The sequence below is a fragment of the Fundulus heteroclitus genome, chromosome 2 (genome assembly GCF_011125445.2).
Source record: "Fundulus heteroclitus isolate FHET01 chromosome 2, MU-UCD_Fhet_4.1, whole genome shotgun sequence".
Lineage (NCBI taxonomy): Eukaryota > Metazoa > Chordata > Actinopteri > Cyprinodontiformes > Fundulidae > Fundulus > Fundulus heteroclitus.
In genome coordinates, this window is record NC_046362.1 from 33,663,073 (window position 1) to 33,720,426 (window position 57,354).

At 41.2% G+C, this 57,354-nt stretch overlaps 2 protein-coding genes across 2 annotated transcripts; one reads left to right on the plus strand and one right to left on the minus strand.

Annotated features, from left to right (window-relative positions):
- The first annotated feature begins 3,645 nt into the window (after nucleotides 1-3,645).
- On the plus strand, nucleotides 3,646-8,930 carry siah1 (siah E3 ubiquitin protein ligase 1). Its single transcript, XM_036126086.1, has 3 exons — nucleotides 3,646-4,008; nucleotides 4,139-4,435; nucleotides 7,200-8,930. The coding sequence occupies exons 1-3, from the start codon at nucleotides 3,829-3,831 to the stop codon at nucleotides 7,569-7,571; spliced, it is 849 nt and encodes a 282-aa protein (XP_035981979.1). The 5' UTR covers nucleotides 3,646-3,828; the 3' UTR covers nucleotides 7,572-8,930.
- Nucleotides 8,931-13,465: 4,535 nt separating this feature from the next.
- On the minus strand, nucleotides 13,466-56,815 carry lonp2 (lon peptidase 2, peroxisomal). The gene is made up of 17 exons (XM_036125888.1): nucleotides 56,495-56,815; nucleotides 48,091-48,226; nucleotides 44,709-44,822; nucleotides 35,568-35,699; nucleotides 35,334-35,456; nucleotides 32,475-32,638; nucleotides 31,038-31,132; nucleotides 25,745-25,863; nucleotides 24,409-24,548; nucleotides 21,834-21,975; nucleotides 21,573-21,723; nucleotides 19,965-20,091; nucleotides 18,392-18,525; nucleotides 16,383-16,468; nucleotides 16,045-16,252; nucleotides 15,766-15,956; nucleotides 13,466-14,035 (listed from the first exon to the last, which is right to left on the minus strand). Exons 1-17 carry the CDS (start codon nucleotides 56,809-56,811, stop codon nucleotides 13,805-13,807), a joined length of 2,610 nt encoding a protein of 869 aa, XP_035981781.1. The 5' UTR covers nucleotides 56,812-56,815; the 3' UTR covers nucleotides 13,466-13,804.
- Between the last annotated feature and the right edge of the window lie 539 nt (nucleotides 56,816-57,354).

The window sequence follows — 57,354 nt, forward strand, 5'->3', positions numbered from 1 at the left end:
TTTCTAACAGACTTTTGTTGGTAGAATCGTCCTTTTCTTACAGTATTACGCTATAAAAAGTAATAAATTTGTAGGGCTGTGTCCACAGAGTGAAACGCGATGCGCAAAGCTGCGGAAACCGTCCGATCGGACGGAGGAGCTTCCTGCCAACGACAAAGGAGCTGCAGTTTGCTCGGCTTAATCTGGCCGCGTCACCTTGCTGGCACCACACGCGCGGCTCAAAAGCCGTCCGGGTCTGTGTTTACCCCCCGCTGAAGACACGTAGCAGCTTGTTGTTGTCCGACGTGCTGAAAATCAGCTCCCACAGCCTCTGAGATGTTGAAATAATTATTCCAGCGTATCTGCAAATGTGCATGAGCATTAAAGTCCGTGTCCTCCACACTGGCACCGGTGTTCTGGTCCTACAACAGTTTTATCGCTGCACAATTTTCTTTTCTTGTGCATTTTAGACAGCAGTTCAACATTTAATTAGTTTACAGTGATATTATTTTTTTTTTGATCTGTCAGGAAAAAAAAAAGCTTTTCACTACATCCTGCAAGATTTCAGCCTTCTTTAATCTTTAGTTTTTTTAAGACAACAGTGGCTTCTTTGATGCCCCTTCTTGGCTCTGCTCTGGTGACATGAGTGTCGTATACCTGCACAATTCATCACACATGTGTCATAATATAATATCAGTTCTTCACAGTATGCAACACGCATACTGTGAAGAACTGCTTACACTCCAGTAAAGGTTGGGTAGCAGCATGCACTCTGCAAAGAGGGAACTAAAAGCAAGTAAGGTTTTCTTGAAATGACTGTTTGCCCTTAATTTGATAATCTGCCACTAGAAAGAGTATTTTGTCCCCTAAAATAAGATAATTAGATATACTGCACTTGAAAAAAAGATGATGGAAATGAGTTGTTCCTATTCTTGTTCCATTGGCCGATCATTTAAACTCGCTGCTTAAATCAAGGATGAATGCAGTCATTCCAAGAAATGTTTATTAACTTTTAGTTTCCTTTATGCCGTGTCTCTATACTGGTTATGCATTTGTTGAAGAGGTGGTAAAATCTTTAGAGAAGCGCCTTTTTAAATTAAAACCTTGTTGAAATGGGAAGAATTTATTTAGTTCCCAAAGCAGAAAGACAGTAACACCTTTTTATTTATTTATGCCCATTCATATAATCATCTTACCATTCAGCTGTATCTTCACATATGGTATAATTGTGAGGCAAAGTGACGTTGGCTGCAGCTTGTCGACTGCTGCTAACACAATATTAGCTCATCAGCCTGGGGCTCGGATTTTAAGGGATTTCAGATGGACTTTTTCTCTCGCACTTGAAGATTTATCCACATATAGATGACATAAAATTAAATGACGGGAAGTCAGCTGATCAGTTTGTGCTCAAATACAGTTAAAACGGGTTGTTGTTGTGAAAAGTCAACTTTTAAAATATTCTTCCGGATAAAGATCCTCTGTCTGATGGCTCTGCGCAACAATTTGAAAGCGAGGTGAACCGTCGGCCCAGAAACTGAAGCTGCGTCTGCGCTGAGCCGCCAGAAGCTCCAGACTGCACCGTGACTCGCAGGCGTCTCTGAACTAATTTGGTCTCGCTGCGCCTGCTGCTGCTGCTAGCATGTTAAGAGCTTCTATTAATAGCTGCTAAGGCCGGCAGATGCTAAGAGGCGGTTGTTTACCTCTGCAGCTGCATCCAGCGTGCACATCCAGCGCGGCGCAGCTCCGTCTGCAGACCAGCCGGCTGCTCGCCGAGAACTTAAATATGAAGATGATGCAGCTCCTAAAATAACCAAAGGCCAGAACCCAGGAAGCTTTTCTACAGAAGCTGCTGCTGTGCAGGATTAAATATTGAACAGCTTTTTTCAGCTTCACGTTGTCTGTGTACATATTGTGCTGCTGTCTCCCCACCTGAGCTTCTCCTCCCACGCACAACGCCGTCGCTCCACATTGAGCCTGTCTGTCCGACTCCTGTATGTCAGTGGGATGAAAAGACCAAGAACAAAGGATGTTGGGTGGGAAATGGGCTCTTTCAGCCAAACACCTGCATCTCTGGTCTCGTCTATCCTCCCTGATATTATTTTTTCAAGATTTAATTTTTGGAAAATCTGGATTTAATTTTGCCAACACTCTCATTGGGCATCCATGAAGAGAACATCAGCAATGCAGTATATATCTTTACGAAAATACAGCGTAAAAATATTGTAAAGAATAAACTTTTTCTTTACCATAATACAAGGCACTTTAATTTATTAATTTACCTTCCTTTTTTTTTTTTAGCTAGTTTGAAGTTAGGTAAGTGAAGTGAAGCTTGTTCTCAGCTCATTGTGTAAAACTACTAGCAGCGAACATTTTCATGTTTACTATGGCAGGGCGGCCATCTTGTTTTACCAGCATGTATCACAGCTTGGAGTTAGTTGTGCTTTGAATTCAGATCAACTCCCAGGCAACATGCTTGACATAAAAGCAGGTTTTTAAAATAATTTCTTTTAATTTCTTCTTGTGAAACAAAAAGTAGGAAAAAAATAGTTTAATCAGATTTGGTATAATAAAATAAGAGATTTTCTTATTAAAGCATATCGCCCAGCACTAGTTTGAATATTTCCTCCTTCTCCTATGTAGCTGTTTTTTTTATTTTATTTTCTGAAGCTATGAACTGCGAGTCTGTCTGCTGTCAACACTCTGATGTTTGATCTGCTTTTGATTTGTCTTTAAAGTTGAATTTCACAGCTGGGGCTGACTTTTCAAAGAGAAACTTGCTGATGGGAAAGATTAGCTTTTCTTGCTAAAGGCATAAAGCACCAAAAAGAGCAAACGGCAATATTTCATGTTCTAAGACAAATGTAACCAACATGCTCACGCGTATTTATTTTCCAGCACCGTGTGCACCACTGGTAGGAGGAGACTGAAATAGTTTGTCAGCAGCTTTTATTACGTTCTGTATGCGGGCGGCCATGTTGGAAACCGAGCTGCTCAGCGAGCGCCGACGGTCAGAATCCCGACTTCAAGGGTTTATCTTGTTTTTTTGACAGGAAACTCGGAAATGAATATTTAGGATATTTAGCAAGATTTGTGGCTAATAATAATAATAATAATAATAATAATAATAATAATAATAATAATAATAATAATAATAATAATATAATAATAATTATTATTAATCACAATCACAAGAATAAAGATTTTTATAATAATAATGATAATATTCAATTCAATTTTATCTATATAGCGCCAATTCATGAAACATGTCATCACAAGTCACTTTCCAAAGTCAAATTAAATCAGATTATACAGATTGAATCAGATTGAATACTACTACTACAATAAAGATTAAGAATGAAAATAAAAAAAAACAATAATAATTATAATGATAGAAATAAAATAATTACAGTAGGAATGATGATGATAAAAATCAAATGAGGGGATAAGATAAAAAAAATATATATAGAATAAATAAATTAGGATTATTCCACCCAAATAATAACATTTAAAATATTTAAACTTGAAAAGATTAAATTAAAATAGGATAAGAGGTTTAAAATAAGTTGTTATGATGGAAAAAAAATGAAGCAGAGGTTTTAAAATCAGATTTTAACTGGAGTCATGTTAATGTTTAATTTTATGATGGAAAGAAAGACTTTGAAAGGAAAAAATGCTTTCATCCCCCCACAAACACACCGGCGTCCTCAGATGTAAACACCCACAGGTTGTTGTGGAGCGGCAGCAAAATGTCCCACAGTGGGAATTCAGTCACAGCCTGAAGCAGATCTTCACAGCAAAGGTCGGTACTTTAATTCTTCCTCTGCTCTGTTCATCCTCTCTTCATCAGAAATGAGTCGCCAGACCGCCACCGCGCTGCCCACAGGAACCTCCAAGTGCCCCCCCTCTCAGCGCGTGCCCACCCTCTCGGGCACCACCGCCTCCAACAGCGACCTGGCCAGCCTGTTCGAGTGTCCTGTCTGCTTCGACTATGTGCTGCCGCCCATCCTGCAGTGTCAGTCCGGACACCTGGTACGTTTCTCCCCCCCCCCCCCCCCCCCCCCGTCACTGTTCAGACAGATTAACTCAGGTTAACAGCGAGGAACTTTGGTCTTCCTACACCGAGCGCCGAGTAAAAACTGAATCCCGCCTCTCCTCCCAGGTGTGTTCCAACTGCCGGCCCAAGCTCACCTGCTGTCCCACCTGCAGAGGTCCGCTGGGCTCCATCAGGAACCTGGCCATGGAGAAGGTCGCCAACTCGGTCCTGTTCCCCTGCAAGTACGCCTCGTCGGGCTGCGAGGTCACGCTGCCGCACACCGACAAGACGGAGCACGAGGAGCTGTGCGAGTTCCGGCCGTACTCCTGCCCCTGTCCCGGCGCCTCCTGCAAGTGGCAGGGATCCCTGGACGCCGTCATGCCGCACCTGATGCATCAGCACAAGTCCATCACCACGCTGCAGGTCAGAAGCTCACACTCTGTGTTAGAGCGGCTCAGTCCTGGCTACGTTTACTAGTCTAGTTCAACAAAAACAATGTGGTGAAATGTCAGCACAGACTTTTCACAACAGCTGTTCTGGTTTAATTTATTTTTGCTCCTGCTAAAAAAAAAAAAAGTCCCAACATTTTAGTCCCCATGTGTCCTTGGAGGCCTTTACTGTCAGCTCAGTCTCTTTAATCAACTTACAATTACACTGCAAAAAGTGAACAAAAGTAAGTAAAACATTCTTGAAATTAGTGTATTTGCCCTTGATTTAAGCAGGTAAATATAAATAATCTGCCAATGAAATACGATTCTTGCACTTTAAATAGGAACAACTCGTCTCCATCTTATTTCAAATGCAACATATCCAATTATCTTATTCCAAAACAAATCGTCTTTACCTGCTCAAATCAAGGACAAATACACTAATTTCCAGAAAATTAAACGTTTAGTTCCCTTTTTGGCAGTGTGTAAATAACTGGGCTGTATTCTGAAGGTTAAAACTTGTCCAGAGCCAAAATAAATTAGTCTGAATTGGGTCTGGACAATAATTCAATAACGATATATATCATTCGATAGACGTATGGTTCAATATAAAAAAACAGTTGTCAATAAAAAGTTCAATTAAAAAACTGTGCTTTTCAGCCTATCATGTAGGTTAATTCTACAGTCATTGTATCATCCTAACCAATCACAAACCCAGGAAAGCTCCATCAGCCTTCAGAGAGTTGAGAGAGTACGTGTTCTTTTTCTCTTTTTTAACACTTACAGTTTTCGTAAAAAGTTGATTGGAAAAAGGGTTGTGTTTGAATCCATTTATTTAAAAATAGGTAAGCAAGCAACAGGAAAAATGGCCAGGGCAGCATTTAAAATGCATATATTTAATTTCTTAGATAATTATCGATATCGATCAATATGATTTCTAATTTATCGATATGCTTTTTTTCTATATCGTCCAGCCCTAGTCTGAATTATCAGTTTACTTTTGCAGCTGAAGTGTCAAATTCTCCACAATGTTCTCGATCCGCCTCCACAGAGACGCTTTTAAAGTAAAGCGACTTTTTCTCACGGCAAATTAACGCCACAGACTCCACCAAACAGTCTTCGATAAACTCGGCATCAGAGAGCGGCTCTCCCAGCTGTGTGGGACAAAGTTGATCCTGACCGCTGCATCCCTGGAGGAGTGGAGTTTTGTTTAGCTAGCAGATCCCCTGATCCTCAGGCCCGCTCTGCTTCACTCAAATTCTGGTACTTCTGTCTGTGTTTTATGCTCATAATGACGCCTCAAAATTTAATCCCTGAGCACACGACGAAGTTTTGAGTAAAGAAATATTCAGAAGCCCCTATTGAACACACCCTGAGGCGCATAAGCGCTCCGATGACGTTAAGAAAGCGATAGTGGCCTTTGAAAATAAAATCCGTATCGCTGCGTTTTGTGCGCCTATAAGCAGAAAATGGGTTAATCCTGGCAGATAATCCTGGGGTCGTAATCCTGATGGAAGGTCAACCTCAGCCCCAATCCAGGGTTATTTGCAGGGTCTTAAAAGGTCTTAAATATGAAAATCAAAAATTAAGGTCTTTAAAAAGGGTTAAAATTATTTATTTAAACAAGAATTTCTTATGGCCATTTGACGCTACCTCCAACACATAATAAAAGGCTCCTGCGACTCTGGATTGTGCTTTATTAAATTTATTTACAACTAGAAACACGCAGCCTGCCAGTCAGCCTTCGTGTTATCAGATAATCCGTATCCCTCCACTTCATGGTCCGTGTGCGGAAACAGAAAAAGTAGTTCTGCCGCTGTCCTGGGAAAACACTAAATTAGTTTTAAACTTCTCCCTGATGTGTCTGCTGTGGCCCTTGGTCGATCATTGGTCTTCAGATTATATTACACACGTTTACTCATCTCAACAAGGAAGATGGTTGCATGTTACTTTTTTTTACGGGTTACAAAATAAAGGGGGATAAATGCAGATGGATGCTAAACTTTTTAGATCGTTTTCAACATTTTCTGCATAAAATCTCAAAGAATGCATTGAGGTTTGTTGCAACGTGGCAAACTGTGAATTAGCTCAAGGGGGTGAATACTTTTTGCAGTTTAAATTTCAGAAAGTAACTCCCCCCCTGCACCGGCGCAGTTTATAGAGGCGAGCGTTTTAACGAGCTGATTGACAGGAACCAATCAGAGAGGCGTCTGCTGACCGAGCTGTTTTCTACCTCCTTTCCTCTATTTCCTTCCTCCGAGTCATTTTTAGTTGTTAGTTTTATTCTGAATAAAATCTGAGCTGACAGGATGTTTTACTCCACACTACCCTGTAGTTTAGCATTTAGGAGCGCCCTCTGCTGGAGAACGGCGTAATCTACCTGGAATGCACCCTACATTCGTTCATATTCAGTAAATTAGAATATTATTGTAAAGTTCATTTATTTCAGTAACACAATTCACTTTTTCTGTTAATTATGACTCATTTATTCACCTCCAGCTAATAAAGACACAGCAGTTAAGTGTAAAATATTGCATTAGCTCAATAAATCAAGCTGTTTTTATGCAGAAATGGGGCCTTAATGAAAAGTGTGTTTAATATTGACGTAAAAGTTCAAATGTTTCTCAGAAATGTTCTAATTGACTGAATGTGGCTGTAATTCAGCAGAGGAGTTGTGTGGAGTTAAAGTTGTGGGTTTTTGTGGCTGATGGTTCTGTAGCCTCAAAGCGGCGAGCGCTAACGTGTGCGTCTCCCTGCAGGGGGAGGACATCGTCTTCCTGGCGACGGACATCAACCTGCCGGGCGCGGTGGACTGGGTCATGATGCAGTCCTGCTTCGGCTTCCACTTCATGCTGGTCCTGGAGAAGCAGGAGAAGTACGACGGGCACCAGCAGTTCTTCGCCATCGTGCAGCTCATCGGGACTCGCAAGCAGGCCGAGAACTTCGCCTACCGGCTGGAGCTTAACGGCCACCGGCGCCGGCTCACCTGGGAGGCCACGCCCCGCTCCATCCACGAGGGCATCGCCACGGCCATCATGAACAGCGACTGCCTGGTGTTCGACACGTCGATCGCGCAGCTCTTCGCCGAGAACGGGAACTTGGGCATCAACGTCACCATCTCCATGTGCTGAGAGCGACCCACAGACGAGCGTGAGAGTGCCAGATTGCCGGGGAAGGGGCTGTTATTATAGGGGGCCCGATCAGCGAGGAGCCCGCGGCCCCTCTCTCTCTCTGCTACGCCCCTGAGACGTGGAACTGGACTGTGTTCGGGCAGCGTTGAAGGCCCAGGGGTGATGGATGGATGGATGAATGGATGGATGAATGGATGGATGGATGGATGGATGGATGCGTGGCGTGTGTTAAAAAAACAAGGACGTAAATGTAGTGGACATCTAAAACACTTGTGTGAGACTCGTGCACGCGCATGTGTCATAAACCCGGATTCAAAGCGAGGATGTGTTCAGACTTTCCGTTCTTTTTTTTTGTTTTGTTTTTCTGTGTCCGACCCAGACGTGTTTTTTTTTTTTTTTCCCCTCCATGCCGTCATGTCAACGTCCCGCTGTCCTCTCGGCGTCCCCTCGGTCCTCCTCAGAGGTTTCAGGATGAGGACGGCCGCCGCGTCGACGACCAGACCCGGTGATACGAAGCTAGCCTGCTACCTAGCTTCCCTTTTGTTTCTGATTTTTCCGGCTGCTCCCGTCGGCTCAAACGGGAACTTTTGGACCCGTTTTCCCGAACCTTCGTCCTCCCTCCTGACCGACACGGTTCCGATGGCAGCAACCGGAGTTACCCGAGCGGAACCACGCTGAGCTCACCGCGTTTTCCATCCGGACCAGATCGAGAGGTCTCAAAGCGAACCTCAGCTGCTCTTTCCGTAGATTCTGGTGGATTTGTTTGGATTACAGGAGGTTAATTTTAGTTCAGAAAGTTCTGTGCAGTCCGGACCGGGATGAGCTGAGGGGCGACGCGAGGGGTGGGCCGCTGCGTTTCAGTCGGCGTTAGGCTTTTATTTCCCGGGTTTCTTTTGTTTTAACGTCTTTTTTTTTTAGTTTTCGTCGGAGAGGACGACGACCTCCGGCTGTCTGTGTGAAAACCAAGCCGCTCTCAGCCGCTCACTCAACACCCAACCTGGAACGAGGGACACTTTCTACTGTTAAAAACATTGCTGTTGTTATAAATAATAGAAATATCATAATTCTCATTTTTTTGTATTGAATTTTAAGAATTAAAAGGCAGTTGTAAAAGTTGTGGCTAAACTTCAGTGTTTGTAGTTGAAAAGAAGTCTGTTGTCCTCTGAAGGTTTGTGGACAGTTTTCATTCTCTGTCCTCCTCTTTCGTTTCTACCTTTTTTTTTGTTTTCTTCTCTGTGGAGGGAAGCCTCCCTCGTTCTTCTCGTGGAGTCTCGTTAAACGTTGCTGCTCTTCCTCAGAAGCTCCACGACTTCTCTCTGTTTTCATTTGTCATTAAATAAATCTATCTTTTTCATAGAGCTCTCGCTGCTTCCTCTCTGGTTTCTAAGGTTGTTGTGGTTCGTGTTTGTTTTTTTTAAAAACTCCCTAAAGCTCTCACCAAACCTCCCCACAGACCTAAAAGAGGTTTAAATCCTGTGCCTATTCAGCGTGTTTGCATTGCTCTTCCACATTTTATTCCCTGTTGTAGTGTCTGGAAACATGGACCTGGCCATTCAGTGTGTTTTGCTTTGGCTTTGATGCTCCTCCCACATCGCTGGGGGAAACCTGAGCTGAAGGTTCCTCTCCTGCAAGAACAACCACAGAGATAAAGGTTCCCTCTGGGCCACCAGGAAGGTCCTCACGCCTCGCGCCGCCCTCTTTAACCAGCATGCATCAGGGCAGATGTGTGCGTCCTCCAGACCATAGACATCATATACGTAGACGCCTCATTGGGCGGGGTCTGCCTATGCTGCGGATGCGTCAGAGCGTCCGCCATGTTGAATGTGGCAAATCTGCAGTTAGACTCAGTCACTTAAACAGCATCAGAGGGACTTTAATATCAGAATACACTTTATATTCATAATATTTTTATTTTTGTAATATTACGAGTGTATTTTCGTATCCCTTGGGCTTCATTCTCCTGACTTTATTCTCGTAAGGAATAAAAATAATTAAAAGAATCTAACCTGGCCCTATTACTCCAGGACTAAAATAGTTCTGCAAACTGTGACTATTATGGAAATGTTCCCCCTTAATTGTCATAATATGACGTTTTTCCCATATTACCACTTTTGTCTTTTTTTTTTTTTACTTTATTCTCCTATGACTTTTTTTCTCATATTGTTAATTTTATCTTCTTAATACTCGCCCAAAAAGTCTGTTCCTAATCTATCTATACCAGATCTTAAAAGGTTCACACAGTTTTATGAAATAATGAACACCACAATGTTTAGATTTAACTAATTGATTTTTATATTCATAACAATCTGGCTGCCAATCTCTATCAATTAATCTCTATATATCTTTTTACAAGTATATGTAAGCTCCATCTATATCTTTCTATCTGAATACTTAAAACATATACAAAGGGAACATAGACGTTCACTACTTTCTGCCACATACAATATGGTGGTGACATCGACGTATAAACCTGCGCCCAATGATGCGTCTACGCTTATAATGTCTATGCTCCAGACTGACTGCTTTCCCAGAATGCACTGCGGTTGCATCTTGATTCTGGTTACAATTCTGTCATTTTTTTAGATATCTGAAAAAGTTTTAAAATGTTTTCAATAAAATATGTTGTAGTGTATAGTTTTGTATGGGGGAAAAAAGGCTGAAGAACTTAAATTATAATTTATTCAACACAAAATATTATCATTCAACAGTGAATACATTATTCATACAATTATTTCATTTTATGATCAATATAAGTAATAATTTATTATCATCTAAAGACGACTAATAACAGGAGGTGAAATGCAGGTCCAGACGAGTTCACAAGTACATTTCTGTTCCAACACACATAGATACGTTCTGCGTGCTCCCGTTCTCCCCAAGTCCATACTTCCTGTGAAGACTGTGACTTTTGGCAACACGTACACGTACCAGCAGGTTTGCCATCATTAGCTGCAGTGCGCTGAACAGTTAAATGTAATTTAAAGAAGCCTGGCAGAAAATTTGCCTCGACTAATTTTTTTTTGAAGTCCTCGAATCATTCAATGAATTGTGGTGGCCCAACTTTGGAGTCCTTGGAGAAGGAGGGAATTACTATGGCAACCAGTGACTCAGCATTTTGCAAGTTTGTTTCTAAAAAAATGTTTTGTTTTTAGGGTTCTTTTTGATATCCATCTATAATATAGTCATTGTAGATGAACAGATTATCAGATCTTAAGTAGAGGTCCGCCCACTGGCCACTTTATTAGGTACGCCCGTTAATCGCTTCACACCAACAGCGACTCGGCTAATCTCTTGACGTGGTGAAAACAACTCCGAGCACCAGGAAGGCGGCTCATGTGACTTTTGTTGTTTGTGCCGGATGAGCTGGAGTAATTTCAGAACCTGCTGATCTGGTACGACGGGCCTCGGCACCCTTTACAGTCCGAGGAGCCATTTTTGGCCCTAGTCCATTTAATTAATGCTAGTTTTGAGCCAAAGAGAAGATATTTAGAAAGAGAATTAATATCTACTGTAGGAAATGTCTATCTTTCTTTTTTTATTTTTTTATTTCTGTTTTAAAATAAACAAAAGAATGGAAACACTTTTTAGGATGTAAATTCTAAAAAGCATAGTTAAGAGGCAGCTGTGGTTCGGTGGATAGTCGTCTTGCAATCAGAAGGTTGTGGGTTATTCCAGCATCCTAGTCATGTAAATTGCCCCACAGCAAGGCATCGTAACCCCAAGATGCTTTGCAAGATGTTATATCTCTATTTAAAAACATGATTTGGTTCTTTTGTAAGTTTTGGCCAAATTTATTAGGAGCCAATGTGGCAGGTCCAAAGAACCAGTTGTGGCTCCGGAGCCGTAGGTTGCAGAACCGAGCCTAGACGTGACCCTGGGCCAACCACCTGGAAAACACAGGTAAGCACTGCCCCCGAGTGGGCATGACATGCATTACAAGTTTGTAAAGATTGTTCTGGACAGCTTTGTCCAACACAAAGTGCTCTACGATATTATAACCCACCCTGTTTTTTGTGTAAAAATAAATAAATGACTGAAGGGGTTAAAACGGCACCAAAAGGTGTTTTCAATTTCTGTGTAAAGCAGAACATGAACAGAACTCCACAAAGAAGCACCAAAGAGTGAGATTAAACATTAAAACAAACATAATACAAACTAAAATGGATACAAAATGCCTAAAACGAATAAAATGGGAATTAAACAAAATAATTTAGGTTTATAAATGAGTAAACATTTCAAAATGTTAAAGATAAGATGTGTGTGGCAGCAGACAGGTTTTTTATCTAAAAACAATGATAGAAAATAAACCAAAAATTTTCTTAAGCTTTTCAATAATTTCAAAGATAGCATAGATGTGACCAAAATCTAATAAAAATACTAAAACATGTCTTCAACTGATTTTTACAAGGTTCCTATGCTGAGTTTAAGTATGAAGGTAGGATACAAGGAAGTGAAGAAAGACACAAGGAGACAAAAGAGAGAGGATTTAAGGAAGCAAGGAAAGAGGGGAGGACAAAAGGATGTTAAGAAGCAATTGCACAAGGGAGGGAGGACATGGGGAAGAAACAACGGAAAGACAGAAGGAAAATAGGGCACCAGAATAGCACAGAAATAAAATAAAATACAAGCAGAAAGAAAGTTGAGGAAGGACAAATAAGACAAGGATTTATGAAGTTCCTCCTTTCCATCTCCTTCCCTATCTCTTTTCTCCTTTCCTTAATTCCTTGTCCTTTCATGTTCCTCCTTGTGTCCTTTCTCCCTCCTCCTCCCTCCTTACCTTATTCCTTCCTTTTTGTGGTTTCCATCTTCAATCCTGATAGAAATTTCTGCGCTACATTCATAGTGAACTTTGCTATCTTACGACTGGAAAACAGATTCTGTTAATTGGAAATCATGTGGGAAAAACCACGGTTTATGTGATGGTTGTGACATCAGTACGTGCTGGAGCGCCGCCATATTGGGTGGGTTCTACGTATTTAAGGCTGAATCCCATTGGCAAATTTAAGTACCCTGGACTTGGAGTACCATCACATGCAAGAAGCTGTACAAAACAGTTTGTTTTCAAGGCTCTAAAGCTCCAGAACTAGTTACAAGCAGGGTGTAGGACACTGGAATGACCTGGAAGTTTTCAAGAACACTTTTCCAGGCCTTTAAAAAACACTATGTGCATGCATAGCACGCAAAACTATGAAGAACTTATAGTTGGTGTGTAGAGAAGGCTCAGGGTTGTACATGTGAGAGTGAAATAAACTTTAATGATCGATCCAACTTGTTTCTTTATTAAAATATATATTGTATTAATATGTAATACCACATGTCTCTTTGTTTAAGAAAATAAAACAAATTATTTCAGCGTAAAAGCATGCATTTACCTACATATTATGCCCTAACATTGCTTTGTTTATTAGCATAAAACAAAGTATTTCAGTATGAAATCACATTTCAAACGTCTATGAAATACATTGTTTAAACAACATTTCATTAAAACATGTTTTTATCCTGTATCATAACCACATCTCTGCCGTTTGTAACCAAACCAAACCGTGAGAAAATCTGGTAAAAATTAAGGGAGTTATGATTTACTTCAGTTGGAAAAACAGCTTCCTTGGTACAGATAAATGCACTGGGGGTGCGTGAGAGACCCATCCAAGATGGAGGCCGAGCTGAAACATCCACTCCAGTAAGCAACGCCAGTCCATGGGGCGTCTACCTGTATAATGTCTCTATCACCCTCATAGGTCAAGCTTGGACACTGACAGTTTCTGGCTATTTTCCTTCTTAATGTGTCTAAATAAAGATTTTCAGCTTTGTCTAAACACACGACAAAAAAATGTCCCCCCACAGAGTCCAAAAAGAAACTTTTTCAACTGCTAAATAACATGAACAACTTAAAATGTTTTTAACACTTTATTTGTTAAAGGCTTGTGCAACAGGACACAGTAGCGTCCGTCCAATCACTAATCGGTGATTTTAGCAGGAAACTAATTTAGATTAGTTGATTCTTACTTATTAGAATAAAACAAAACCAGTGAAACCGAGTTAATCGAAAATGATGGCCAGACGGCTGCAGGGAAAATGTTATAGAGAAGGTTTCAGAACATCCCGCATCAATCTGGACCAGCTCGGATAAAGACGCTGATCTGACGGCATCCAGCTATCTCACATTATCTATAAACTGGGAGGATGACTAGTTTCTATAGTGAGGAATGCGTCAGAAGTCTCTCTGAACATCCTCACAGCTTGCTGCTGAGCTGAGGGGGGGAGCGCACGCTGCTTCTCCCTGGAAAACCACCATCAAAGGAGGCGTTCAAAACCTCGTCCAGGTTTCCGGCCACCACAAAGTCCAGGTCGGCTCGGACGTTGGCCGGAAGCTCCTCCAGGTCTTTCTCGTTTCTCTTGGGTAGGATGACCCGCTTCACTCCGGCTCTGTGTGCCGCCAGGACCTTATCCTTGATCCCGCCCACCTACGGAAAGCAGACGATTTATTTGGATTTGCACGAAATAAATCACACAACGTGTTTTAACAGCTAAACGGGTCTGACGTATGAAAGACTAAAACCTGTTGGGCAGATTTTCTTTTTTGTGCATGGAAGGGGGAAAAATTACTTGACCTTAATTGTTAAGTTTAAGTAAAAAGAAAATAATGTGGAGAAACTAAATTAAGACCAAATGGACAGAGATTAAAGAAATTAAATGGACAGAGATTGTTTCTCTTCCTCTCGTATGTGATGATCCATCCTGATAGGATAATTCAGGTCAGGGTTCTGGAGGCGGCGTCCTGCTGCTTCTTCAGGCAGAGGTCCAGGGGCTGAGGCTCAATGAGCAGCCAGCTCGTCCCAGAATGCTGCCCTGGTTTCTCTTTTAATCATCTTTTATTGAGATGTTAGAACAACATCCAGTCTGATGGTCACCTGAGGCCTAACTTCCTAGAAAGACCCTGAAAGGAGTGGAAATCCCGGCTGACACGAGGTGCCCAGGATCAAGGAGGTCCTTAAACCTCCTTGATCCTGGGCATCTCGTGTTCTCACGAAATGAGCTTAAGAGGGGTTTCCCTCCTGGACCTGTTACCCCTGCAACCCAACCTGTAATCAAGGGAAGACGATGGAGAAACGTAGAACAAAGGAGAGTTAAAAGTTATGTAGCCACGTTATATGCTTATAAGAAAAAGATCCAAATCCAGTTGATTATGATCAAATAAGGCTATATATTCCATCCAGATAGTGTTTTGATCGTCCTTTTTGAGCCTGAAAAGAACCCCAGCAATGGGTGCGATGAGTGGACATAAACAGACGTGGCGCCATCTGCTGGCAGAAAACCACAGACCTATTAGAAAGCCAGACGGTCGCCATTGACGCTGCTTCTAGATAAATCCCCACCGAGCTGTAATGCCTCACGAAGAACCGACAGCTCGATGTGGTTGAAGACCAACCCGACCTGCTCCTATTTCAGGTTCCAGTGAGTCACTCCTGAGCCTCCTTCCACAGAAATCAAGGAAACTAACATCTCCTACCAAACACAAACAAGGACACAGCGTCAGGGTAAGAATGTTTTCAGCGACAAATAAAAGGCAAAGGCTAAAACCTTTTCATTGGAATGAATGCAAGTTAAATGCATTAAAATGTAATTTCCCAATGGGTCGAGGCAGATGAGCGTTCACAATGAGCCTGGTTCTGCTGGAGTTTTCCTCTCCACTGTCGCTTCATGCATGCTCAGTATGAGGGATTGCTGCAAAGCCATCAGCAATGCAGACGACTGTCCACTGTGGCTCTACGCTCTTTCAGGAGGAGTGAATGCTGCTTGGAGAGACTTGATGCAACCTGCTGGGTTTCCTTAGAGAGGACACTTTATGACCAACCTGGAGGATTTGATTTAATTTGAAAAGTAGACCGTGACAGGATCCCCCAGGAGGAGCTGGAGACAGTCAGTCGTGGGTGTCTGGTTTTTCCCTACTGAACCTCTGAGTCCATCAATCTTAGAAAAGATTGATGGATAGAGGGACCAAGGGATTATTATGCATCTGCACAAAGAGCAGCTAAATCAGAAAGCTATTAAACACTCCAGATCTCCATCCAACAGGACATTTAAGGCGGGGGCAGGAAAATAAGGTTCTCCATGGTGTAGCTCCCACCTGCAAGGGTGGTTAAACACTCTTAAAGGACCTCCTCTGCTTCCTTATCCAGGGGCCCAAACTCACCGGCAGCACCAGCCCTCTCAGCGTGATCTCTCCCGTCATGGCCACGTCGGATCTGACCAACCGGCCGCTGAACAGAGACGCCAGGCAGGTGACTATGGTGACGCCGGCAGAGGGGCCATCCTTGGTGACGGCTCCTGCAGGGAAGTGGAGGTGGATGTCCGTCCCCTCCATCGGATCCGGACCCCCCACCACTAGGAGCAGACACAGAGACCCACAGTGACTCCGCCTGACCGGGCGGTTCCTATTCCTGCAAGCGGCTGCACTCTGACGCGGACTCACGGTTGGTGAGCTGGTAGCTTTTGGCGTTCGCCCGCAGCCAGCTGATGGCCAGATGAGCCGACTCCTTCATGACGTCTCCCAGCTGACCCGTCAGAGTCAGCTGACCTTCCCCCTCCATCCGGCTGGCCTCCACGAACATGATCTCCCCGCCGAGCGGCGTCCAGGCGAGGCCCAAGGCCACGCCGGGCAGGGTGAGCCGCTCGGACACCTGCAGACACACGGAAACACCCAGAAAGAGCCAAGTGAGGGGGGGGGGGGGGGATTGGACCTGGAGCGTCCGAGATCCACCAAACGGCAGCAGAAATGTTAGAGCTGGCGTTTGAACTCTTCCTGCTCACCTCCATGTCAAACAGCGGCGGCCCCAGGATGTCCTTCAGGGCCACCTGGTCGATCACGATGGGCATCTCAGGGGGCGCTTCCCTATCTGATAAAACACACAACACCACCGTTGATCAGGCTCTGACTGTAAACTCTGGCAGCGCTGAGAAAAATAATTCAGTCTTTAGAGATTTCTTCTGTTTCATTTTTTTTGTGTGACTCAGAATGAGGGATTGCTCAGTATGAGGGATTGCTGCAAAGCCATCAGCAATGCAGACGACTGTCCACTGTGGCTCTACGCTCTTTCAGGAGGAGTGAATGCTGCTTGGAGAGACTTGATGCAACCTGCTGGGTTTCCTTAGAGAGGAAACTTTCTCACCAACCTGGAGGATCTGATAGAATCTGACTTTGGAAAGAGCCTTGAGATGACATGTTTAATTACAGGATAATCTGAAATAAATGCAAATTGTTTTAAATTTTATGATGGTAAAATCCTAAATGGACAGGTCATCGGAAAGCTGAGGTCAATTTCACAAGCAACACCGGGGCCTGATTACTGCCAGACCTGCAGAATGCAGAAATCACTTAAACAGAACCTGTCTGACAGCATGAAGCAGGCCAAAAGGTTTCCCGAAGCGGCATTTGTGCTGCGATATAAAGACGTTCAAGAAAAGATGAGAACGTCAATGACAATGCTGCTTGTCAAGACTTCCTTAGACAGGAAATTTTATTGACCAGTCTGTATAATGTGATTGAATTTGACTTTTTGAGATGACATGTTTCATGAATTGGTGCTATATAAATAAAATTGAATTGAATTGAATCAGTCTGGAAAGGGTAAAAAATAAATTTCTACAGCTTTGGAGGTCCAGTGATCTACACAGAGAACCAATATCTACATGTGGGGAAACCGTGAACGAGTGGCCAACCTTTCCAGGAGAGCCTGGCCTTCCAGAATTACTCCATGAGCGCATCAAGAAATCACCCAGGAGGTCACGGAACAACATCTACAAACCTTCCAGCCTCACTTGCTTCAGTTAAGGTCAGAGAAGGGCTGGACAATATAGAAAAAAAACTTAATCGATAAAAAAAAATATAGCTGCACCATATTTTATGTGCAGCTCTGCCTGGACATTTTATGATATTGCTAAATGATTTAATTGTAATAAAGAACATAAACACAGAATTCCAATTAAATCGTTTTTTAACCAAGTTTTTTTTAACCATAACAGAATTTTTTTTAAAGAAAAATAACTTAAGAGACCTGAGTTATGTTATTAAATACTGACAAAGAATAAACTAAAGTTACCAGAAAAGTGACCAAAATAAATATAACAAATAGCAGAAAACCCTGAAGGTCAGCATCCAGTCAAACATGCTTGGACGGTGGAGCAACGCATGTTGAGTATATACACTCTATAATATACTCTATTCACAGTAATATCCACCTGCTATTGCACTTCAGGTTAGACCTAAACTGCATTTCCTTGCCTTATATCTGTACCTGTGTAATGACAATAAAGTTGAGTCTAATCTAATCTAATCCAGTCAGCAGGCTTGGACTGTGGAGCAACGCTCACCAGGAAGTCCACCTCTGAATGACTCAAAAGCAACAATATGAAGATGCTGTACGAAGTGATCCTCCAGACCTTTGATGTTTTATTCTAGTGGTGGTAGATTATCCTGTTTTAAATATCTTAACCTTGTTTCTAAATTGTAGGACGCTTTACCACCAGAGCTACGATGTATCACGATGTAACGGCTAGGAGTCATTAAATCAGACAGGCCTTTTAGCTGTTCAACTGTGGACAACTTTTATTTTCTGGTTTTGTTTTCCTATGTAGCTCTGTTTTGAATTGTGCCGTGAAGCACTTGTTTTAGTTTTTATCCTGATATTTTCCTATACATTTTTATATTTTATTTATTTTAGCTTGTAAAGCACGTTGTGCACCATATGGATTGTTGAAAAGTGCTACATAAATAAACTTTGATTGATTGATTAACCATCCAGAGAGACAAACAGCCCCACCTTTCTGCTGCGTCTCCTGTCCAGAGGAGGAAGTCTCCGGGACTCTGTGACCCTCGGCGACTTTAACGGCCACGGCTCGACAGATTGCGCCGATCTTCCTCTCCAGGGAGCGCACACCAGCCTCCCGGGTGTATCTATCGGAGCAGCGACAGGAGAGGAGCGCAGAATAAATAATGGGATTAAAATATTTCATGAAAAAAAAGAAAACTTTAACCTGTATTCTAACTGGCCATCATTGGCTGACAGAGTCAGTGTAAAGCATGGCCGCAGCACCAGGTGGTGCTAGTTAAAGCTGCAGTAGGTAACTTTAAATTAATACATATTTGTTAAAATTGTCACAATGTCCTGATAGTAAAAAAATTAGACAGACAATCTGTGAAAAAAATGAATCTTCTCTGGTTCTGCCCAGTGGTCCTGCGGCCATTTGCAGAAATACGCCGCTCCCGGTCAGAAGCAACCAATCAGAGCCAGGAGGAATCTCTAGCTGTGATTGGATGTTAGCAGGGCTCATCACTCTTGGCAGTAGGCTGCAGTTGTGTGGAGAAATTGTGGAAAAATAACCTGCTTTACAAGAAAACTTCCAATTTCTGGAGTGGCACCTGCTCAGAAAATAAAGAAAGCTTCAGACTCTGTAAAATCATCTTAAAGACAGCAAAATTTATCTTAATGAGCCGTTGTTGCTGTAAAGTGTTTATAACAAAGAACAAGTCTATGAATGAGTGTTTTTTTTAGGTCCTTGTATAAAGCAAAGCTAATTTGGTTCACGCCATATTTTGTCATTCAGGTGACAAAACATGAATTTTTTCATAAAAACATAAGACTCAGATTTCTGATTAGGGCTGAAGTTATGTGAAAGGTATATAAATACATTTTATTACACCTTTATGAGAAGAACCACTAAGGTTAAAGAGAATAAAAGTTTGTGCCTTTGTAGGAAAAACTCTGCACCACAAATAAAGCATTGAAATAAATATGATCGAATATTCATATTTTCTTGGCTATGGGGACCTTGTGCCAAATATTTTACTTTGCCCAAAATTCTTTCTTTATTTTTTTTACAAAAATATGGGCATTAAAACTTGAAAATTTTAATAAGTAATAAAACATGTTATATTTTATGTTCTGAAGTTGCTAAGAAGACTTTAGGTTAAAATACATCTGTGATAACATTTTTACAAGAGGAGCAATTTAGGCCCAAAGGTGATGGGAAGATAAAAAACTCTAATTTAAATAAAAAACATAAAAGCAGAGCAACTAAACTGTAGCAGAGATTATTTTCGGTTATTCGATTATTTTACTTTGACGCTTCTTAAACGTGTCAAAAGTCAAGCGGTTTCAACCAGTTCATGCGGAGCGTGAACCCGGAAAATTCTGCAGAACACAACAAAAATCCTCTGGTTCTCATCGAGTCTTAGAGTGAGATAACGACTATCTGGACTCCGGCGATGGATGGACACCAGATCATTACGTGTTTAACAGCAATCCCGGCAGAAGCTGGGAAAATGCCAGCAGGGTCACGCTGAGGCCCGACCGAGGAGCAGATCTGGTTTTGTCAGAAACCCGATTTCTGTACCTGCTGATTACATCCTGGGTGGTGTCCTGAGGGATGTTCAGCTGCTGAGGGGTTAACCCGTGCTGCTCCAGCTGGTTTGGGATCAGGTGACGGTGAGCTATCTCCAGCTTCTCCTCCTGCGTGTATCCTGGAAAAACAACGGAGAGGCAGAAACACAAAACCTACGAGTTTTTAAAGGAAAACAATTCTCTGGGTTAATGAATCCGACATGCCGGGTTGTTTTAGACGCGACTATTTAGGTCTCAGTTTCATCCAGATATTCTCCAGCTTCTGTCAAAATAGGATCAATTGTGACTACAGAGAAATACAATTCAATTCAATTTTATTTATATAGCACCAATTAATGAAACATGTCATCTCAAGGCTCTTTCCAAAAATCTAATTCCATCAGATCCTCCAGGTTGGTCAGAAAGTTTCCTCTCTAAGGAAACCCAGCAGGTTGCATCAAGTCTCTCCAAGCAGCATTCACTCCTCCTGAAAGAGCGTAGAGCCACAGTGGACAGTCGTCTGCATTGTTGATGGCTTTGCAGCAATCCCTCATACTGAGCATGCATGAAGCGACAGTGGAGAGGAAAACTCCCCTTTAACAGGGAGGAGAACCTCCGGCAGAACCAGAACCAGGCTCAGTGTGAACGCTCATCTGCCTCCACCCACTGGGGCTTAGAGAAGACAGAGCAGAGACACAGAAAGCACAGAAGCTCACATTGACCCAGGAGTACTTTCTATGTTAGATGGTAATAGTGGATGATCTGTCTCCCCTGATGATGTCACAGCTAACAGAACGCCAGACCAGGTGTACCTTCTACAGAAAAGCTAACGATCAGTGATCCCTGGAGATGGACACCAGTTCCCCCGCAACCCTCTGAGGACAAGCAGACATAGACGATGGATGGATTCAGCTCATAAAAAAAGACGAGCTCAGGTTCTAAGCTGAATCAGTTAAAGAAAACCTAATAGTCCAGCTTCACTGCAAAAACGGATCTAAAAATAAGTAAAATGTTCTTAAAGTTAGTGTATTTGTCCTTGATTTGAGCATGTAAATAAGATTATTTGCCAATGGAATGAGTATTTTGACCCCTAAAAATAAGATGATGGAGATGAGTTATTCCTATTTTAAGTGCAAAAATCTAATTCCATTGGCAAATCATCTTATTTACCTGCTCAAATCAAGGACAAATACACTAATTCTAAGAACATTTTACTTATTTTAAGTTCCGTTTTTGCAGTGTTGAAGTTTCCATCCATCTATTGTTATCCATCCATCCACTGGTCAGTATGGCCAAATACTTAATAATAATAATAATAATAATAATAATAATAATAATAATACATATTCAGGTGTGCCAACAATTAATATCAGAACTTTACGAAGCCATGACATCATCAAATTGCTAAATAGCTCAGTAATCTATCCAAACATTTAACTTCTTAGAAGGTAAATCTCAGTCATTCTGGTACCCGAGGCTACAGCCCTCAGTAGAGTCCAGTCTAGGCTGATGCACCAGAGGAAGATGGTGGCTGATTATTCGCTATTTGCCCCCCAGATGAGGAAAAGCCAGACCTGGAAACCACTAAAATTAACCTTTAGAAAAGCGGAGGAACGCTCACCTGGAACCTGCAGCACCTCCATCCTGTCCAGCAGAGCCGGGGGAATGGTGGCCGTCGTGTTCGCGGTGGCGATGAAGAGCACCTGGGAAAGGTCGAAGGCCACATTGAGGTAATGATCTGTGAAGCTGTGGTTCTGCTCCGGGTCCAGGACCTGAAGGTGGGAAAGGAGCAAACGGAGAAGCAGAAGGCTGATAATTAACTAAGGTTCTGGCTTTAGTTACGAAGCGCCGCCGACCGCACGATATGACAACTGGGCTTGACCTCAAGCAGAGCAGCAGCAGGGTCTCCCTGCAGACTTTTCCCCAGCTTGTCCACTTCATCCAGGAGGAAGACGGGATTATTAACGCCGACCGTCTTCAAACCGTTGATGATCCGTCCGGGCATGCTGCCCACGTAGGTTCGCCTGGAGACGGAGCAGAGACATGAGGCACGGACCGGCACGAAACCTTCCCTGTAGGGCTGGACAATAATTCAGTAACGATATATATCATATATTGATAGAAAACAAAAAAGGATCAGTAAAAAGTTCAATAGAATAACAGTTTTCTTTCCTTCTGCATTCTAGACATGTAGGTTAATATTACATCATTACATCCTCCCAACCAATCACAGCGCAGACCCAGGAACCAAGCCCCGCCCCTTCCAAAGAGTTCAGAGAGCACATATTCTTTTTTCTTTTTTAAAAACTTGCAGTTCAGGTAAAAAGTTGGTTGAATAAAGGGTTGAGTTTGAATTTCTGTATTTCTGTGTTTGAGTGTCTGTATCTAAAAATATGTTGCTATGTTTTCTATTTTATCAATATGCTTTTTTTTCAATATCATCCAGCCCTAGTTCACTGCGAGCAAAAATACCAGCCGCAATAAAGGGTTCACTGATGAGACCAACACGCGTCTCCTGGTCAACCTCTAAGGTGCTGCCTGAGGCCAGCAGACTCTGAGGTGGAGCTCTTGAGTTTCTAAAAACAATACCGTGTCAAAAACGTTAGCAAAATGTAACGCCTTTAGACATTGTTGTGTACATATTTTTATAAAAGAAGCCAAAATGCAGAATCACTCCCTGAATTCAGCACCTTCTGGCAGCAATGACTCTCATTTTCTGACTCTAATCGGTCTGCCACGTCATCCTGGAGGGATTCTGGTCCAGTGGTGCTTCAGTTCATGGAGGGTTGCAGATGTTTCTTCCTGCACGAGGTTGAGGTCAGGCCTTTGACTAGGCCATTTTGCTTTTCTTCAGCCGTTCTGTTACAGATTCGCTGCTGAGTTTGGGATCTTTGTCCTGTTGGGCATGGCATCGTTCCCGACTCTAGAATACGGAGGTGCCATGTCCTGGGGCAGCAAAGCGAGCCCAGATCATCATACCTACACCACCGTGCTTAACAGCAGCTCTGAGATGTTTGTGCCGATATGCCATCCTGCTCCAGCAGCCTTGTCCTTCATTCAAATGCAGCTTTGCAAACATAAGTTGTGCTGCCATGTTCTTTTCAGCACCATGAGGCTTTTGCCTTCAACCTGTCTGACGAAGCCACACTTGATGAACCTTTTTTTTTATTATCTTATTGACTTTTACAGCTAACATGCTAACAGAGGCCTGTAGAGTCTGGGCTGGAGCTCTTGGGGTTTTGGTCATTTCTCTTTGCACTGAATCCTGACTTGAATCAGCTGAGATGTCGCATCCTGGGAAGGTTGGAAGCTGAATAATCATATTTTCTGTGGGGTGATGGATTTCAGACAATGTGCGAATGGCCTTATAACCTTTCCCAGCTTGATGAGTAGCAGCGGTTGTTTCTCTAAAGGCTTTTGGCTTCTGTGCACCAAACTGACAAAACGTCTTATTTTATATAGATTCTCCCAGTTAATGTGTCTGATCAGCAGCTTCTGGCTGCTACTTTCCCTCTTCAATCCTCAATTAGCAGAAAATATAGAAACCAAATGTTGACCTCATTTTAAGACGTGCCGAGGATCAGATAATAAAATTTTCTCTTGATGCATAAATTATAATATTGTTGTAGTTTGAGGCATAAATTCTGGGGATAAAGCCGTCGGGAGTTAAATCTCAACCCTTCTTTACTGATCCTGTAGTTATCCGTCTGTCCAGCAGGTGTCCTCGTGCTTTCATCACTGCTGACTGCACTGGTTAACATCCTTAAACACACACACACACACACACACACACACACACACACACACACACACACACACACACACACACTTATACCTGCTATCCATCAGCTTTTCATCCCCAGTCAGATTTCCCGCTGCTTTTCCACGAACTCTAACGTCATTAATGTTTCATTCGTTATGGGTCTTCTTCTTCGCGGCCACAATCGGAGCCTCCTTGATTATTTATGGTAAAAGAAAACCCATTAACTGTTCTGCATGTGGGTCCTCTTTAGTGTTGGAGAAGGAGCTCCAGTTTATATAATCCATATTTATGACTGTCGGTGTCAGACGTGTTCGAGTGATTCCAGCACCGCTGTTGTTGTTGTCGTCATGAGAAAACTCGGTCCACTGGTGGATGTTCTGTTGGGATCACGAACGTTCCTGGAATGCCTCATCTCTTTCTCAGGCTATAAAATCGTGATGTTTCTGCAGGGCGGACGGGGTTCTAAGTGATTTGCGAGCATTTGTGATGACTGCAAATTACTGACGCATTACTGTGATGTTACATCCTACCAAGGATTAAAGATCAGGACTCATAAATTCTGTCTTCTGAGAAATTTCAGGTCACGGTCAGGTTGCTTTGCATCCCCAAGCTTCGATCATATAAAAACAGTTTCAGCTCCACCTTGCAGATCTGCTCTCTGTACTGTAACAAATGTTGCTTCCAGGCGCGTTACCTGTGTCCTCTGATATCCGACTGGTCGCAGACGCCTCCCAAAGCGATCCGGTGAAACTCCCGGCCAAGAGTCCGGGCAATGGAGCGCCCCACGCTCGTCTTTCCAACTCCAGGAGGTCCGACAAAACACAGGATGGGGCCCTGCACAATCGTTCATGAAAACAAGTCAATTCCCTTTATTTATTATAGCGCATGCAGCATTCACTCCTCCTGAAAGAGCGTAGAGCCACAGTGGACAGTCGTCTGCATTGTTGATGGCTTTGCAGCAATCCCTCATACTGAGCATGCATGAAGCGACAGTGGAGAGGAAAACTCCCCTTTAACAGGGAGGAGAACCTCCAGCAGAACCAGAACCAGGCTCAGTGTGAACGCTCATCTGCCTCCACCCACTGGGGCTTAGAGAAGACAGAGCAGAGACACAGAAAGCACAGAAGCTCACATTGACCCAGGAGTACTTTCTATGTGAGACATAAGAAAAAAAGGTAATGGCAGCAGTAGCTCCATAGGTGGCCATATCTACACTGCAAAAAAGGAACTGAAAGTAAGTAAAACATTTTTGAAATGAGTGTATTTGTCTTTGATTTGAGCAGATAAATAAGATTATCTGCCAATGGAATGAGTATTTTGACCCCTAATATAAGATAACTAGATATCCTGTACTTGAAATAAGATCATGGAGATGAGTTGTTCCTATTTTAAATGCAAAAATCTTATTCCATTGGCAGATAATCCAGGACGGTGTCACGACCAAACAGAACATGGGGAACATTTTAACCAAACCGTTTAAGGAAAAGACAGCAAATGCATCAGTGCACTATTACTACACTTTAATGTTTTTTTGTTTTTGTTTTTTTTACTATAATTCAGTTTCTGATAGCTTCTATTTTGCAAGCCCTGTTCTCTCTTTATGTTTGCTGTTTCTTTGCAGGTTCTGATTAGCTTTGAAATCCAGCCTGACTGGGAGCCAGTCCTCCCAGGACCTTAAAGCTGACTGTCAGTCCTGGTTCCTGCTGGCTGACACAACAAAGTTGGCAAAGTTGTTAATCTAATTTTATATATTTAATAAATTGTACGTGTAATTTTCTTAAAATGTATGTCTCAGAGTGTTTTGTCACAGCCGATGAACAAACCGATCCCAGATGAGCCCCCAATTTGTCACGACCCAAAAGAAAACTGTCAGGATAACTGAATCTGGAAATCTAAGACGGTTAGGAGTTCATTTTCTTTTAACATGGTATTTAAACTTTGTGGTCCCAAATACAACATTCTGCTTAAAAGCCAATTAGCCCGTAATCTGACTTTGCAGTAGGGCGGACAGTGCGACGGCTGACGATCACCTTTAGCGACGTCTTCAGCTGTCTGACAGCGAGGTACTCCAGCACACGCCTCTTCAGCTTTTCCATGGCATAGTGATCGTTGTCCAGCAGCGTCCGAGCGGCCCGGATGTCCAGGCAGTCTGAAAATGATCAAAACGCAGAAAACGTTGAAGTCAGAGAATACGTACCACAGTCACCTGCAATAAATTAGAACGTGTGTTCTGCTGAGGCTCGTTTGACAGATTAAAAGTGTCCTTTTATTTAAAAAAAAAAAAAAAGTAAGCAGGTATGAAACATACTTTTCCATTAAAGCAGCATCGTGTAAGTTTTGACTGAAGTATTAGCTTAATTTGAGACATATCAAATAACTTTGTGGTCAATATATAGCACTTGGCACGTATAGATACTCTGCCTTTCTCAAAAAACTACGTAACTTGAGAGGGTCGGATCATGGGAGCTGCAGCGGCGCTCTAAGTCACATGATCCATTCTAGGTTCAGAAAACACTTTCTACCTGATCAGACATATATTTGATTCTCTGATGTAGGATTTAATCTAAGGGGTGAATGTTGTCTTGTCTTTAAATTAACTCCATGACTTCTCAATCTGCTGGTCCAAACTGACCTGCTATCAGATTCCAAGACACGGTGGGGGACTGTTTAATTCTGCGGCAGTGCAGTGCTGCCAGTGGCCTCCAGGGGCGCTAAACCTGGAAGTTACAGGTTTAGCAGCTAAAAGTTACACAGCGCTGCTTTAAGTCCACATTTCTGTTTTCAATTTTAGTTTTTTGTATTGGTCCGATGTAAAATTGTAATCTTTGATAATTTTTTTTTAACTCTAAGCAGAAATGAAGACTTGTAAACACTAGTTTGTGTGTAATTAATCAATCTAATGGGTTTCACAGTGAATTAAGTTGCGTAAATAAATTACCTTCAATAATTTTCTCATTTATTGAATATTCTTGTATTTTGACAAACAAACAAAAGATTTGAACGCTGAAATGTTCAAAGGGGGACTTCAACATTTTGAAGGTTAACAAAACGTATGTTTCAAACAAAACTTAAAATATACATTCTGGGTTTGTACAATTATTATATGTAATTAATCCTAATCCAGGTCCATCAGACAGGATACTTTAAGCATGAAAGCACATATTTGCATAAATAAAAAAATAAAAAAAACATTTATATACAGAAGACATGGAAACTGATTTTGGCAGAGTTGGAGAAATACGGACTTCCACATCAACAGAGCTTCAACAGCTCGTGTTTGGGAGATATAAGATTTATCAATGATCAAAGCAAGTTTTTTAGTTTAGTTTAGTTTTTTACAAGTTTACCTGCAAATTTATCCCTTAAAAGTAATTTTTTTATAGAAGGCCCAGATATATACTAGAGTAATGATGAGGGGGAGTGTTGGCCTAGTGGTTAGAGCAGCGTGCTTGCACTCAGAAGGATGCAAGTACCCGGTTCAATCCCCACCGCCTGCACTCTGGGTCCCTGAGCAAGATCCTTAACCTAGGGTGACCAGACGTCCCCGTTTTCTGGGGACTGTCCCCGTTTTGGGCCACCTGTCCCCGGCTAAAGCTGTCCCCGGAAATGTCCCCGATTTTACCGAAGGGGAAAATGTGTTGCGGTAGCTGGTTGCGCTGCTGATAATATAAAGACGAGGAACAGAGCGCACCACTAGATGGCGGTAATGATCCTTTTGGATGTCAGATGCCATTAAAACACGAAGAGGAAGAAGAAGAAGAAGACGAGCGCACCACTTTTAAAACAAAAGAAGAAGAAGTGAAAAGTCGTCAACTGGTGGCAACTGATGGGGAGCTGCTGTGTTATTATGGTAAGCGTGTTAATCGATTCATCTTATTTGGATCAAGCTGATCCTGTGAGAAATTTTTGTTTTTTTGTCCAGGTTAAAAAAATAATCAATAAAAAGTAAGACAAGACCACGAGTTGCTGCTCACATCAGTAAAAGACACTCAGATAAAATGTAACAGAATGATTGAAAACTCTTTGTAAAGCGCTAATCTGGTACGCTGGTTCTCCAGGGATCAACAAGGGTTCGTCTAAAGATGTTTTAGAACTGATTGGTGACCTTTAGTTTATATTTCAGATAGTTAGTTATTAGTAGAGTTATTACAAGTTGCTTTGCTGATTTATGGTTGGGATTTATGAGCATAGACTTCCAGGCTTAGGTTTAGCTTTTCTACTGCTCAGTTTGGATATATGAAAGTTCCTCATGAAAAAATGGGAGTCAGTAACAGGAGAACTGAATGAGAAAATATTTACATGATCTGAGAATGATGGAGGAAGAGATAACTGCTTGTTTAAGGTTCATTTATTATGTTGTTTTTGCCTGTAGCTCCTAGTATTGTGGTAATTAGCATTTTTTGTATTTAATCAGAGGAAATAATAATAATAATAATAATAATAAGAGGACGTTTTCATGTTGTACAATCTAATGTTTTTGGAAGTGATTTTAAATATATAATGTCTCTGTTTTAGAATAATGTAAGATTGATACAAGAGGAGAGAGGAAGAAGACAGGAAGACAGAAAGGAGATTAAATGAGAGTGGAGGAAAATAGGAATATTGATGTAAAGAATGATTGACGAGAAGTGAGAAATATTTACTTAGAGTATTAATAAAGTTCAAGTGATAAAGCTCTGACATGATATACTCAGGTTTGAGCTGAGAAGCCCGATTGTCTGAGGATATAACCTCTTTCTGAGTCTCTGCACTGAACATGAGTTTCACTGCACTTCCCTAGCTGGGGCACAATAAAGAGGCAGTTTATTTTTATTTTTTTCTTGTGTTCTAAAAATTTCAGTTCTGCACATAATATATTATCTTCTCCTCTTATTTTATCCAGACCTTTGGATACCGTGGCTGATGGCTCTTCAGACACAGAAGGCCTTGAAGAAACCAGAGATGATCTCATGTCAGCTGACTCACTGACCGGAGTTAACTCACCTTAAAGGATCAAACAATATACTCAAACATCAGCTACTACCATACACATACACATAATGTAGTTATTCACATTTTATGTAAGTTTATACATGCTCATACTGCACTACACACACAATCACTTGCATTCATGTCAAGGGGTTTTCCAAGTCTGTGCCTTTGTTTTACCTCACATCACCACAATCCATTGTAAAATGTCTTGTCCCAAACAGGCTCTATGCACTATGTGCTCTATGTGCTTATAGCTCATTATGGGAGAAATTAATCTGCTTTGTGATGCACAGAACCCTTATGTGGTCAGTTGACAGTAAGAAACATTTATCATCCTTTACCAGCGGGCTTGACTACTACTTTTTGATGTTAACGCAGAAAAACCTATTTCTCATTGGTATGTAGACGTGAACAGAATGAGTATTTGTTGCAGTTTTTTTGAAATTTGGGGGAACTCTGTCTCCACAGACAGCCACAGGCTAAATGTTTGTATTTACTGGTTTTTCTTTTCCTCATGTCACTTTCCCCTTAGGGGGTGGCAGAGTCCCACAAAATTGGAAAACCCTGCTAACCACTCTGGACCCCTCCACTCCCACTCCCACCACTTTGCCCCAACCTAGAGACACAGTTCTAGTTTCTGTTAATAACACTATTTATTGATTTTATTAATCTTAGGATGCACTAAAGGTCTGGAGAGGCACATTCCTGTCTTTTACACTTGATTTGTATTTTTACATGTATTAATAAACATGTAAAAATAAATGAAACCATTACTGTCCCCGTTTCCTAATTTCATCTTGATTAGATGTATTGATTTTTATCCACGAGCAAGAAATGTCCCCAGATTTGATTTTAGAAATCTGGTCACCTTACCTTAACCCCAGATTGCTCCCCAGGCGCCTCACAGTGGCAGCCCACTGCTCCCCAAGGGGATGGGTTAAGATGCAGAAGTGAATTTCTCCATTGTGAGATCAATAAAGTTCAATTATTATTATTTTTTTCTTAACAAAATGTGGCAGCCGGAGTGTGACTTGAACAACGGACCTTTCCAAAGGTTGAGACAAACGTTATGAGAACCTCGGAGTACGGATGGGTGGGCGGAGCCGCACTCCTCCATCGCAACACAATGACACACCTGATCAGGAGGTAACAGCACCTGATGCTTTCCTTCAGTAATTTGCATTGCTGAATCTGCCCAGCCTACCATGATCCTCAGAAATAAACGGAAACATGAGCGACCCGGGCTGAAATGTTGACGGTTCTGACGAACAAGAGAAGATGAAACGCCTGCATGTAACCGAGTTCGACACCGACTAAAAGCCTTCTGCACGGATGCACAGACACAACCCCGTACCGCCGCAGGGGCTGGCTGCCGACACCAAGCTGGATGCTCGCTTCCCCTCTTTGCTCCATTTTCTTGCAACAAAGTGCTGGAATGGTGATCCGCCTGACCACAGTCCGCCATCCCATTGCGGGATGCTCCATCCCAGATGCCCCGGAGTAAAACCGCTCATGCATACATAAAATGTGAGAACGTCTCCTTTTATTTGTATTTTCCAAACTTTTCCTGATTGGAGCTATAGCGTTGCTTTCCACACAAGCCCGAGGGAGATATGGTGTTTATCTCCTCAGATGATAAATGCTCCAACATGTTCCCTGGCTCATGGCCAGCTCTGTCGCTGCACAAACACAGGAGGCCAGCAGGAAAAAAAAAAAAGGGCTTTTCACTCGAATCGTGACGTTTGACTGTTTGGACAGAGCTGATTGCTTTAGGAGGATCGTATAAGGGAACAGAGTCATTTACCATTCCTGGCACACAAACTGGGAATAATCTGTTATCCAGCGATCTTTGCACTTGCGAAAAGTTATCCAGCATCAAACAATTGGCTCTCTTTTAGTGAGGGAAGATAATTCTGATTGCTAGAGCCAAACAAACACACCGATTTCCACTGAGTAATACATGGATCGTTGCTTTTTATTGTTAATAAAGTTAGAGTTAATTGATCAAAACAAAGAATCCCCACAGTTTTTGGTCCTTAATGCTCTGGGATGCACTTTGCTTGTTAAATAAAATTTAGATAAAAGTTGTATCCATAAATAGGGACAATTTTTAATTTTTATTCATTCCTTTGTTTTTTTACATCCTTAGATAAAACAGAACTGGAAGGTCAGACCGCTTAGAGAATCGGCAATCGGTACTGGCCAGGAAGACATCGGATGGGGGCATCTTTGACTAAAACGTTTTAGTGTTTGTAGTCGCATCCAAAGGAATAAATAATCAGCAAACCGAAACAGGAGATGTTTAAGTGACGCTTTCATCTGAAGGGCCAAAACTGGGCGCTCCTTGTTTACCTTTGGTGCTTTTGCTCCAAGGCAGCTCCACCATCAGGTCCAGGTAGTTTCTGGTCAGGGCATACTCAGGCATGGACTGAGGCATCTTCTTCAACCTGAAAACGAACAATCAGGATCCGATCTGAACACCTGCATCAACCAACCAGATTTGTGTCATTCTTGGAACAGCAGTTTCGGGGGCCACAAAAAAAGAACCGGTCTGCTCCCATCAAACTCAATAAGTGTTTACATCCATGCTGTTGACTGCAGTCTGTTTTTTTATGCACAAATATACATGCACATAAAATCCCACATGTTTCACTTTTTTAATCTCAATTTCCTCACTGAGTGACAATAAAGGATATTTCTATTTCTATCAATACAACCCAGATCCCAAAGAGCAGAGTAACTCTAAAGAGCCGAGACAGCCGATAAATCTTCCCAAAAGTGAAGATTTCTGTTTTATTTTCATTGATTTTGAGAAAATTAAATCTCCTCTAGGCTTTTATTTGACTTAAACGATTAAAAAGTGTCTTAAGTGTATCTGTACCTTTAGGGTTAACGGAAGGATACACCTGGATATCATCAGGGATGTTTTCCTGTCTAAAAATAGAACCCAAAGGTAAAAAGGAGCAGACTAAAACATTTAAATAAAGTTTCTTTTAATGTGTTGGTTTCCTGCCACAGATGCCAGAGGTTTTCTAAGAATTTAACCAAGTGTTAATGCATGTACAGTATGTTTGTATGTATTTCAGCACATTTGCATAATAGTGATCCAGTGGGGCAGAGAGAAAATGCACAATAAATTCTTGAATTTAAAATTGTATCATCTTTCATTCCTGAAAAAAGAAAGGATCAAACCGAATCTGACATCCATGATGATGGTGGGTGGATGGAAACCTTTAACGTATAATTTTTCTTTAGAAATTCTGATATTCATCTGGAAATTAAACAGGTTTGGAAAAGAGAATTTATTTTCCACTGTATTTTCTTTTCTTTCATACTCATCTAAAAGCCGAAAATACTGGGAGTCACTTTTTGTGCTTTTCAAGGCTAAACTCGACACAAATAAAGGGGAATGTTTGGGTTTCAGGCTTGGGAACGGTTTTAGAAGGTTTTATGTCCCGCTCTAAAAAATTAGAGTTAAAATCAGTTTACAAGATAAAAAAAAACTTTTCCCTCAAAACATTTTTCTAAAAAAGGAACAAAAATGTTCTCTCCTTCCAGAATGATCCGTATTAAAGCAAACCAGGAGGAGGCAGTAAATCTACAAATAACGACTCTTCAACAGATCAAAACATATAAAGTCCAAAAAGTTACAGTTTTGAACTAATGTTGTTTTTTTTTTGTTGTTTTTTTTTTTAATGGCTGCAGCTCAGATAAACGATGGTCTAAGAAGCTCTTTCTGGTAGCAAAAACTAAACCTGACGGCCGCATCATGCGGACGAACGTTTTCACCTCTTGAGTTCTTTCACACAGACTCTGAGGGCGGCGTCCGGCATGCTGGCGCCGTGGATCTTCCTCTCCAGAGCTGCCGTGTCGTCCCCATCCTCATCCTCTTCTTCCTCGTCCAGATTGAACTGTCGCCCTGGCAGCACTCCGCCTCTACGCACTGACAACACCTGAGCACGAGACCAAGGTTTTGGTTTATTCTGATCAGCGATGTCACTCAGAAACACGTTTCACTTTTCTGCAGCTTCTGGGAAAAAATGATGCACGCTTTTCAGTTTTTTTTTATACAAAATCTAAGTTGACAAGACAACTATTAGCTGTGGACGCCCCCAAATCCGGCTGTTAAGGAAAAAACTGTTTAGTCCAATAAAAGACACAACATGTGGAAGCTGGTCAGAGTTCGTGAGCTAAACACGGGCTGTAAAAGACTCCGGACTGGGGCGTAGGTTGCCCTTCCAGCAGGGAAACGACCCCAAACATCCAGCGGCAAAAAGCGTGAGATCAAAGCACGTCCACGTGTTAAAACGGCCTAGTCAAAGTGCACACCCTAATCCAACTGAGACTCTGTCACAAGGCTTAAAAATGTGAGATGCTCTCCAGCTGACCCGCCTGGGCTTCTGCTGTTTTGCAAAATAGTTTAGGCAAAACATTTAGTCTGTTGGATTTACTTACATAAAAAAAAGTTAGTTTTAACAACGTATCAACTAAGAGGGGCTGAATAAAAGCGCACAGAAACTTTTCAGGTTTTTATTTGGAAAATATTTATAAAATAATGCAGAATTTTATCCCCCTCCACAATTATACACTACCCTGTATTAGTCTATCAAATAAAATCCCAATAAATCCGCTTGAACTTTTTTTTTTTTTTCCAGTGTCCTGTCTAAGACCGCTTGAACTGTGACGTCTGAGCAGACCCGGCTGCAGAAACAAATTAAAAGGAGAGAGGGGGCATTCCATTTTTTTGATGGGGTCACACATTTTAAAAAAACATTTTATTTGCAACAGTGGCTCTGTGACCACTCCTACAGTGCTGAGAAAAAAAAGTATCTGAATAAAATCCCAAAATCTGAAAAGAAAAACAAACAAAAAAGCAACAGTGTATACAGTGTTGTTTATGGGGGGGGGGGGGGGGGGGGGGGGGGTTAAAAAAGTTGCCAGGGTTTTAAAAAGAATTAACTAAATATATCAAAATAGTTGTGATTGTGTGGCAGAAAACTAAAACCTTCCACAGGATAATGAAACACCATCTCCTTGAACTCATTTTAGTAGTACATTTATTTTTTAAATGAGTAGAATCTGTTAAACCTGATGTCATCAATGCATCTCTGGTTAATCAACTGTCTCTATAAATTGTATTGGTCAATGTTATAAACGCCCCAAATGAGGCTGAGTTCTACTGATCAGCTTAACAATGTTTAATGGCTGTGTGTGTAAGAGACATTCTGAGATTCATCTATATGCCATAAGTTAAATTTACAACTCACGTTGGGAAGCTATTTTTTCCGGTTGATATAACGTGATTGTTAAAGTGAGCTTGTGCTGTTTGGTCCCTGATTGCACATTTTGAGAGGAGCCTGTATGCGCGACAGTGTTTCCCCTACCATTCAACGAGGGGGGTGCTAATAATTTATTAAAATGATTAGCCTTTAAGCTTACCAGATCCTGAGCTGTTTCTGTCTCTAGGTTCCCTCATAATAAAGGTGGACATGAGGACCGGTACGTGCAGAGCTCAATTTTACGAACATACTGAGAATGAGAATGATCACATGTTTAAACTCTATTATTCTAAACATTAACGCTCAGTGCAGCACATTCTCAACTAGTACACTGCAAGAAGGGAACTAAAAGTACATAAAATAGTGTATTTGTCCTTGATTTAAGCAGGTAAATAAACTGATCTGACAGTGGAATAAGATTTTTGCACTTAAAACAAGAACAACTAATCCCCATCTTCTTAATTCAAGTGTATATATCTATTTATCTTATTTTAGGGATATAAATACTCATTCCATTGGCAGATAATCTTATTTAGCTGCTCAAATCAAGGACAAATACACTAATTTCAAGAAAATACTTTTAGTTAAGTTTAGTTAACTTTTTGTAGTGTAAACAGCTCTAGGGTAATTTTCAGATGTGCTACAAAAACACAATTTGCTTTGATTGTCACAAATCACCAAAAGTGTCTGTTGGAAACAAAAATTCACCTTCCTGAGTCCATCGCTGAAAACAGATGACTGCTTTATTCTTAAAAAACGCATTTTTGTTGCTAGATTGACCCCATGAATGGATCACAAACCAAATGTAACAAAATAAAAAATATTATAAACTTTGGCAGATCTAGATTTTTAAGAGATTTCATTCAATCAAGAAGTAGGAAGGAAGAACGGCAGGTAGCCTTCAAAATATAACCATGGATAAATTTACATGAGAGACAGAAGCTGGCTGCTCGTATAAAGCTGAATTCTGTAATATAAATGGAAAGTTAAGTGGAAAAAAATGCAACCACCCAAAAAAGAAGCAGCGCTATAATAGTGACATAGCATGTTTTTATTATGCGTTTATTAGCTCTACACCTTTAACCTGAGTCCAAGATTTGGGCTGTTTTTTTGTTTTTTAGCTGGCCATATTTTATGTTGTGTTTGGGCTGGAAAGTCAGATCTGGCAACCCTGAGTGTAGTGCTGCTAGGTCCATTCAATTAACTCAAAATTCAAGCGTAAGCTTCAGCACCGACATTTTTTCCCCCCAGATTACAAAGATGCGCTGGTTTGTGTTGGTCTCCCACATAAAAACCCTGATTAAAACACTGAGGTTTGCGACAAAACGTGAAAAAGTCAACGAGGTATGAATACTCCTGCGTCCGTTACCCTCTTCTCGGTGTCGGGGCTCATTTTCCTGGTTTTCTGCAGCAGCTTCAGTCCCTCGATCTGCCTGGTCAGCATGGGCAGCGCCTTCCTGAAGCGCTCCTCCAGGCTGACTGCATCCAACACCTTTATGGACCAGAAACAGCAGCAGACTTTTATTTTTCATGCACTCACGCGTCGGGTTCCTCCCGTTAGTCACCTGTCACATTTAAACTTTGCCCGGATCCGAAGGCCCACCTGGAGTTTCTCCTTGTTGGAGGTGCGGATCATGGAGGCGACCACATCCGGCAGAGTTTCTCTGGGCAGACTGTCCAGTAGGCGTCTGAACTTGGCCACCACCGGGACCGACGTGTCTAACATCCCTAATAACTGCACAAACACAGGGAGAAACGTTTGGACCTGATTGAAACCATTAAAGCATGTTTTTTCATGTGTAAGCCATTTTTTCCCCCCTCTCATGCCCCATCAACGTATTTTGCTATGATAAATTAAAGGAATGTTTATGGTCGTTTCGACGCATGTTGAACACACTACAGCTCGCTTTCATCGTGCTCCAGCCTTGTCTCCGACATCCACAGCGGATTTATACGAAGCTTATCCGATGACACTGGTTTGAAGAGACGCTTCGGGAGAGGATTTGGACTGCTGCGATTAGTGAGAAACAGAATTGCTCAGAACAGAAACCGAAACGATGTCTGGTCACATAATATTTCAGTCAGTAACTCCGCGGCGTGCCAAGTCTTCAGCCGGCAGCTCTTTATATCCTGACGTGATTTATTCAACACAGAGCAACTACTCCGCTACTCCGCGAGAGCTGTGCCGCTGAGTCCAAAAAGCATTTATTTCTCTGCCAGATTTAGATTTTAAATTATCTTTATTCAACAGGGAACATCGCTTCTTGTTGCTAATGGCCAGAGACAAATCTGAAAAGATAATAAGACAGTTTTACAAGAGGTTTCATTTTAGAAAACAAAACCGCATGCAGAAAACGATGTATACCCTTCTCAATAATCAAAGGAAAACCCTTCACTGTAATTACATCAGTCAAGCACTTTCTATAATTGCTAAACAGATTTTTCCACTGATCTTGAGTGATGGGTAGGGAGGCCTCTTTGCCATAACCGTAATCTTTAGTTACTCCTATTCAGAAGAAACCTGCTGATCAGATTGAACGATCGCTTTACACCTGAATGTACCGGGTGTATGAATAATTTTGAGCTTTGAGGTAAATGTGCAAAAATTACCTGGATTAAAACTCAAAAACCTAGTGAGATGACATTCAGTGTGACAGTAAAGAATCCAGGTCTCTAGGTGGACAGGTGGGCCTTGGACTGATTTTATAAAACGGTACCAGTCTGAACCCAGATTTTTCAGGGCCACATTTTCACTAGAGCAAGGCCTTTTCAAAAAGAGAAAAAGGATGCAGAGAAATTCCCATTTTCTCAAAATGAAAAAAGGTTAGAAGCAACACAAAGTGCTCATCTTTAAATAAACATTTTTTTTTATTTCATGCTAAATATGACTACAAATGTAAGCCGACTTTTCCCTCAAAGGGTGCATTCATAACTAAACCTGCCTAGACGCGGCACACTTCTGAAGACAGACAGACCAATACCCTGTACATGGTGCTGAGAATAGACTAAAACTTTTATGTCCTAGACCAAAAATAAAGAATGTTTTATAAAAAATTTCCGGGCGTTGCATCTGTCTACCATACTGTGAATGCAACAACCAAAAAATTACCACAAATCACAATTTCCCAATGTCACCAACTTCAACAAGTAGCTCTTTCTCTTGATAAAACAAAAATGGAAGATTCTGAGGAAGGAGAAGACAGAAATGTTTATCTTAGTCAGGAGGTTTTCCCCGCTGCTAGATTTAAGGGTGTCTCATAGGAGCTGTGATTGGTTGATGCATGAAAGAAATAAAAACAAAAAGACTACAAATGCGCTCCTAGTAATCAATAGGTAGAAGTTAACCAAAATGTTTGAATGTACCTTATTTATAGCCTCATCCTGATTTTGATTGTTTGTTATGTTACTTGCCATACTGGCTATTTTACTACTTTATTCATTTGATATTAATGCGCCCTCGCCTGTCAGCATTTTACTGAGATTGTCTGCTTGCATAAAGAGGTTGGATTTGGCAGAACGACTGACATAAAATGGAAAGCAAAGTTAAAAAAGAGGCGGATGAAACAAAACTAGACAGCAGCGCCTCAATCCGCACAGCTCTAGGAGAAGAATACAGGAGATTTGAAAGGTAAATTAATCCCAAGATCACAAGGGGGACTTTGAAGCGCATTGCCGCGTGCAGATCAATGTGTCTTTTTACAAGGAAGTGGCGACCGAGTGGTTGGAGTAGGCAGTAAGCACCCGGTTCGAACCCCGTCGACAACCACCAGTGGCCCCTGACCAAGACCCTTAGCCCGAGATTGCTCCATAAGGGTGATGGATTAAATGCAGATGACAAATGTTATTGGAATGTAAAACTGCAATGACAAATAAAGATTTCTTATAATAAAGATTACTGCTTCTTCTCTCTGCGGGTCCTTTTCTCCACTTTTTACACCAGCCTGGCGAATGAGAAGCGTTTTGTGCAGCAATGAAAAGCCAGACAGGAGAAGGGTCGCACAACTAGAGTTCTAGATGAAAATTTAGTCTCATTAAATCGTCATGTACAATAGAGCAAATACTTTACCTCTTTCACATTTCCCCTATGTATAGAGAGAGTATTAGACTGTATTTCTGCAACATTTTTTCAATTATTTTAAAATGTTTATTATTGAAAGCAATTTGCAGTCTGTAAATAATATTGAAAATCCTCTTTAGTATATTGTTTGTAAATTTTTCAATATTTTTCGTATTATTTAGTTATCCATCCTCAATAAAATTGTGTTACTACAGCCGCAACTTTAACCCGTCGGGCTGCTGAAACTAATTAATTTACCTCTATGGGAATGATAAAGTTGATGTTATTTACATATTAATAATTGTATGATTGTTTCTGTGCTCATTTCCTCCATTGTTTAGGTGGTGGATCAGCCAATCAGCTCTCTCCGTTTCCACCGTCTTCCTGCTTAAGACGCTCTTAGGCTCGCTAAAAGTACTCCTAACATTATTTTCACTTTAGGAGCTCTCTTAAGGCCTAAGATGCTTTGTGACGAACTTGAAGAAAAATCTTTAAATTCAGGAAATTCGAAGATTTTTCCTAAAATGTCGACAATAAGAGCGACTTCCAGTCATAGGAATCTTTGTAAATACAGGTACAGACCTACTATGATTCACAGATGCATTTTACTATAAAATCCAGCTCTTTTTATTTATTTTTTCATTAAAATCTTAATTGGCTATTGTTAAGTAAGTAAAAACCAAAAAACATAAATAAATTATTTTTGAATTTCCAATTTAGAATTTTTTTTTTTATTTTGTTGCCCTATAAGTACTTTCAGCTTGACTAACTTGGTGAACTGATGAAAGGTCTGAACACCACTGGTTTAGATCATATTTGTCTGACAGATTCCAGTTTGTTCACGTTAATAAACCTTCATTGAACACCGGGGTTACTTTCTTATCAGTTTCCATGCTTATCCAGATATTGACATTTCTTGGTTTTTACAGATTGCATGGAGAACGTTAAGATAAATTATGTTTGCATGAATAACATTATTGTAAAGCCCGGGTAACCACTGATCCAGACCATGCTAGACCTGCAGAGGAGCCTGGATCACAGGAAGGAAGGAAGGAAGAAATAAATAAGCACCAATTTAAAACTTTTGGACCGGTATGCCAGAATTACCTCACTTCAAATGCAAACCAAAAAAAGGTTACATTAAAAACCTGCAGATGCCCAGTTCAGGTTTAATCAGTGTAAGTTTAAAATGGACATTCTTGAAGTTTAAAAAAAACAAAATCAATCAGAGCGTGTTGTCATCAGTATCCAACAGTCTTTTATAACAAAGTGGAAAAGACAAATGCTGTTTACTTCACCCTATGCTGATAAATAGCAACAATAAGGATGTAGCCTCCATTTCTTCCCAGAAATCCAGAAATCCAGCTGCAGAGAGTCAAATTGGCTCCTTACATACATTGTGGGAACAGAAATGGACAGGACGGCGTATGATTTAAAGAATTTAGAGCTGCACATCTGCTAACCGCAGGTCTTCGCACGACAACATAATCCGACAGAGAACTTAATTCATTCTGAGCGAACATTTGGTCCCGAGAACTCCAACCATGCTTCCATGATGTGTGTGCATGTTCAAAGAACATCTGCGAGGGGAGATGAAGATGCAAAGTCGACGAATGATTCCCATCCAGTCGGACCGCATGGGTACAGCATAAGGTCGGAGAAAAAACTGGAACTAATCACAAACTTGGATAAAAATCAGGAACATAGCTGTATAAACTGTACAAAAGTATGAATTACTTCAGTGCTCGTGTTCTCCATTTGGGCGTGGACTTATCCAGCTGGGCCAAAACAAAAAAACAAAACAAAATATTTAATGTTTCCAAACTTTATGTTTTACACAAAGTCTAGCTGACCTCACAAAGTAACTGGATTGCAGTTCTTCAGCTAATGGTCAAATCTGATCATCTCAATGTGTTGGATCCTATAATTACTCCTGCACACATCGCATAGGGCCACAGAACCCATGAAAGCGCTGATGCTGCACGTCGCCAAGATGGCTAAACGGACCGCTGAAGGGGATAAGCAGGTTTGGACTGCATGCACTCCTCGCCGTGCACCGAGTCACTGCGGTGGGCCTCGGGATCACTTCAGAGGGCAGACTTCCTGCCGTTGTCCAACAGCAGAATAAATCGGATTTGGCTCTGAAAGCCGATGTAGTTTTCCTTCATCTCCTCCCCTCAGCGCTACATCACAGCAGCAACACAGCCCGCTTACAGTGCTGTGCAAAAAACACTTAGCTCCTTATGGATTTCTTCTATTCATTCATACCGTACCTCCAGGGGCTTTGCAAGACAGCAAACAAGAAAACGTCTCCAAGTTTCCACGTTGCTACAGAAAATGTTAGATAGCACGGGTACAAAGAAAGGGTAAATGATGAACTTAGGGATTCACCGGTTTTAAAATTTGGACCGATACCAAAATCTGTTATTAATGTTGCTGTTGTGACCGATAAAAAGAGAAAAAACACAACAACGACACACAAACAGAATCAACATGGAAATAAAACATTGGGTATCAATATCTGCCAAGTTTTACTTATGGGACCAATATCTTTTTTTAAAAATAACTTAAATGGACTGATACTGATGTTAATGTCAATATAGTGTGCATTCCTAGACTAGCCAAGGAGGAATGGTGTGTTTTTAAATGATTATTAAAAACAGTAAAACACAGAGCCTGCCTGATCGGCAACGACAGCAACTTTCAAGTTTTAGGAGCCAAAAACTGCAACGTATCCTCTGGAGTTATAAAATATGTCTTCGGGTCGGTCAAACAAATCTAGTCAGCCGATCTAAGAGCATGCGATGGCATGTGAGGGTGAAGCAACTCAAACAAATAAGAAAGACCATTAAGAGACTTGAAAAGGGTCTCTTAGATAGGAAAATCTTTTTTGACCCAATCTGTATAATCTGATTGAATTTGGCTTTAGAAAGTGCCTTGAGATGACATGTTTCTTGAATTGCCGCTATATAAATAAAATTTAATTGAATTGAAAACAAAATAATTTTGAAATGCCTAGAAAAAAAACGGTGACAGTGACGCTAAAACTGGAGTTAGAAACTGTTTGGTAGCAGCTGAAGGCTTGAAAAGGAAGCCCGGCTAATGGGGTACCGCGCGCGAGCTATTTTTAGAAACACAACGTCACGATGACGTCACAATACGTGGTACGCAGTGAGGCAAACTCCGGAAACCCGCCGCTGTTTTGCTGTAAAAGAGACGTGCGTTAGCCTTGGTTTTACTCGGTAAACGACTGCTTTTTCCAAATCTAAGACCATAGTTTTTAAACATTGTTGCTATGGAACGTGCAACAGCGACTCGAGTTACGCTGATCGGCCGTATATGAAGGATGTTTTCTTCAAGACTGCCAAGGAGAAATGTGTGCGCTGGGACCGGGGCGGTCGGCCTACACAACAGTTCAACCCGGAAAAAGTTACCAAATTCAAGTACATATGTAGCAAGCATTTTGTTGGAGGAAAGGGCACAACCGAAGAACATCCTGACCCAATTCCAGCGACATCAAGTCAAGGTAAGAGTATTTTGGTGGCCGACATGTTAATAAAGTAGCGCCTGCTACCATGACAGCATATAGGCTATCATGGTAGCAGGCGCTAACATGATACCCTGCTACCAGGATAGCTTACTCAAAAACATTTCAAATGAGACAAACATTAAACATATACCCATTCCTGGACGGTGATTACAAACAAAAAACGGCCGATGACGCCATGATCGCCGCGCAGGAAAAAAAACAAAAACAAAGCTTACCGTTCGATCAAGTCGGCCCGTTTTCCGTTTTTTTAAGCCCTCGACACTCAAGCCACCGTTTGAGCAGAAGGTTGGTGTGTTCTTCGACAGTGCGACCAGTAATCCGTGCGCCTGGGACATCGTCTTGGGAAAGTTTAACGGCTGTAAAGTCGGTCATATCGCTGTTTCTGCTGGTTGCTACGGGCGTTCTCTACCTGTATGTCCTACCTAAGCGGCAAAAGGGGCGTTGCTCTTGAGACGGTGACGTCACGTGCGCGGTACCCCATTCCAGTGAGACCAGAGTTGCAATGATCTGATCTAAGTCATCACCTTAACTCTCACCCTCATTCGGGTGATCAAAACATTGTTCCTGCAAGCCAAGCCAATAACAATCCTGACGACTCCTCGTTACAGAGGAGTGGACCACTTTCGGTCCAATCTGCTGGCTTAATGGCTTTAACGACCGCCCATTACTAAGGGGTGGACCAGTTTCGATTGAATGTGCATGTTATCTAAGCCATTACAAGGCCTTTGTTTGAGAATGGTATAAAGCTTGTTACTCCACATTACTCCAGACCTTTTTGAATTGAGAAAGCTTCCGGGAGAGGAAGCGAAACGTCTTCAACTACGGAAAACAAGTCCAGTTGCTTTGTTTTTTACTTTTTTGTGGAATGACCATGACCTGGATGACTGAGAATCTTCACCAGCATCTGATCTGACGCGTGAGGTGATGAAGGCATTGATCGGTGTCTCTCTAGGAGGCATTTTCACAGTCGCCTGAACTCAAAGAACAACAGCGTTGACATGTATTACGATGGGGTCTAGTTTTACACCTAAATTAGCGATTCTGGATTTTCTGATGAAGTCAAAGGAAGGGATAAAGCTGGAGTGGCTGGATTTAAAAAGCATGTTATCCTTCCCCTTATGCCATCGAGAAAACCAAGGAGAAGCTAAACAGAACCATCAGGCTTTAAAGGAAAATAGACTTGACAGTCATCAGCATACAAATGAAATGGGACGCAATGGTTTCTAAAAATAGCACCAAGTGGCGGAAATAAAAGGACCTCACTTAAATGTTTAAGACAAAAAATGTTTTTATATGAGACAAAAACGACCAGAATTAAAAAAAATTATTGATGATTTTATTTATAGGGAAAAAAATTGGCCCTATGCTATTGCTTCTTAGCGGCAAAGACAGCTAATAAGCTATAGCAAAAACTGCCAATGGGTCTTTAGAGTGCTGAGGACTACAAATGAAACAGCAGAGGGAAACTAAGCGACAATAAAACAATCCCAGAGAGCAGAACCTCTTCATCAAGTCTGAGCTGAGGATCCCAATTCCCAGAAGAGAAGGGAAGTGATCCAGATGTCGATCCCTGTCGGCGATGAGGACCTAGAAAACCTTTAAAGCACGCTTCCCTGCAGAGGTTCAGCATAAATCAAATGTGATGGGACTTACTCGAGGAGTTAAAATAAACTGGGTCAGCTGGGATAGATTGAGGTCTTTTCCATCTGTAAAACCAGGGAAAGACGCACATTTCAAAGACTAATCATTACATAATGTGATGGACACACAGCAGGGGTGGGGGGGGAATAACTTAGCTCAAACGACACATCTGCTGGGCAGAACGACAAAGCGAAATGCGCTCCAGAGCTGCAGAGGGAGGTGTAGGAGTGATATGCCACAGGTCCATTCTGATGCCTTAATCAAAACAGCATAAACTATTTCCCCTGCATTGTTTACATTGTTAACATTTCAACTGTTTACATAAATTACTACTGCACCATATCCTGAAACTTCCTGCAATTTACTGTGATTTTTCAAGCTGTATGCAAACGAAATTTCGTTCTGTACGCACTCTGTGCATACATAATGACAAATAAAGTGTCTAAGTCTAAGTCAGGGGCCTTCAACCTTTACAGTCTAAAGAGCCATTTTTCCTACAGCCCACCTGAATTAAGCTGGTTCAGAGCCGCAAATGTTGCCCGGCCTTTTGAAAAATATATAAATATATATATAAAATATAATATATAAAATAAAATATATATTATATTTTTTGAAAAAGTTTTACTGTAGGAAATATGTTGTCATCGTTAAACGCCCTTTTATGTATATTTTGAGGTTTAAAAAAAGAGGATGGACGGGATGTTGATATTTGTGGATAATGATGTAAAAAGAAAAATCCTAATTTTCGACATAATAAAAAAATATTGATTTAAAATTAAATATTACTGGCACTTTTAGCATCATTCTGTTGTGAAAATTAAAAGCAATTATTCCAAGAAAAAACTGCTTAAACCTGCATTTATTATCATTATTACATCTAAATACCATAATAAATATATAATTTGTTGCCAAAGTTATTAAGAGCCACTGTGGAAGGTCCAAAGAGCCACTTATGGGCTCCAGAGCCACTGGTTGCAGACCCCTGGTCTAAGTCATAAAGAAGACCAAGGAACCCAGCAGACAGGTGAGGAAGAAAGATGTGATGTTTAAAGCTTGGTTAGGTTATTAAACAATATACCAAGCTTTGTACGTCTCCCAGAACTCTGTTCAATCCATCATCTCAACATGGAGAGAACATGGACCGACTGCAGACCCACCAAGACATGGACAACCCCCCTAAAAACACAACCAGAGCTACATTGGGAAGCTTTAGATAGAAGAATATTTAAGTGTGGCTCCAGAAGTCCAGAACTAAATCCAATTGCAAAGCTGTGGAGAGACTTTGAAAGTTTATGTCCACAGGCACTCTCCATTTAACCACAAAGATCTTTTGGCTGGTGTGCAAAAACAATGGGCCAAAAGGTATTTCTCTAACGCCAGGAGAGCCTGAGGAGAACCAAGGAATGCTTGGAGAACACGCTAACTCCGTCTTTCACCTACTTTTAGAAAAAGTGTTGCCGACGGGCCCGCTTTAAGAAGCGAAGTGACAAACACACCTGAACGGCAGCCTGGTAGAACTTCTGAGACAGCTCTCCCAGCTCTCCATCCTCCGCCGTGACGCCCTCTGCTGTTGACGCCGTGTACTGCTCCAGTTTATCCAGCTGCAGCACCTGCACATGTCAGACAGGAGAGTCACACACTCAAAGACATCCGCGTGTTCTTATTTCCAAACCTTCAAATGTAACAGCCATTGAACAATAAAGACAGAGTTGTGCACAAATGCATTCAAATGATCCCGTTCATGAGAGTTAATGACCTTTTGGATTTCTTGTCTATTTTGTAAAAGCTTTGTAATCTGAGGGACGTTGATTATCCACTCTTAATGTATTTTCCCTCAAAGGTGAGGGCGTTGTGACTGTTGTAAGCTGTGCACACAGATATCTGACTAAATGATGACCTGTTAATGATTATTTGTTGTTTTAAACCATTCTGTCCCTCTTAACTTCATCTCTGACCACTTTAAAGGTTATAGTGCTCTGAAGTAGTATTTGCCCCCTTACAGATCTGCTCTGTGTTCACTTTGTCACACTTTAAATGTTTCAAATCATTAAACAAATGTTAAAATCAGACACAGATAACCTGAGCAGTTTTCAAATGATGATTTTATTCATTGTGGGAAAAAATAGCTGTTCAGCCCAACCTGGCACCTAATAAAAAGTATTTGCAGTGCCACCCTGAGGGGCGACAATGAGTTTCTTACATCGCTGTGGGAACGTTTTGCTTTCTGACATTCAAAGCAAGGAAATCTGTGAATCAGAGCAGCTCTAATGTAGTCATCTCTTCATTTGCTTCTCAAAAGTAAATAAGAATATACATGAATTTGAGACTTTGAGACTTTTGTAAATGAATTTGCAAACGATCCTTTAAATTTTACCATAGACAATCATAGGATTCTGGTAAAAGGAGAAGGAAATTGCAGCCCTGTTTGGCCATGTTTTGATGCAAAAACAAATTTAAAAGTTTAATCTGCTCACACAAAGTTGGATTTTGCCCAACTGAATTGGTATTTTGACACCTTTTTACACCTTTGACACAATCACAGTTTAGGTTTGATTTGCTGGCGTTTCATGATATCACACAATGTAGATTCTGACCCTGTGGAACCCATAACAACCTTTTGATGTAAACTAATTTCATACATCAAAATGTAGGTATAAACTGGAATTGAAGGGTCATTTATCCTCCATAAACACAATGTAGGCACATAAAACCCCTGGTACTGTGGGCTCCCTCTCCTCCCCATCGATCCGAAAAGGATGAAACATCATAGGAAGCAGTGACTCAGCAATTTCCTAGCATTACTCAGCAGCTTTTTCAGGTAAAAATCCCATCAAGGCTGTCCACTGAGACATAGTATGATGTCAGCAATAATTTAATCTCCAAATATAAGGTTAAGTAAAGAGCATGCAGACTGAATTCATAGGCCTAAAAACATCCGTCCATCGTCTATACCAGCTTGTCCTGGCAAGGTCAAAACAGAAAACAGTTTTAAACTGGAAATGAAGTCAGCATAAACTCTCCAAAGCAAGAATCTACGGCAGGGTGGAAACCTGGACTTGAAAGAAGGTTGAGCTGCGTTGGATTGTTTTGAGAGTTCCTTGTGTCAATCACAGCGATTCCCTGCAAACGCTGACATGACCGCAGGGTTTAGGTGAAACGGTGTCGCTCCGTGGCTCAGAAAACTTTACTGTCGTCATGCAACGTTGCCGGAGATGCGTGCATTGAGGCCGGAGCCAGGTGAGCTTTAAACTTTCTGGGATGTGATCAGGCTGCATGGACTCCATTTACACCTAAGACCTGACGGCAGCTTGAGACGTGCAACCTTCAAATGTGAACCAGCCGTTTTGATTGAGCTGTGATCTCCATGCAAGCTAAGTGTCCGTCCTGCTGCACGTCACGCCTTTCACATTTCTGTTCCCTGCTTTAAAGACTGCGATATGGCCTGCTTGGCAGCACATCGTTTGCATTTACAGAATGTTAAAATGCCAGAACTTGCAGCCAGTGAGGCGTTTTTTACGGCGGCAGATAAATGACACTTCCTCTGACCTGCTCTTCTGGGCTGCGAAGGTGTTTAATGGTTACGGTTCAAAGAACGCAAACACAGGCAGAACCACAGGGCTGCTGCAGCCCACTCTGCGGTCAGCAGTGTTTCATCATCTAATTCAGTCTGTGGGACTCAAACACTTGGCTGCCACTTGGAGTTTATGCGCAGCAATAAAGCTGTGGCCCATCTTCAGTTCATTGGGGACTGGGTACCACAATGAAAACCTCTTCTTTTTTATTATTACTATTGTCATCAGCTCATTTCAACAGACAGTCTGGTAACCAGGACTTTTATTGAATTTCATTCAAAACTGCTGAGAGAAACAAAAACATCCTGAAAAATACTTCTCAGTTTGAGGAACTTTTATTTTAATGGGGAGGGGGAAAAATCACAGATCCTCTCCTTAGGGATGCTCTATAGCAGAAGTCTTCAACCCTGGTCCAGAAAACCCACTGTCCTGCATGTTTTAGGTGTTTCCCTGCCTCCACTCACCTGACTAATATAGACGGGTGATTATTAGGGCCTCTGCAGCCCTTTATTGTCACTGAGGAGGTCCTGCAATCATGTGATTCAGGTGTGCTGGAGCAGAGGCATCTGAACATGCAGGACCAGAGCTGAAGGTTTATGAGTATTCCACAGGGTCTAAAATCTAACATTGGTGTAACATTGTCACTATCTGGGCTGAATATTGTGGTAAAATCTGTAAAACAAAGCAACTTAGGCTGTGATTGGAAAAAAAAAAGTTATGAAAATGCCAATTCAGTCAATTAAAGCCAAAATTTTGAGCCATTTAAACTTTAAATGGCCTTTCTGGTCATAAGTAAAAGTCTGTGGCTGTTTAGGCTCTCTAGCACGGCCCATAATAACCTACCCAAAATTATAAAGACATGAGCTTTGGTTTTACATAGAAAGGTTGTAAAATTGCCATGTTTGAGTAGTTTTATGGGTTTTATTAATGATATTTAATATGCTGGATTAGGCTGCAAACTGTATTTTCCTGAATATGGAACAATCTATTAAAAGAGTTTTTTGAGGGGCGTAAATGCTTTTTCTATTTGCTGAAAAGTATAAATAAAAAAAGTATAAAAAAAGTCTTTATAAAACAAACAAAGTCTAAACAGCTGGCCCTCATGCAGCATGAAAAAGGAAAATGCTACTGAGAAACATAACTTCAAATTTTAAAGGTTTCTCACTCCTGCTCCAACTGAATTTAGAAACAGTGGATAAAACCAAAGTTCATAGCGCCTTATTCTTATTTATGCTTTTTTTTGGGTACTTTCTGGACAGCTGAGCACTTAGGAACCGGCAGTTTTAATGAGAAAAGGAACCGTTACCTCTGCCAGGACAAACGGTCGCTCCTTCAGCACGTTTGACACCCTGAAGCGGCAGAGTCCCGTGATGAGGAGGGTGTAGTGAGGTTTGGGCCAGTTACTGCCCACCACCTGCACCGCGATCCCTGCCGTACCAATTCTGCAGCAAGACACACAGAGAGAACAAGACTGCAGACTTAAACAGAGTCAGAAGTGCATAATGTGTATTCCTTCCTTAATGACTGCACTATTCGGACGGCACTTATCATGGCGGCCGCTGGCGCACTTCAGCTTTGGCTAAAGAGTCCTTACTCAAAAGATGTTTTTGGATGCAGCCTCAGAGAACAGTAATGGGCAAAGGTAGAGGGGAAAAAAGTGACTAATGTTTTATAAATTCCTTATTTAGATACAAAATGAACAAGAATATAGCTAGGTAAAGCTAAAATACCTGCTCGGTTTATCAATATATGGCTTAATTGTTAAATTACACCGACGTTTTCTCTGCAATTAAAGCGCCCTTTAATTCTGCAGTTATTGTTTGGCCTATTTCAGTGTTTCATTTGTTAATGACATTAATGGTTGAGATTAATGTGAAGTTACATAACGGGATCGTTTTTAACCTTAATGTCTAACTGGAGTGATGGAGAGTACATTTGAAAATTAATAATTTGGTACTTCTTTAAAGTTTGTGCAGGGAACATTGCCTCATTTAAGAGAACAAGCCTGACCGCAAACATGTTGATATGCTCACCTTTTTACACTGCTGTTTAAAATCCTTGTAAACATTAAACACGGTTAAAAGCTGAAACGTGAATGATTCTGTTTTCATATACATTTGGATCTTTATTGATCTAATTATTTGAGGTTTCCTTTAAAATACATCTTGATAGCAGTAATATGAAGAATACATTTCAAATTAATATTTTATGGATTTTAATTTATAAAGGTAAAAATAGAAAGGTTAGTGGCAACAAGATGCAAAACAGGTAAATTCAAAGGTGTGTAAACTGGAATGAGAAAATATTTTAACATGGAACTGTAAATTACTGTAATTACTAATTACAGAATTTGATGATGGAGATGATAAAAATAATTGTGATTAGTCGACTGATTGGAAAAGGTATCGATAGATTAGTCAACTACTAAAATAATCGATGCATGGATTAATGTATGAATGGATACGTTCTTCAATCAAATGATCCTTCATAGATGTCAGTTCGGAAAGCATTTTCATTTCTGATCCTGCTGAATCTCATGTTTCCTGCAGAGGGTCCAGCTTGAGTCTCATCAATGCCAGAATTACTCGACAAACCAACAAATGTTGGACCAAGGCGCTACCGCAAAACTGACCGAGACAAACTGGAGCAATAAAACTGTAATCCAGGAAGACACAAAGAGAGAAACCAAAGGAAAAGAAAGAAAAGACTAAGAGGAAGTGAGATAACGTCACAGAAAAACAATAAATAAAATCTGATTTTACTCAAGTCCAATGCAGAAAGGAAGAGGAGGGTCTGAGCGAATCTCAGAAAGGTCAGAACATTATCTGAGGAAACAGAAGCAGCTGCTGCAAAAGTTTGATCTCTCCCACTCCTGTGTTTGGATCCTTGATCCCTAGAAATCCTGTAACCGCAACAAAACATCGTGTACTGAAACACAGCAGGATGGAGGACCAGCTTCACGGAAAAGAAAGAGTAATAGTTACTTTAGCAACACGACTGGTTTCAATGAACCCAACCCGGAAGAATCTACTCTGTTCCACCTCTAACACTGCCCATCTGTAGCGTTTAACCACGAACACCAAAAAGTCCAGAATTATTATAGAAATAAAGCCTCTTCTGAAGTCACTGTCTAAGCATAGAGGGAGAGATGTTTCCTGTCTAGGTTGTGGCTTTTCTGAGGCGGATCGGGGAGACAGATGCTTATTGAAGGAATGGATCCAATTTCAAGATAAATAACAGTTTAACTCGACCTGAAATGCTATGAAGTACTTGGTTTGTTTCTGCAGGTCTGAAAGAAAGCATTGGAACCAAACCAAAGACCAGATGACATCTGTTCAGGTCGTCATCCCTTCTAAAAATGCATGGAGGCATTCATCTTCACATCCAAGGAGCGTGAAATAGCAAAATAAGAAACATTTCTTGAAGAGTAGGCGTCTAAAGAGAGAAAATCAACCAGTTGACTTTTTGTAGAACCTTTTCCACCAATGGCTGGTGAAACACATCCACAGGAACACGGTTACAGCACATTTTATTCTTGATTGGAGAATGAAGGGGGGTGATTAGAGCTGGACGATAATTCAATGGCAATATATATCAATCGATAGACGTATATCGATGATAGAAAAAAAGGGTCAATAAAAAGTTCGATAGAATAACAGTTTTCCTTCCTTATGCTTTCTAGCCTATCATGTAGGTTAATATTACAGTCGGTACATCACCCCAACCAATCACAACGCAGACCCAGGAACCAAGCTCCGCCTACTTAAAAGACTTCAGAGAGCACGTGTTCTTTTAAATTTTTTAAATACTTAAAGTTTTGGTAAAAAGTTGGTTGAATAAAGGATTGAGTTTGAATTCAGTGTAAATGTGTTATGTATCTAAAAATTGGTCTTAAAATACACGTTTTTAATTTGTTGATAGTTATCGATATCAATCTATATGATTTCTATTTTATGATTTTATGCAGCCCTAAGAGTGATCCACTTCATTTTGGGTCTCCAACGCAAAAATTTACACAGTCTAAAACTCATGGCTCCGCCTTAAAACTCCAATCTGTAGGAGCTTTAGGTGAGTTTGCATGACCCACGGATGGATGTATGGATTGATGTATGGATGGATGGATGGATGGATGGATGGATGTATGGATGGATGGACGAATGGATGGATTGATGTATGGATGGATGGATGGATGGATTGATGGACGAATGGATGGATTGATGTATGTATGGATGGATGGATGGATTGATGTATGTATGTATGTATGGATGGATGGATGGATTGATGTATGGATGGATGGATGAATGGATGGATTGATGTATGGATGGATGGACGAATGGATGGATTGATGTATGGATGGATGGATGGATGGATTGATGGACGAATGGATGGATTGATGTATGTATGTATGTATGTATGTATGGATGGATGGATGGATGGATGGATGGATGTATGTATGGATGGATGGATGGATGGATGGATGGATGGATGGATGGATGGATGTATGGATGGATGGATGGATGGATGGATGGATGTATGGATGGATGGATGGATGGATGGATGGATGGATGGATGGATGTATGGATGGATGGATGGATGGATGGATGGATGGATGTATGTATGGATGGATGGATGGATGGATGGATGGATGGATGTATGGATGGATGGATGGATGGATGGATGTATGGATGGATGTATGTATGTATGTATGTATGTATGGATGGATGGATGGATGGATGTATGGATGTATGGATGGATGGACGAATGGATGGATTGATGTATGGATGGATGGATGGATGGATTGATGGACGAATGGATGGATTGATGTATGTATGTATGTATGTATGGATGGATGGATGGATTGATGTATGGATGGATGTATGTATGTATGTATGTATGGATGGATGGATGGATGGATGGATGGATGGATGGATGGATGGATGGATGGATGGATGGATGGATGGATGGATGGATGTATGTATGGATGGATGGATGGATGTATGTATGTATGGATGGATGGATGGATGGATGGATTGATGTATGGATGTATGGATGGATGGATGGATGTATGTATGGATGGATGTATGTATGTATGGATGGATGGATTGATGTATGGATGGATGGATGGATGAATGGATGCATGTATGTATGTATGGATGGATGGATGAATGGATGGATGGATAGATGGATAGATGGATGGATGTAATGATGGATGTATGGATGGATGGATGGATGGATGTATGTATGGATGGATGGATGGATGTATGGATGTATGAATGGATAGATGGATAGATGTATGTATGTAATGATGGATGTATGGATTGATGTATGGATGGATGGACGAATGGATAGATGGATGTATGGATGGATGGATGTATGGATGGATGTATGGATGGATGGATGGATTGATGTATGTATGTATGGATGGATGGATGGATGTATGGATGGATGGACGAATGGATGGATTGATGTATGGACGGATGGATGGATGGATGGATGGATTGATGGATGGATGGATTGATGTATGGATGTATGTATGGATGGACTGATATAAAGGTAAAGGAGCCGACAGACGGACGCTGGTTTGAGACGTAACCCCCTCAGATGGACATTCAGATGGATGGGTGAACAAACTAGGCGGTTTGTTCACCCATCCATCTGCGGTTCAGGGCCTGATTGTGATGTCACTGGGTGGTATGTGTCTGGTTTGCTCCTGTCAAACTGAAATTAAATGAATGGCCTTTAAACGGGCCAACGTGGACAGATGGGACTGCATCTGATCCGACTTCTGAAGGTTCTGCTACGCCGAAGAAAACAACCGTCTCATGTGGAAAGCTGAGAGAATAACGAGGATTTAATCCTTGTTTTCCTCTTACATCTGTGTGGAATTACCGCAGTGTCTCAGAACAATGTTGGGAACAGGGCCGCCCCAGCCCCTTCCTTCTCCTCTCACTCACTCAGATTCATCTTTTCATCCTTTCACTTATTTGATCCAGCTGTTGAGGATCAGAAGAAAGCTCAGATGAAGTCCTCAGATCCCACCTGTTGCTGCTAAATTGGTTTTAAAGATTACGGCACGTGGCGTTCTTCACCCAGCTCCTCCACCTGTCTGTAAATTCATCGGCTCAGCCATCTTCTAGGCTGTCCTCTGCACCTCCATCGCTATAGTTTGGATCTGCCACCAAACAGGACAGGGTCAGACTGTAACGGACCTTCAGGAGTGCAGAAACGATAATTGCCGCCAGCCGAACCTCCATTCAGGATCCCCACCTTTCTAAAGTCAGGAAACGGGCGACAAACATCGTGCAGATCCATGGAACCCCAGACACAACAAGTTCCAGCTTCTCCCCCCCCGGTGGGCACTACAGAGCCCTGTGGGCAAAAAAAAAAAACCCAATAGACTCACAAACAGTTTCTTTTTTTTTTTTTTTCTTCTCCAGTGTCCTGTCTAGCAATGTGGCAATAAGAATTAAAGTCTTAAACAGTTTCTTCTTCCCACGAGCCAAACAAACAATAGCTGACTGCGACAACAAAAACTAGATAAAACAAACAAACTTTTAATAACCCAGTAAATCTGGGATATTTTTTATATTATTCTCTACTTCAGTGTTGTTCATCTTTACTCTTCATATTGTCTATACGCTATAACGAATCCTCATGTACGTAACACCGCACATTTTTCTCATTTAAGTATTCGGCCCCCTTGAACTTTTTAACCTTTTGCCACATTTCAGGCTTCAAACATAAAGATATAAAGCTGACTCAGACTCAGATTCAGACTTACTTTAATGATCCCAGGGGGAAATTACTTTTGTTACATGCTCCAGAATACACACATTGTTATATATATATATATATATATATATATATTTACAACATTCCACATAAGGTAATACCATATCACAATAGTCATGTCACTTCACCTTGGGAATGAAGTGATGGTGACCTGTGCAAAGAACAGTCCAGAGAATGCATAAATGTCAGTTACAGAGGGGGGGGGGGGGGGGGGGGGGGGGGTTAGGATAACTGAGGGAGCCGTTGTAGAGATTGATAGCCACAGGCAGGAATGATTTCCTGTGGCGCTCGGTGAAACTAATTTTTTGTGAAGAATCAACAATAAGTGGGACGCAATCATGAAGTGGAACAAAATTGATTGGACATTTCAAACTTTTTTTTAACAAATAAAAAACTGAAAAGTGGGGCGTGCAAAACGAATCGGCCCCTTCACTTTCAGCGCAGCAAACTCTCTGCAGAAGTTCAGTGAGGATCTCTGAAGGATCCAATGTTGACCTAAATGACTAACGATGATTAGTAGAATCCACCTGTGTGCAATTAAGTCTCTGTATAAATGCACCTGCTCTGTGATAGTCTCAGAGGTCCGTTTACGGTGCAGAGAGCGTCATGAAGAACAAGGAACACATCAGGCAGGTCCCAGATACTGTTGCGGAGAAGTTTAAAGGCTGATTTAGACGCAAAAAGAGCTATAAACATCCCAAGGAGCTCTGTGCAAGCGATAATATCGAAATGGAAGGAGTATCAGACCACTGCAAATCTACGAAGACCTGGCCGTCCCTTTTTAACTTTCAGCTCATACAAGGTGAAGACTGATCAGAGATGCAGCCAGGAGGCCCATGATCACTCTGGATGAACTGCAGAGATCTACAGCTGAGTTGGGAGACTCTGTCCACAGGACAAAAAGCAGTCGTATACCGCACAAATCTGGCCTTTTATGGAAGAGTGGCAAGTTTAAAGTTTGCCACAAGCCACCTGGGAGACACACCAAAGATGTGGAAGAAGGTGCTCTGGGCAGATGAAACCAAAACGTTATGTTTGACGTAAAAGCAGCACAGCTCCGCACCCTGAACACACCATCCCCACTGTCAAACATGGTGGTGGCAGCTTCATGGTTTGGGCCTGCTTTTCTTCAGCAGGGACAGGGGAGATGGTTAAAAGTGATGGGAAGCTGGATGGAGCCAAATACAGGAGCATTGTGGAAAGAAAACCTGTTGGAGTGTGCAAAAGACCTGAAACTGGGACGGAAATTTATCTTCCAACGAGACAATGATCCAAAACATAAAGCAAAATCTACAGTGGAATGGTTCACAAATAAACATATCCGGGTGTTAGAATGGCCTAGTCAAAGTCCAGACCTGAATCCAATAGAAAATCTGTGGAAAGAACTGAAAACTGCTGTTCACAAAGGCTCTTCATCCAACCTCACTCGCAGGGCACTGTATTCCAGCATTTCCATTCTCTGCACTCATCGTACTGTGGACATCCATGTTTGTATGTGTATGTGCACCACCTGTACATCACTTACACCTGCAACCTGTACACAATAACAATGAAAATTATATGTACTCCTGCATCCTTTGCACTCTGCAAGTTGCATCCGTTGCATTATTCAATCTGTCTACTTAGATATATATAGTGTTCATATGTGTTTTATGCGTTTCCTATACTGCAGACTGTTTGATTTATATTACTGCATTGCTGTGTTATTGTATTGTTGTTTTAAAGATGCACATTTGTGCGCATTGTACAATTCAGAGTCAAATTCCTCGCATGTGTACACATACGTGGCTAATAAAGCTGATTCTGATTCTATTATTTTCAACTCCACCGAAGCATAAAAAGAATCTGTTTGCTGGTAGAGCAAGGACAAACCATCAGAGCTTCAGCTGCTACTAAGTAACCAAACAGAGTGAGAGGCAGCTGATAAGAGGTTTAAAGTCCACTGCTCTGAGGCCCGCTACGGCAGGACTGGAGATTTCTGGAACACTGAATAAAAGGTCACAGAAAAATCTAAATGGAAATCAATTATAAGACTAAACCTCATAAAGATGTCCTCTTAAAAATATATATTTTTTCTCTCTCTCTCTCTCTCTCTCTCTCTCTCTCTCTCTCTCTCTCTCTCTATATATATATATATATATATATATATATATATATATATTTTTTTTTTTTTTAAAACAAAAAAAGAATCCAAGGCATTAAATCCTCTCTGATTGAGTTAAGGCACTTTGTGTGTTTTGTGTGCATAATTGGTTCCTTTGTGTATTTCTTGTTTTTGACATCCTTTATTTTCTTATGAGCCTCATTACTGTAATTATGGTTTATGAATCACTTTATTTTTGTTCTTTTTTTCAAATTTGACATTTTTTTTTAAATAATTGATTTATTTACCTTTGGTTCAAGACATATTAGACTCCAACTTGTGGGTTTTTATGATGCCCTTTATTTAATTTAATTATTGTTGTTTAAGTTTCAAATTTTGCATAATTATTTTTTTTTTATCTGATAGGAAGACCCTGATTCCTTTTGTTTATTTTGCTTATAGCTACCCTCTTTATTTTTAATATTAACATTTATATATTTTTAGTTTATGATCGACTTCTGTATTTTTATGTATGGATTTTTTTAATTTTTCAGAATAATTTTTTTGGTTAACGTTCGCCTTCTTATACTTTACATTTGATTTCAGGTATTTATTTTATTCAGAATTTATAACTCACCATATATATATATATATATATATTTTATAAATTTCTTTGGTTTGTCACTCCTGTTATATTCTGTATTATTATCAGTCATCTATTTTTGGTTGAAAACTGTAAAAGTTCCCCACTGACTGTTACGTCACAGACCCGGACCCCCGGACCCACTCCCACCGGTTCCCCGGATCTCCAGCCGAGCAGCGGAGCGGTTCTTACTGATGTAGCGGCGGCAGGGAGTCGGAGTCCTGCTCGGGGTCCCTGGTGTTGGGGATCACTCCGATGATGGTGCTCTTCAGGGACGTCCCCTTCAGCAGCCGCTGGCTCACCAGCTGCATGTTCCGCGGCGAGTCCACGCTGAAGCGGACCGTGGAGCCCGGCAGGAGCACTCCTTCGTGGGTCAGCAGCAGCGGCAGGCGGCTCGGAATCTGGATTCCTCCAGCAGAGGCCATTTCTGAGGAGTTTGGCCGAACCACAGGTCTCTGTTTACGACACGGGTCCTGCACTATCCTCCACTTCCGGGTTGAGACTTTCATAACAAAAGCCTTGACAGCTGACAGCTGTGGCTACGGTAAGAGCCGAGGGACATATTACGGTTCAACGACAAATGTTATCATCTGGCGTTGAGCCATAAAACATAAAATAATATTTTACGGCAAAGTGGCTGGATTTAATAAAATAATAAATTATTAAACATTATTTCAATTAGTAATGAATTACTATGTATTATTACATTTATAATAATTATTCAAATGAATAAATTAACCAGTTACATTTACTTAAATTTAGTTAGTTTTACTGCACTGTACTTTTACTTTAGTCGTATTATTACTCAAGTATCTCTACTCTTACGTGAGTAAAATTTCTGGCTACTCTACCTACTGCTAGTAACTTCACAAATAAAGAACATACTTGTTTTAACTAAAAATGGACCAGAGAGACAAAACCTAAAGATTATGTTAAAGTGAGACTTCTTATTTGTATACAAGCTTTCTTATTTTAATGTTATTTTCTATCTGCTGAGATCATTGAGCCATTTGGAGGTCATTGGAAGTACTTTGCACTGTTCTAACATACTG

What these genes read in the sequence shown, in the direction of transcription:
- lonp2 (XM_036125888.1), bottom strand. Translation starts at nt 56,811, where the DNA reads ATGAAAGTCTCAACCCGGAAGTGGAGGATAGTGCAGGACCCGTGTCGT. An exon ending in TCTACCAGGCTGCCGTTCAG is followed by an intron (nt 35,700 to 44,708) that starts GTGTGTTTGTCA and finishes GTGTTTGTGCAG; the next exon opens with TTATTAGGGATGTTAGACAC. An exon ending in ACAGGAGACGCAGCAGAAAG is followed by an intron (nt 16,469 to 18,391) that starts GTGGGGCTGTTT and finishes GTGTTTTATCAG; the next exon opens with ATAGGGAAGCGCCCCCTGAG.
- siah1 (XM_036126086.1), top strand. Translation starts at nt 3,829, where the DNA reads ATGAGTCGCCAGACCGCCACCGCGCTGCCCACAGGAACCTCCAAGTGC. An exon ending in AGTGTCAGTCCGGACACCTG is followed by an intron (nt 4,009 to 4,138) that starts GTACGTTTCTCC and finishes CTCTCCTCCCAG; the next exon opens with GTGTGTTCCAACTGCCGGCC. An exon ending in AGTCCATCACCACGCTGCAG is followed by an intron (nt 4,436 to 7,199) that starts GTCAGAAGCTCA and finishes GTCTCCCTGCAG; the next exon opens with GGGGAGGACATCGTCTTCCT.